Source organism: Phocoena sinus, chromosome 18 (genome assembly GCF_008692025.1).
Source record: "Phocoena sinus isolate mPhoSin1 chromosome 18, mPhoSin1.pri, whole genome shotgun sequence".
In the NCBI taxonomy this organism is placed as follows: Eukaryota; Metazoa; Chordata; class Mammalia; order Artiodactyla; family Phocoenidae; genus Phocoena; species Phocoena sinus.
In genome coordinates, this window is record NC_045780.1 from 5,989,235 (window position 1) to 6,046,880 (window position 57,646).

A 57,646-nucleotide genomic window follows, 5' to 3' on the forward strand; every position below is an offset into this window, starting at 1 on the left:
AACTTTTTATCATGGAAAATTTCAAGCACCTAAAAACACCTAGAAGTAGATGGAAAAATATAATATAATCTCATGTTTCCATCATCTAACTTCCATAATTTATCCATGGCCAATCTTATTTCATCTATTTCATCTTTTTACCCACTTTCCCCCTCAACGTCATTTGGAAAGAAATTCCAGATATTATTTATAGGTGTAAATATTTCAGTTTATAAAGCTAACCTAACCACAATACTATTATTATCATACCTAAGTTAACAATAATTCCTTATAATTAAATGTCCAGTCAGTATTCATATTTCTGAAGGTCCAGTAATCGTTTTTAAGCTATTTTGTTTGAATCAGATCCAAGTAATTTACACGCATTGTGATTGGTTTTGTGCCAGCTGTTTCATAATTTATGGCTTCTACCTCCATTTCTTTCTTTTTCTTGCTAGTTGTTGAAGAAACCAAGTTGTTTGTTCCATAGAGTTTCCCACAGTCTAGTTTTTACTGTTTGCATCTTTGTGATACAGTTTAACATGTTCTTCTCACCCCTGGCTTCAGAGGCTCTCTCTTAATAAAATGAAAATTGAATACCTCCAGGGTTTGGCTTTGGGTGAAAGATAGGCAAGGTCTTGCAGCCAGATTCCATTTCTCTTTATTTCACCTTGCACTTTGTAGGACTCTTTTGTCTTATTTTGGCTGTCCGGCATCTACTCTGATAGACTCTGAATTCTTTAGGGGAACCGCCTTTCCTCTGAGTTGTGTTGTCTTGGGGGAGGTCGTGCTGTTCCCTCTCTAGAATGCTAAGAGGGCCCACCTCTCTGCTCCTGATGCCTCCTGGGGAAGGCTTGTGACCCAGGTCAGCTGATCAAACTTCAGTCCTGGGCTTGGATTCTAGAGCAAGGACAGGAGGGGAGCGGTGAGGCGACCCATCACTGCCAGAGGCGGTGCCCTTCGCCCTTCATGCTGCATGATCATTGCTGTGTCGCTGCCGCTTTATGTCTGGAGCTCCCCTGGCTCTTGATTGTTTTCTTAGGCTGTTCCTAAGCTTTTTATTGGAGCTGTGAGCTCCTACTATTATTCCAGTAAATCCCCGTGGGCTTAAATAAACAGAAATAAACAGTACACGTTGTTGCCTGCAATCGGGATCTCTGAATGATGCAGTAATAGGCATTAAACAGTTGGTGTTACAGGAAACACGTCCCCAGAGAAATTTGGGAACTGAGGCTGGTTATCTCACTGAGTCAGGTTAGGCAGTGAATCCAGGTAGGAAATCTAGCTGTCCCTGGCAGGCACTGGTAAAATAGCTACCCCATCTGGTCACACGCAATTTACAGCAAGGTTCTGGGCAACCAGAATGGGGAGAAGTCAGGATGGTGGGGTGGCTGCTTCTGACAGCAGTGAAAGTTTAAAGCAAGTAAATAACATATTGAAATCTCCAAACCGACCTACAGAAACCTAAAGAGTGTCATTTCTTACAGGTAGAGCACTTGGCAGAAGACAGATGTGAGTCTCCTGACTTAGTACAGCTGGTGCAGTTACTGCCCTACCAGGTTTAAAGTGTGAAAACTGGAGCACTGTGTAGGACCCCGAGAACTAAGGGGGAATATGATTGAGGAAGGAAGCAGATTCTTCACTTAGAAGGAAGAATTCACTTCACTTAGAAGTCGTCCTTTTTTTCCTTAAGACTTCCTTCACCTGAGGGGTCAGTGTATCAGGGAAGCCAGTAAGCCTCTTGCCCCAGTGCTCTTTATTTCCAAACCCAGAGCCAGTGGTTAGAGCCCAGCATGCCCCCTGGAGGCCAAACCCAAAGAAATTTAACATGTAGAAAGAATGTGGGGACCTTGCCAGTTTACGTCTACAGGGATTTCAGGGACATGTGAACGAAGAGATCTTGAATGTGCTTTTAGATTAACAGTATGATGCCCTTACACAACATAATTCCAGATTCATTTAACTCAAGAAGGTGGATGTGTTTTTAATTATTTCCCAAACTGGATTCAACACAGGCCTATACTGAATGAAGATGAGATGCCAGAAGTCCTTAGTGTAGTGCAGAGCAGTGGTTCTCAGACTTTTTTGTGCATTAGAATCACGGGGCAGCTTTTAAAATCACAGATGGCTGGGTCACACCCCTCGAGTTTGTGATTCAGGAGGTTTGAGGTGAAGCCTGAGAATCTGTGTTTCCAGCAAGTTCTCAGGTGATGGTGATGCTGCTAATCCAGGGACCACACTCTGAGAACTGCTGGTATAGAGGGAGGAGATCAAATACTTTGAGAGGAAGGAAGGTTGGAGTAGTTTGCCGATGTAAATCCCCTATTCACTGGCCACCTAACTGTCTTTCGCAAGACAAGCTGGATAACATACCTTTACCAAGGCTTTCAAACATATATTAGTGCTGGCTTCAAAGCCCTGATATAGTCTTTCTTATTTAACATTATCGAGGTGTAATTTACATAGAACAGACGTACCCACTTAAAGTATACGGTTATATACATTTTGACAAATATACGTATACAACTGTATAACCACCACCAAACCACCCCTAAAAGTTCTGTCCTGTCCCTTTTTATCCCTGTCTTTCCTGATGTGAGCCCCAGGCAAACACTGACCTGCTTTCTGACATTGTAGATTAGTTTTTTTTTCAAGAATTTCATAGAGAGTCATACAGTATGTAATTTTTTGTGTCTGGCTTCTTCTGCTTTGTATAATGTTTAAAAACTTATCAATGTTGTTGAGTAGTTTTGTTCTCTTTTATTGTTGATTAATATTTCATTATATGGATATAGCAATATTTTGTCTACTCATTCATGTATTGAAGGATATTTGGGTCATTTCCAGTTTGGGGCTATAATGGATGAAGCTTCTATGAGCATTTATATACAAGCCTTTGTACGGACATCTGTTTTCATTTGTCTTGGTAAATAACCTGGGTGGCATTGCTGAGTCACGTGGTAAATGCATGAACATTCCAGGTGCTGGCACCCTCATTAGTACTTGGTCTTGTCACACTTTTTAAACTTAGCCATTCTAGAGAGTGCATGGTGGCATCTCATTGCGGTTTTAATTTGCATCTCTCTGATGACTAATGGTGTTGAGCATTACTGTATCTTTGTTTTGTGAACTGCTTTCTCAAATCTTTTGCCCTTTCCTCCACCTTTTAAAAAGTACAGCCAGTCCCCAACTTACAATGGTTTGACTTATGATTTTTCGACTTTTCCATCGTGCAGAAACAATTGGCATTCAGTAAAAACCGTACTTTGAATGTTGACTGTGGCTCTTTTTCTGGGCTAGCGAAACGCATAGATCCTCTCTTGTGCTGCTGGGCAGTGGCAGCGAGCAGAGCTCCCCGTCAGGCACGCCGTCACTAGAGCGAACAACCAGTGAACTTACAATCATTCTGGACCCAGACAACTATTCTGTTTCTCACTTTCAGTACAGTATTTGATGAATTATGTGAGATATTCAGCACTTTATTTTGAAATAGGTTTTGTGTTAGATGATTTTGCCCAGCTGTAGGCTAATGTTAAGCGTTCTCAGCATGTTCAAGGTAGGCTGGGCTAAGCAATGATGTTCGGTAGGTTCCGGGTATGAAACGCATTTTTGACTTACGATATTTTCAGTTTATGATGGGTTTATCTGGACGTAACCCCATCATAAGTTGAGGGAGATCTGTAGTTTGCTTACTTCGTTGAGTTGCAAGAGTTTTTTTTTTTTTTTTAATGTATACTGGATATAAAGCATCTGTCAGATATATGTATTGCACATACCTTCTGGAATCTTGGCTTGCCTTTTCGTTTTCTTATTGGTGTGTTTCAAACAGCAGAAAATTTTAATTTACATGAAATCCAGTTAATCTGAGTGTTGGTGTTTTGTGTCTTTGGCATCCTATCTAAGGAATTTTGCCTAACCCATGATTATAAAGATTTTCTTGAATGTTTTCTTCTGGAACTTTTATATCTTAACAGTGTTGTCTTCTAATACATAAGCACGTATCTTTCCATTTATTTAGGTTTTCCTTAATTTCTCTCAGCAGTGTTTTATAGTTTTCAGTGTACAGGTCTTAAACATATTTTTAAAATTTGTCCCTAGATATTTTGTGGGTTTTTTTCAATACTATTTTTAAGTGGTATTGGTTTTGATTTTGATTTTATCAGTTGCTTGTTGCTAGTATATAGACATAGAATTGATTCTTGTACATTGACTTTGTATTCTATGACATTGCTAAGTTCATTTATTAGTTCTAGTAGTTTTTTTTAATGAAGCTTTAGAACTTTCTGTGTCATGTCATATGCAGATAAACAGCTTTACTTTGTCCTTCCCCATCCGTATGCCTTCTTGCCTTACAGCTAGGACTTCCAGTATAGTGTTGAACAGGAATTGTAAGATGGGGTATCCTTGTCTCATTCCCAATCTTAGGGGGAAAGTATCCCGTCTTTTTACTAATTAAATATCATGTTAGCTGTATGGGTTTTTTTGGTTTGTTTTTGTTTTGTAGATGCCCTTTATTAGCTTGATCCTAGGTTCTTGAGAATTTTTATCATGAATAGATGTTGAATTTTGTTAAATGTTTTTTCTGCATCTATTGATATGACCATGTGGTTTTTTTTATCCTTAGTCTGTTAATATGATGCGTTATTACATTAAGTTATTTTCAAATGTTGAGTCAGCCTTACGGTTTCTGGATGCCCTCACTTCGTCAGGATGTAGTATCTTTCTTATATATTACCTGATTTGCTAATATTTTGTTGTGAATTTTTTGCTTACGTTCATAAGACACATTAGTGTGCAGTGTTGAAATAACCTTCTAGGCCCAAGGTGGAGCTGCTCCTGCCTGGGTGCCACATCAGCAAGCCAAAACTTAGGTAACTTTCGTGTCCATGAATTCTTCCCTTGACCAGAAAGGCAGTATATCCAGTCAGCCCATCCCCAAATGCCAAACCAGCTCTGGGCTTTATACAGTTGTATATAGCCTTTGTATCCACATCCTCAGATTCAACCAACCTCAGATCAAAAATATTTGGAGGGACTTCCCTGGTGGCGCAGTGGTTGGGAGTCCGCCTGCCAATGCAGGAGACTCGGGTTCGGGCCCTGGTCCGGGAGGATCCCACATGCCGCGGAGCGGCTGGGCCCGTGCGCCACAACTACTGAGCCCATGCGCCTGGAGCCTGTGCTCTGCAACAAGAGAGGCCATTGCAATGAGAAGCCCGCGCACCTCAACGAAGAGTAGCCCCAACTAGAGAAAGCCCACGCGCAGCAAATAAGACCCAAGGCAGCCAAAAATAAATAAATAATTAATTAAAAAAAAAAAAATTTGGAAAAAAAATTCCAAAAAGCAAAACTGGAATTTGCCATCCCAGCAACTATTGTATTAGGTATCATAAGTAATCTAGAGATGATTTAAAGTGTACAGGAGGATGTGCATAGGTTATATGCAAGTACTGTGCCATTTTACATGAGGAACTTGAGCATCCATGGATTCGGGTATCCTCAGGGGGAGGGGGAGGGAAGGGTCCTGGAACTGATCCTGAGCGATGACTTTTCTTGATCCGTGTTCTTTATCAAATAAAAAGCTTCCTGCCTTCCACTCCGTTTTGCCGGTCTCCAAATGTAGATTGTCCCCTTCATGAAGTGTTAAAGTTTGTATCACCTAACTTGTCTTTTTAAATTATTATTTTTTTAGGAGTAGTTTGCTTTTCTTGTAGTTTTCTTTGTCTGGTTTTGTATCAGGATAATGCTGACCTCATAAAACAAGTTGGGAAATGTTCCTTGCTCCTATGTTATGGAAACACTTGTGTAGAATTGACCTGTTTGTTCCTTAAATGTTTGGCAATGAAACCATCTGGGCTGTGTCCCATCTTGATCACATTCTAACTGCATATCATTCCCAAGAAAGCTGTCTCTAAGTAATGATCTGTAGCCATGTAAGTCCAGAAACTTCTGTCAAGTGCAACCAGAATCGATTTGACTCAAGGGACTGCCTCACGCTAATCAAATGAGACTGATTTTTTAAGCCCGAACTGAGCCAGGCGCTATAACAAGTGTTTTATATTAACACTATTTTATGTATTCTGTAACCTAGAATCCCAGTAATTACCATGAGGGACATATCTCTCCAGTAACCAAAATATGTGTGTCCTCCATGGAGAGCAGGGTTTCAGCACACTACTGCCCTGGGCCGGATTCAGCTTGCTGCTTGTTTTGTTTATTGGAGCACAGCTATGCATGTTCGCTTATGCACAGTCTAGGATGCTTTGTGCTACGACAGCAGGTAAGTGAGTAGCCGTGACAGACTGTGTAGCCCACAAAGCCTAAAATATTTACATTCTGGCTCTCTGGCCACTTACAGAAAAAGTTTGCTGACCCCTGATCTAGAGCAGTGATTCTCAACCCTGGCCACATACTGGAATCACCTGGAGAACATTTGAAAAACTACTGTTGTCCTCCTCCCGCTCCCAGCAATTCTGACTTGGTTGGCCTGGGCTGGGACCTGGGCATTGGCGGTGTTTAAAGCTCCCCGGCAGTTCTGCCCAGCAGCCAAGGCTGAGAACCACTGGCCTAAAGTAAGGCTTGGTATTTGTATTTGTTTAACTGCCCGCCCTTGCTGATTGTCTGAATGTGCATTTAGGGATGAGAAGCACTTATTAGGGCAGTAGTTTCCAGATCTGAATGTGTATCTGTCACCTGGGGAGATTTTTTTCATAGATTCTAAGACCCCACTCCAGACCAAGTGAATTAGAATCTCCAGAGATTTTTAAAAAATTCCTCAGGTGGTCCTGATATACAGACATTTCTTTAAGAAAGACTGAACTTAGGGCACCTTATTGTTATTAGCAAGATTTTTGGATACTGAGTGAGTAACCAGAGGATTATTTAGTGAGCATAGGAGTGGAGAAAAGGGGTTTCTTGAGTTGTGCAGTGCAGGCTATGGAGGATCCTACTGAATAGTCCAGCCTCATAGAAACGGAAATACACCCTCCCGAGTGATGAAAATATTTATTTCTGTTAGATATGGTATACCTAACCGCCCTTGTACAGTCCTAGATGAAAGGAACATGTTTTTCCTTTTGGTCCCTCTTTATATAGATGCCATAAAAACAAATCATCCATTAATATTCTTTGTTCAGATAGTTAGATAATCAGGTCACATTACAGGAGGTTAGATAATAGCTTCCCCTCCACCCCTGCCACCCCATGTCTTGGCTAAATACCCCCATCAGCTTGCATGCTTCTCTAGGCTCCCGGCATCCCATTTACTAATTATCTCTTAGGACAGACTCTTTGGAGATGGCTAAGCCCATTCATGCTGTGTTCTTACCCTGGGCTACCCCAGTCCAGTCCCCTTATACACTTACTGCATCTCAAATGGTCTTTGCTCAACTGAGAAACTATCTGTTAATCCTCCCACTGTATTAAACATTCCCATGTGTGTTCTCTTCACTTCAGGTGGAATGTGTAAAATCAGGGAAGGTTGAGCTGGAAGGGACTTTGTTATAGACCTTATCTAACCTCAAAAAAGTCAATCTTATGGGCAGTTAGTTGGGTACTGGTAGTGCTTATGTGTTTGGGGGGGCACTTTATACTCTCCTTGATACAATTCTCAATATTGGATTTATAATCTGTCACACCCTTCTGTGAAGAACCTCAGCAGTGCCAAATCCATCTCTGTATAATACTGTTGCCTAGTGGTAGCTGAATAACCATGGTCAGGTGAAGCCTGAGACTTGCCTTCCTTGTCCATAAAATGGGAAAAAGGAACATCTGCTTTGCAGGGTTATTAAGAGGGTAAAATAACTTGACATAGCATTTTGTAAACCATAAAGTACTTTTTCTTTTGTTCTGGGAAGAGCATTGAACAGGAAGTAAAACAAAAATCAATCAATCAGTCAATCTGAGAATAGCCCAGAAGACATTAGCTAAACCTGAAAGGAATGGTCTTGGAAAAAAGAAATTCTTGTCTTTTAAATTGTGAGTGCTATTTGCTGGTCAAACAGTCATTGATTACCTTACAGGAAAAAGCCGTGAACAATGTTATGAAACAGAAGACTCTACCTACTTTCAAGAGATTACAAAGGAGTTAATCAGCTAGGTGTACTTCAAGACATTTGTGTTATTATATATGGAAACTTAGAAAATGGGAGATATTGAAGGACCTGTGAAAATACCATAAACCATAAATGCATATGGGCTACATATTTTTCAATTTATTTGCAAGGCTGGCTTAATGACTATGGCATGGTATCAGTGGTTACTCTCATAATGCATTAAATATATAGCTTTAAATGATTTTTACAAGTGCAAACAAAACTCTGTGTTCATTTAGTTAAAATTTTATTGTGGATATAATGAGGAATCAAAGATTGTCCCTGTCTTCAAGGTGCTCATTGTCAAGTAGGGGAACAAACATTACAAGACAAGGGAAAATGTTTGGATGGCAGTACCCAGAGAGCTGTGGGGGCCCTGCAGGGACGGGGGTGGGGGGTGGAGGTGGGCAGGAGGGGAGGGTAGAAATGTCCGGAAGGGACACGGAGGAAGCGGAAGCAATGCCTTGGCTGAGACTTAAAAGTTTCAACGTAGGGAGGGAAGAAGGCCCAATGGAACCCTGTGTGCAGACAGGAGGCAGGAGAGGATGCGGTGTTTTCAGGGACCATGGTGCTCCCAGGATGAGTATAAGGCAGTAAGAGATGGATACCCTTTGACAGAAAGAAGGAGTGAATATTGACTCTATAAATACTAGTTACTTTACATCACGATTGCCTGTTTACTCAGTTTTTACATTTCTTCAGGAACTATTTGTAATCTCTTTTTTCAGTCACCCCTGTGTTACTTATGGAAATATTATCATGCCTGTCACTGATGAAACATATTAGGAAAAGTGAAAACGTGTTCATTAAAGTGCTTCCCTTTGAAGGATATTGCAGCTACTGAGAGCTTTGACCATCACTAACACCTTGATGGGCTCTAAAAAACAAAGCATTACCCAAGTAGAAGAAAATTATATTATGAATACTTGAAACTTCTATCATTCTCCTATAAGCGACTGACATCATAATTTTCAACAGTTATGCCTTCAAAATCTTTGAGAGGGGTCAAAAAGTCATTTTGCAGATGAAGAAACTGAGGCAGACAAAGAGTTCTTCCTGGTCTTAATGTGAGAGACTGGAGTATATCAGGGAGATTATTGCTTTTGATTGTATCAGATTTCTTAGTCCCATTTTATACCGATAAGTTTCAGTTTCTTTTGTAAATCCCAAAGTGGGAGGTGTCTTGAGATTTGTTCTTTTATCTACTGAGAATATGTCACGTGATCTTCATAAAGCGCTCAAAGTGCAGGGTGCTGTAAGAAGCTGGAGCAGCAACTATTTCTGACTGTTTAGTTTAGAAGAAAGGACTTGCAGCATTGATTATTCATGAAGTACTGATTGTGGAGCTAGCTTATATCCTTCAGAAGTCAAGAGTATATGATATGAGCATTTGGATTTTTTTAAATCACAATTAATCATCTGTCTGAAGTGTCTTCGCTGGATTCTTCTTGTATAAGAAGGACATAGCTTCCCGCATTCCTGCTGATGCACTTGACAGCACTGCCAAAGCAAATAAGACATCGATTAAGGCAATACATAAATAAGAAATAATCTGTATTCCATCTTTTCCCTGGTTACATGGCTTTTAATAAATTATACAAAGAAGGAGGATACTGGTATTTTGAATCTAACAGGCTTGTTATGCATAGCTTTCTGAAAATAAAAATTTAAAAAATCTACATGAGTTCTTCCCCTTCCAGATCCCTAAAATGTCCATCTGTCCCATTGTCTCCTCCACATAGTCCATCCACATAAAATAGTTGTAACTAAAACTATTACTGAAGTTCATGTTTAATACCTATAACTGAAGCTAGGATAGAAGACATCAGGAAATAATGAAAATAGCGTGTAATTTTAAATTTAAAAACATTGAACAGATTAAAAAAAAATCTCAGAAGACCAACATTTACACTAGATGCATTATTAAAAGCACAATGACCTTTAATCTCTCTGCACTAATTTTTCCAATTATAAAAGTTATATGTGTTCATAACAGAGTATTTATAAATATATGAAGAGTAAAATGAACATGACCCATTATTCTACTTCCCATGTAATACAGTTATTATTAAAGCCATTTTTCATGATACGGATTCACCATCATTTACTTAATCATTTCCTGTTGTTGGCTATTTTGGTCATTCAAATATTTTTTGCCATAATGAACTTGTTTATATATAAGTTTTTGACATTTCTCATCATTTCCTCAGGATAGGATTCTAAATGGGATCACTGGTTCAAATACCATGAATTTTTTGGGGAAACTTTTGATACATGTTCATGAATTGCTTTCCAAGAATGATAATGCCGAATAACACTGCTCCCAGCAAAGTATAAGGTTGATGGTCTCATCGTGTGCTCACTAGCAAAGCATGGAGTTTTAACTTTGCCAATTCAATAGGTGATAGTCTCCTTTTAAAAAGATACCTAGTAAAAATAGCTTTTATCACAGTTACAGAGGAACTGTAAATACTATTGTAGTCCACCTAACACAGACCTCCGTATCAGCATCCCACTGAGACAGTAATGTACTGAGGTCCTACTCTGAATAAGACGCAGGCCAGCCCTTTAAGGAGTTCACAGCCATGGCAGAGTTTAAAGCCTGTGTGGATAGATTCTGTTCTCCCTCCCTCGCAGCCACAGCCCACAGTGCTTAGGGGAAGGCAGATGCCAGACCCTGTGCCCCACCTTCTACCCGTCCCCATCACCCTGCTCTGCGGCAGCCGTGTGAAATGGGCAAGCCCAGCAGAGGCAGGTTAATGAGCTCTTAGCTCAATGCTTGGGCCCCAGAGAATGTGTCAAATATATTCGCTTGTGCGTTTTCACAACCACTTATCTAGCTGGCTTACACATTTTGTTCATTGAAAGGGACAGGGAGAATACATACTTCTTGTACGTTTATGCCTCTGGTCTTTTTGTTCTATGTACTATTCACAAATAGAATTTTGTAGTTTGTATTTACTTGGATATTTACATTTGAAAAGGAAATCATCAAATAAGCCAAATCTCTGTGAAGGAAAGAGAATTCTTAATATCCAGTGCATGCTATCTGCTCTTGTCATTTACCCAAGGATCTGTATTAAAGTATATCTTCTTAGAGTAATCTTTGACCTTCAGGGGATATTATACTGTAGGAAGTCATTGTTTGAATGTATATATATGTATATACATATTCATAGAATATATGTGTATTGAATATACATACGAATATATATGTACTGATAATACATATATATTCTTAGACACTAAATCCATCAGCTGTTCATATTTAAAGATAAGGGGGTAACTTCTCAGAGTCTCTGTCTAACCCAGTGTTTCTTCTCTTAGTCCTGGTTGGCCACACCACTGTCTCTTTCTTTCTAAGTCTCCAAAATTATTGACAGATGTCTTCATGTCTAAAAGTTCTTGAGAAAAGTACATTCCAAGGCAGAACTTCAACAGATCTATGTAATTGCACTGGTGAGGTCAGGGAATTCAATCCATCTATCCTTTGATAAAAGGATAAAAAGTAATGACATACCATAGACTGATGGCTGGAATTAGTAATAAAACAGCGGAGAGCAGAAAGACGAAGCCTTTGTACCAAGCAACAGTGACTGAATAAATTCCGTTGAAAGTAGAAACTGCAGTGATTCCACCAAGTGTTTCTAAGAAAGCGAGACAAGCGAACATGGTGCCTGTTTGGGGTCAGGGTGTGGAGGGAGAGAGAGAAAAGGCTGAGTTACAAAACAACAAACAAAAATAATGCAGAAAACGTGGCTACTCAGTGAAAAGTGCAGCCCTGGGGGCACTGCTTGGTGAAGGAAAGCTACTCCCTCAAAATCCCTGAGAAGGCAGTCACCCGTTTTGTGGGTGAAGAAACGGAGCTCAGGAGTTCTCCCTGGACCTGGTGTGAGAGGAGCTGGAATCAGTACTTCCAGGGTCCGTGCGGCAAAGCTAAAAGGCACTGGAAGCTGAGGCGTGTGGAATCTGCTGCATCTCCCGTCCCTGCTACAGCCTGAGACGCAGCCCCACCTGCCCCTGAGGTTCGAGGTGCCACCTTCCACTCTCAGTCCCTGCGCTAATCTGGGACACACCTGCAGGGGCAGGATGGCTCCCAGGCAAGCAACGTCCCACCCACTGGCCCTCTGAAAGGTCAAATCAGATCTGGCAAGAGTGACAGGCAAGGCAGAGAGATAATCTTCTTACCATACATTCTGCAATTTGAATTTGATCTCTTCCTCCAGAGTAACAAAAAGTTCAGTCACACGAGATTCCTGTGTGACTCATCAAGTAACTACGTAAGTGCCCGGTGCTCTAGTGAAGGTTATGCCACAGTCTGACATTGAGTGATTCTTTAAAACGTATTTTTCTGTCTTAGTGCTTATAACTGGCTCCCCTCTGAGGGGACTCTGCTGTCCTTCCCGCTTGCCACACGCCGAGTGTGGGAAAGGGCAGGCCATGGAGCATTGCTTAAGAAGCCTGAAATGGCTGCATGGTCGGCCCAAGCTCACAATCAGAGAAATGGTCATTATTCTACAAGTTTTGAATTTAGCCTGGAATCCAAGACCATACTGACTGAAGAGTGAAACTTCCGAAAGACAGCTGGTCATCTTGATGTGCTTTCTTTCCTCTTTGTCAAATTCTGCATCACTACAATTGTGGCTGTTCGCCGCTCTCTGTGGCTTCCGTGGCGTAAGTTCCTACGTAGTTTCTGCAGACTCTTCTTAAGCCATTGCTTGTTCCCTACTTTGCCGAGTTTACTTTTCCATGACAAATTGTAATATATTTTTCTTACAGACAGTGCACATCCTATAAGTAATTGTGTTTGATTGGACTTATAGGAAGGAAAAGGGCAAGCTTGAGGATCTAGCTTGGTTATAGTTTACATGTCTAGACTTTAACTTTCCCCATGGTCTTGATTTTTAGACTGTGTATTGATTTTTATCTATTTAAACTTTCACTTTATTATACATGTTCTCATACATTGCTTCAAAGTCTTCACTGAACAACGGGACACATGTTCATACGACAAACATCTCTATGCAGAATGCTGGGTTATCAGAGATGTGTCTTCTTTTGACCAAAATGAAAGTTCTGTCAATGTCAAGGGCACATATGCTTTTTTCACTGCTGTGTCCCCAGGGCATATAGCTGTGCTGGCACCTGGTAGACATTTAATATATATTTGTCAAATGAATGAATAAAAGCTTCATTCAAGGGCAATTACCAGTCATCAGGTAGCATATGGACTTACTGCCTCTATGATTTATGACAATACAGGAAGTTAGTTGAATTGGAAAGAAGTTCTCCTAGTTATGTATCTACGTTATTGTTTCATTTTCTTTCTGATCCCTTGCTGCAGCCGGGGACAGGTGGTATGGTGCTGACCCTGTGACGCAGCCGCTTGAGTCCTGTCTTGTTGGGAACTCGGTCAGGCCGTGCTGTATTCTGGCAAACAGCCATCGCATGAAGTAGCTCTAGCTTGTTGCTGAACTCCCCTGAGCAGCACAACTTACGATTACTTCATTTCTTTTTAGTGCGAAATTATATTCCGTTGGACAGACACACCTCATTTTGTTTATTCATCAGTTCATGGACATTTGCACTGTTTATGCTTCTTGACTATTACAGATAATGCTGCTGTGAACACGTGTGTACAAGATTTTGTGTGGACATATGTTTTCATTTCTCTTTGGTATATACCTAGGAGTGGAATTGCTGAGTCACACGGTAACTCTGTTTAACTTTATGAGGAGCTACCAAACTGTTTTGTAAAATGGCTGCACCATTTTACACTCCCACCAGCAGTGTATGAGGGCTCCAGTTTCTCCACATCCTCGCCAACACTTCTTATGGGCATTTTCACCTTGGCCATCCTAGTGGGTCTCACTGTGGTTTTGATTTGCATTTCCCTGATGGCTAATGACATTGAGCACTTTTTCATGAGTCTGTTGGCCATTTGTACATCTTTGGGGAGATGTCAGTTCATATCCTTTGCCCATGTTTTCATTGGGTTGTCTTGTTATTGCTGAGTTTTAATAGTTTTTATATATTTTGGATACAAGTTCCTTATCAGACGTATGATTTGCAAATATAGTCTCCCATTCAGTGGGCTGTCTTTTCACTTTCTTGATGGTGTCCTTTGAAGCATAAAAGTTTTTAATTTTGATAAAGTCTAATTTATCTATTTTTTCTTTTTTTGTTGTGCTTTTGGTGTCGTATCTAAGAAACCATTGCATAATTCAAGGAAGCGGGTAGGTTTTTACATACTGTAGTTTTTATATTCCTAAGTGGTTTTCCAATTAATCCTCATCACACAATCTATAAACAGCTGTGTGAATATGTAGCTACATATTATGAGTGGAAAAGAATCAAGAAATGTATTTTCAACCTTATTGAATTATGCAGTCTTCTCCAGTGTTGACTAAAGGGCCATAAGTACAACAGCATAATTATGCATTATTCATAAACACTTGATATGAACATTTGCACCAGGCTAAGACATGGAACAAAAGAAAGCTCCAAGGTCTCATAATATTCGTATGATCAAAGCAAAAGGAGGTCCACCACATATGCCTGGTATCTAACAAGTACCCAGTCCTAACTGGAGATTTAATTTTTGTTTTCCTTCTGTACTGGTCATTCTCTGTCCTCCCCTTCAGCTGTTGGATCTTCTGTGCCCTGCTCTGTGCTCGGGAGGCTGACCCTACAGATATTATGACTTGGACTTCCGTGGACTTGGTCAGTGGGGTCCAGGAGGAGAAGGCTGTGCAGTTTCTTCTCTGCTCCCTCCCTCCTTGGGCCGTCCTCTCCTCTCCTCCTCTTCCCTGAAGTCTCTTGATTGAATCAGCTGAGTGGGATGCTGTTTTTTCTAGGACTCTGACTCAGGCCCAGCTCTAACATTTGGGGGATCCAGCGTAAGAATACAATTAGAGGCCTACAAGTTCTAAGTATTTAAAAGTTATAATTCTGGGAGTTCCCTAGTGGCCTAGTGGTTAGGATTCTGGGCCTTCACTGATGTGGCCTGGGTTCAATCCCTGGTCGGGAAACATAACTAAGGTATGTTCTGTCTCCCTACTCTAAGAAAATACCTTTCTAATGATTTGGAGGTCAGACACAAACTTAGAATTCTCAGACGTTTTAGAGTTCCATGTGGAACATGACAGCCCTGGGAGAGCTGGCCCTCACCCTCCAGTCCCCAGCCTGCAGGCTGCAGCCACCCACATTGTATTCTACCTCTTGTTCTGCTCAGAAAGGGTCATTTACACGTGGGTGTAGACACCCCGCCCTGCAATTCCAAGGTTGGGCCAGACCCTCCTGTAAAGAGTCACCCTTTGGCTACCCCTTTGGTGTACAGGAGAGCACACTGGGGTCACAGTCTACCCTCAGGAGAACGGGTCTGAGAAAGAGGATCATCAAGGCATTCACTGGATATGAGCTGTTCAGCTGGGAGTTATGGGGACCCACGTACACGTACCCAGAGTATAGCCTAGAAGGGGGGAGTGTTGTGGGCTCCCAGGGGGCATATCGCCTGGCCCTGAGGTCTCCTCTCCCCTTGGGGCGGGGCAGCTCCAGAGAAAGCCCTCTAAAGCACCAGGCCCCGGGCAGGGGCTCCCTTGCTTGAATATAAGCTCTTCCTAACACAGACCTTACCAATTCAAAAGGAGTTCTGTGCAGAAAAAGGGTTGTAGGATATCCTGAAGAATCAAACACTGATTGTACACAGATATGAGTTGGTACAGATCATAGATTCATTCTGTTCCTTAAGCAAATTAAACTCACCTTGTTCAGTAGAACGAACCACTTTTGATATCATGGACCGTAGAACAGAGAGTGGCACAACAGTGAAAAGGAATGGCAGCCTGACTGTGAGAGGAATAGTCGGAAATTACTGGCTGAATCAGAAAACTAAGGGTCCATTTTAAAGGTAGAACACTTAATCTCTAAATACTTCATTTTCTGTAAGCATCTTAACTCATTGCATCTAACGGCTGAATTAATTAATGGTAGAATTCTGTTTAATGAATTAAGATAGACTATAGACAGGTCAGTTTAAGATTATGCTCAAGTTTAAGTTTACTCTTAAATTCTTATTCTAGTGCAGAGAACAAGAGTTCATGGAAGTTACAGGTCCAGATCTATATAATCTGCCACTTGAAATGGATCTGTTTCCCTAGTTATTAGAGTAACGTCATGTTTAGCAGGTTGCGACTGTTAATAACTTTTTTGTTTTCTGTTTTTGCTCTTTCAGACTTGGCATTCTCATCGTTAAAATTCTTTTATTATATTGATCTACTTATTGGTAAATTGGTTTCTTCTTGCTTCTTCATCTTTGTGGCTGAATAATTTCACGAACACAAGTTGCCTCTGCTCTTAAATTATGACCCTTAATAGTAGCATTTTTAGTTATATGACAAAATGGTAAGATATTACATTTGCAGACCACTTTAAGTTTTCAACATGTTTTCACATATATCAACTTACTTGGAGTTGGCAACTCCAAGGGAAACAGGGAGGGAGAACTGGCATTTACTGAACCCTTGGCATTGCGCTAAGTGATTTACAGTTATCTCTTCTAATATTCGTTATAACCCTCTGAATTAGGTACCACTATGCCCATTTAATAGATGAAAAAACAAGGGCTCAGAGTAGTTCAGTAACTTGCCCAAGGTCACCTAGTGCTATAGATGGAAATTAAGCCCAATTCTGTTTGGTCACTCTGCTTCCCTGCAAGGTAGCAAGAGGTTAACACTGCCTTTGTAGAAAAAGACTAAATTGGATCTTTCTTGAGGTCCCACTTTAACAGATCCTTTAACCCTTTCAAACACAGTATCTCACTCAAGCCCTAGTTAAGGAAGCAGTCCTATTTGCCAGAAAGTGATTCATCAAAAGCCAATTCATGAAATGACCAATTTGCTGAAAGATCAATTTGCAAAATCTTCTTGAATATATTCAATGAATTTTTTAATGTATCTTTTGAGTATACTTTAGACAGTTGTCTTAAAATTGTAGCCTTCTTAGCATCATTTTAAGAAATATTCAAGTTGGTGAATGCTATTGTGAAGGACTGATTCACAAGAAGAATGCTCCTCAAAACCATTTTTTGGCAAATGTGCAAATTTGGAAAATTATGGTTATTCAGCTTTTTTTTTTTTCTTTAAAGTCAGTTGGTTTTCAGCTTCTGGAAAGCTAGCTTTAAACAAATTACCTTTACTTGAACTAAAATGCATTAAATAGAGAATTTTATATTAAAGTTTCTCACCCAACAGACTAAATTCATTTTATGTAAACATCAATACACAGTTCTAGGCTACATTTGTAACTTACCTAAAAACATCATCAATGTTGTTCTGGCAAAAGCAATCATAGCCATTCCTACCATGGTGGTAAAAATTCCAATGAAGGCCATGTGAATATCTTCCATACAATAAGAAAAAAGCCATATTCCTAGGAAACTGCTGAAAAAAGAGACACTACCCAAAGCTGATCCATAACCTATTAAAACTTCATCCCAGCAGAGTGGTGAATCCAATTCATAAAGGATAAAAATGGGGGAAATGCCAACTGTCACGAAAAAATAAGTGATCATTGTAAAAAGCAACAAACAGAGCAAAGATCGTTGCTCACCAGAATTATTTTTAAAAAGCATGTAAGTTCGGTAAAATAAGTTTTTAAAGCCTTCAGTCCATGATATAGAAACATTCTGAGATGAAGGCTCTTTCATCGAATCCTCAAGAAAGAATAAAATATAAATCAAGTTAACAGTAAGAGCCAGAGTAGCAATTAAAAACGACCACACAAAACCTAGTTCTCTAATAAAATAGCCAGAAGACAATCCTGTTAATCCAGTGACAATTCCAAGCAGGAAGTCAATTATAGCTATTCGAATTGTTCTTTGTTTCTTTTCTTTACATTGATCAACTATGTAGGCAAAAGAGGCTCCCAGAAGTGTGGTGTAATTGCCACAAAGTGCACACAAAAAGGTAGATGCAATCAAAAGCTGGATTGGAAAGGCAAAATAGGAAAGCAAACAGAGCCAAGCACTGTTTGCAAGAGCACCAACAGAAGACAAAATCAAAGGGAATTTTCGTCCTCCGTGGTCACTATGAGACAGAAGCATGAATGTAGACACGAGACCAGGAATTAACCCACTTATGTCCATCTGCAGATTAAAAAGAGACACTTTTTTCTGAACTTCCTGCAAAGAAATAAAAAGAAGACAAAGTGTTTACAGAGGCTTATACAATATGCCTAAAAATACCCTGGTACATACTTTTTCTTGATATTGCCAGTAGGTTAGGGATGGGGAATCTCTAGTGCATGGGTTTGATATAGCTTAAATCTTCATCCAGTTCACAAAGCAAATATCAAGAGGTGATACAATCATCAACACTCAGTCACAATATTCAAGTACCACAGTGGAGACATTAATCCATAAAAATAAAAGTGTGTGTATTGGTGTATGTCTGACTTATATAGAGGATCCACAGAACCCAAGGCCTCAGGGACTGGTTATGTAATGACTTCTCTTTCTCCTGTGAACAGTTAGCACTAAGAGATCATGACCACTGTTCTAAAGCAAGAACGGTACCCTTTCCCATGATACACCTTTCTGTCTAAAGAGGAATGAATATCACATGTAAACATCGTATCTGATAGGCCTTTATTTAGATAGAGCTCAGTTGTCCTTTTCACGTGTCTCCACAAATATTCCTTTATTTACTAAAAATTAAGATAAAACTTGAAGAGGAGCTTTGTATTGACTAAAGATGGTAGCGTGCCATGAACTAAGAAGTGAGCTAAACTCAACTTTCCTGAGGCCCAAAACAACTACGTACACGTGGATTGGCAGATGTAACAATCGTGACACTAGGTATATGATGGGAAGAACTTGGGGTGATTTAAAAGCATTTTCTTCGCACCACTTTTCTGTATTTTCCAAACTTTATATTAAAGGATATGTGCCGTTTCTATAATGGAGATTACTAAACTCATTTTAAAAAAGATTTATTCATGTAATATTTAGAAAGCACCCTAAAAACCACAAAAATATGATGAACCACAAAAATATCAGATACCGAATTAATGGTTTTTTAAAACAGTGAGCCTATTTTTATTTTTATATATTTATATAATTCAAGCCATTCCATGTTGCCAGGAAATGTTCTGGTCACTCAAACCCCAAACTTCGGTCATCTTTGCTTCTAGCCTTTCCCTTCGTCCATGCCCCCCAACACAGTCTATCCTGTCCCGCTAAAGTTGCTCACTTTACCTTCTTGATGGTCCCATAGTTGCCACTTGGATGACAACTCCCATTGGTTTTCACCTGGACCACCCTGGCATCTAACTGGTCTCTTCATTCAATTCAGAATATAATGTCAATCTTACCACTTTGCAGATCACAGACACTACTGCCGGGCACATGTTGCATAGCACCACAGCTTACTATCGGCACGTCTCTCACCTGCTCAGAAGCTGCAGTGTCTCCCCACTGCCTGGGAAAGTCCACACTCCTTAGCCTGGTATTTAAGGCCCCCGAGACGTGGCCTGATCTCATCTTCAGCGTTATCCCCACTCTCCCCCCAGATACGGTCTATGCTCCAGGCACAGTCCATAGTCAGGTCCCACTTAGATTTCCCTGAAATTCCCAAACAGGGGTCATCACTCCTTTTTCTGAACCTTCTCATAGAACAGTTATCATTCCCCAGCTGTACTTTTTTGTGTATTGATTAAGAGCTTGAGCTCTGGAGTCAGAGGAATCTGGATTCAAATACAGTCAGTTCTGTACACCACAGTTTGAGTGGTCTTTAAAAACACACATCAGCTCGTGTCACTCCTCTGTCAACCCCCCAGTGGCTTTCCTTACACTGGAATAAATGCAAACTCCTTGCCACGGCGAGGGGCGACCCCACGTCACGGAGCCTCTGATTCATCTCCCCTTCCTCACTCCTCTCGGCCGACAAGCCATTCCACAAACCTCCATGCTACTTGCTGTTCCCTCTGCCTGATCGTTGCACAGCTCAGTTCCTCAGTTCAAAACCACTTCCTCAGAAGGGCCTTCCCTGACCATCACTCAATCCAAAGCAACACCACTAATCCCACCCAGCGCTCCAGCCCCTTATCCTTGTTGTTCTTCTCCTTAGAGACTCACCGGCTCCCTGACAGGAAATTATATTTTATTCGATCTGTGCATTGTGTGACTTCCCTCCTACAACCTAAGCTCCCGGCTGGGGTGAAACCTTGTCCTCTTCACCAGAGTATCACCAGCTCCAAGAAAAGCGCTTCCAGGGAGGGTAGGTACTCAATAGACAGATTGATTAAATGAACAAACCATCAAGTAAAATAGGCCTCTGTAGCTTGCGTGCTCTGTGTGATCCTGACCAAATTACTTGTCTCTGCAGCTTCTTCATCTGACCAGAGGGAACGTCAACAGTCCCAATCTTGCAGGCTGTCAGGAGACTTAAAGTCAATATAAGGTGCTCCACACAGGGCCCTCATACAGTCAGTGCTGTTTCATTTTTACTAGGTTAGATCTTTTGAGCACATCTTTGTATCTCCTACAGATATAGAAGCCATCAAGTAAATATTTATTGAATAAACAAATAAATGAAACAGTTATCGTTTAATCAACTCCTCAGCAAGATGTTCCAGTTTGGGGTTCCTCCTCCCATTTCCACGCCTCTGCCTAAGTCCTGTCCTCTCCTTTTTTCCTACTGTCATCCCAACCCAGTCTGTTACACAGACTGCTCACCTCATCTGCAACCCATGTTGTGAAATTCAGATCTTAACAAACTCAAAGCATATTTCAACCATACATCAATGTTGAGACAGAAGAAATTGTGTTTGAACATTATAAACTCTGGAGAATTATGTGTTATAGTAGGGTAGATGGGAGAAATCAGAGTTAAAAAAAAAAGCTATTTCCTATACAAGATTGAACAGAATGACAAGGTACTGAGACAGGGATAAACTAAGGAAAGTGCTATCAATTTTAAGGAAGGCACAATTTCATAGGCTAAAATGCACATATTAATTCCAGTTGAGCAGAAGGTATTCCTTACCTGCTGGTAACCAGGGATTGTGTTATTAAAAGGTTTATAAGTAAATTCCTGAGGGAAGATAACTTCATGATCTGTTGGGTGACCCGAAGTTGTCCCCTCCAGCGGCACAGTCCCTATCTTGAAAGCTGCCTGAAGAGAACAGGCCACAGTGGCCGGTGTAACACTTCAAAACCAATCATTTACAAGGGAAGGAGAGGGCGGTAAGGGCCTTAAAAATTCCTTCCTCCACAAAAGTCAGTAGACATCCCAGAATTCCCTACTCTCTGCCCTTTGCCAAGAGTTTCCTTCCACAGCCTTGCCACTTTGTTAAGAGGCCTTTTAGAGATTAATCTCATCGCCCAAGAGAAGTATGTAGTTGTACTTACAGTCACAGGGCTCAGAAAACTTGAAGATTTGAAAGATAGGTTAGATCAATATCCATATGAATATCTATGTTATATATACTTTAACCCCAGATAGATTGAAAAATATGACTTTCATCCAAATAGACTTTCAAAATGTTAAATATAAGTGAAATTGCTCTGATTATTCTTATTTTTGTACCCTGAAATTCATGATACTATCTTGCATACCAATACGTACGTAAGTGTGTATATTTGTTACGTGGGAAGGTTAAATAAAAACGGCATAACAGAGGTTCAACACATTGTATTCTTACACACAACTGATCTTTTGGGAGAGATTTGAGAAAAATCTGAGCTGAAAAAATCATTTATTTTATCAGGGGCTGACCCTGTACTATGACCTCTCTTATTTTTAGGGTTACAAGAACAGTCCACAGATCTCTAAGCGGAAGCTCACAGAGCAGGGAACATTTGTTCTCGGATTTAAAGGGGGCAGAATATTCTCTGAGAAGCTCAGCAGGGACAGGATCCAGGGAAGGGGTCAGAAGGAGGTGTTCCTCTGTCCTAAGGAGCGAGTGGTGAGTGGGTCACCATGCCCTGTCCCAGTTGTGGGTGGGATGGTTTCTAGTTCCCCAGTCTTAGAAGAAGCACCTGTAGCTCTAGCGCACTGACTGTAAGGCAAGGATCTAGGGCGGTATGTTCTCTTGAACATTAATTCAGTGAAACAGCAGTCAATCGATCAAAAAGTTTGGCAGAAATCTTCAAAATGAGACCCCTGCTCTGGGCAGTGGGGGGCTTTCAGCAGCTGGGTTAGGCAGGGAGCGGGGTCAATACTCATCACCTGTACAGTCACAGAGGTCACCAAAGCAGCTGGACCAAGGCCCGTCTCCCGTCACTCTAGAGGGTGAGGACAGCCGACCTTTCCAGACACTCAAGTCCTCTCCTCTGTCCCTCCCACTGCTCCCAGGGGGCTGGTGAAGGAACTCACAGTATGAAATGGAGAAACTGATGAGCCTCTGGAACCTTCTTACTCCCTGGAGATATATACATGTAACAGGAAACATTCTTAAAGGGAGACGAAACCAAGAGGAGAGCCCCTTGTTGGCCTTTCGGTTTTTATGACCTCACTCTAGGCCAGAACCTTGATATCTGCATGGCTGTTCAGAAATAATCTGTTCTTTTCTCCATGGGTGCAGATGACTCAGAGTCCCTTAGACTCTTTTCATCTTTTGACTGGGGAAGCAGCACCACTCTTTTGCCATCACAAAATATTCCCAAGGGGAAGAGTTCAAAGTTTACAAGTGTGGTTGTTTTTCAGGCATGGGGGGGGGGATTTCCAAATCTGGATGCTCTCTCTGCTTTGCATTTGGACACTGGTAAAGACTGCCTAAGGGAATGGAGACTGGCGCAGTACCTCCTGGGGGAGGAGGCTGGACCTGGGGAAGGAAGGGCTCTGGAGTATCTGGCTGAACATTTTCAGTGTCCTCAGAGCGCAAGTGGGTGCTCCCCACCCCCCATATCCTCACACAGATGCTCCTCAGCACTGGGGGGTCAAACTGATTTGATAACACCGAATGATGGATGACAAATGCCACCCTCACCCCATGACAGACCCTGGCGCAGGCCCACAGTCTTCAGGGATGGTCCACTTTCTGGGGTCACTGAAAACTGGGTCATGCCCGTGAAGCAGAAGCGGGTAGGGAGGAAGCGGGCAAGGGAAAGGCAGGACCCATGCTTCACCCGACCCCTGGCCACCAAGTACCATTCCAGCCTGCCCTGTCCCAACTGTCAGGCTTTCCATGGGGAAGAAGAAAGGAGACAACCACGGAGGAGATGAGACTGCCCTGACATTTTCTGAGACAAAGGAGAAGAGCCAGTGTCACAGAAGAAGGGGGTTTTAAGTAGAAGAGGCAGATTAAAGGTGTCAGGAAGCTTCAGGCAGAAAGGAGAATAAAGGCTTTTGGTTTGGGACTTAGGGGTTTTCGTGTGACCCTTAAGAGATCAATGTATGAGGAGTGCAGGATCCTCTTTCCTTTAAAATCCTGTTGCACATTCCCTTTTTAATACATGTTAGGAATATTTTAATATCTTACCTCCTGGAATGTGAAAATTGGGCTGCTTTTGTTTTTTGCACACTCAGAAACATTGCTATCGGGTGCAATGCTGTAGTTGCCTGTTTCCTCCCATATTCTCCTGTACACATATTGTGTTGTCAGTGGAGCAGTCAAAGTCATAGCAAATACACTAAAGCAGATGGCAGGTTCCACAAATGGAATCTTCATCTTGCTTGGGTAGGTAGCTGAAATTCTATTAAGAAGAAAAGGAGAGAGATAATCAGTTGCACTCTTATCTGAGAGGCTAGATTTTCAATGATGGGGAAGTTAGGGGAACTTTGTGGAGTAAACAAGCAAACTAGGGAACAGAAAGCAGTAAGCACTTCCTAAGACAGTAACTTTCACTTAGGAACAGGGTATTCGGTAAACCTGAGACTGTCATACTTAACATTTTTAAGAGCTGGACCTTTAAGGACTCAACCCGCCCTTGAGATGATTCTTTAAGATAGTCTTAATAAGCTGTCTACCACTTTGGCTATCCAGTGGTCACACTACAACTCCCACACTGAATACTGCCAGCTGGTTTTCATAAGGGAAACAGTGCGGTTGCTCTGGGGACGAGACAATTACGTAATTGTTTATTATTGATTTTGCTGCTTGTGAACAGCGGACAGGAAGGGGGCCTTTAAAAAGCAGCTTCCAATCGTAAGGGTTTGTTTATGTTGTTTTAACTCACCCCACGGTCACAGTCTTCCTGCCGAGCTAGGCGCGGGTCTGACCGTTTTCGGGGCCGGAGTCTCGGGGGCTGTCTCCTTTCAGGGGCTGCTGGGCAGCAAGTGCGCACGGAGGCTGGGTCTGTGCCGCCGCGCTGGGATGGGAAGGGGAATTGCCGCTGAATTCGACCAGATGCGCAGGTCGGGAGACCGCAAGCCTGATTTTAAAGCAAAACAGGAAAGCGCGCTTCCGCGTCCAGAGTGACAACGGTGACAGTTCACCGCGCAGCCCTCGCTCAGCTCCTGCGTGGCCCTGCGGGCTCCACCCGGCGAGCTCCCGCGGGGCCCGCGCGCCGGGCAGCTGCTCCCTGAGCCGTCGGCGGGCTGTCGCTGGGTCCGCGGCCCGGCCTGCGCTCGCGAGGACTCAGCCGCGCCAGCCGAGCATCGCCTCCGGCCCAGGAGACGGGCCTCGGGGGTGCTGGTCCCCCGCCGCCTGGGCGGTCGCTGTCCTGCTTTCCTGCGACTGGGCCCCTTGGCCGGCACCCCCGCGGGGATTGGTCCGCTCCGACGTCGCTCCCGAGCGCCCGCCCCCGGAGGCCCCGGTAGGGCCGCCGCAGCCGGCAGCCCCGGGCTCGTGCAAGGGCTCTGAGGTTAGAGAGCTTTTCTGGGTCCGAATATCGCTTCTCACGGAAGCACACAGGAGATTTGTTGCAGAAGTAACATTTTGGGATGCAGGCCACTGTAGCATCCGTGCGGGCCAGGCAAGTGCTCTGAGAAACGCAGAAGAGGGGGATCGGGTAGGGGCGCCCGTGGAGGGTGCGGGAGAGAGAGTGCTTCTGGCAGGGTTAGCCGGGGTCTGGAATGTGGTCGCTGGCTCTTCTTGGTGATGCAACCTTGGGCTAATTATTTCATCGCTATGAACGTCCATTTCTTTATCTGTCAGGTGGTCATTAACAGCCTTACCGGATCATTGTGATGAAACCCTCGAGGTGTGCATACAGCACATCCCCGGGGCAAAGGAGGGACAGTACATTCCCCCCAGCAAGCCCACCAGGAACACATCTGAAGATGAATGAGCTGGATTTACTACTTCTTGTAACGGGGAGGAATGCATTCACAGGGAACCACGGGATCAAAAGCTATATTTTCCAGGGCAGAGGTCTCCAGGAGAATTTTGAAATTTTATGTTTTCAGTTTAATGACCTAGAGATTTTAACGTAAGCATATTCTGAATTGTCTTATAATCAAGTACCGGCACTTGATGTCACCTGTATTTGTATTTCCACTTATGATCACATTGGCTCCAAGTAGAAGTACTTTAGCAATGTCAGAGAAAAGAGGTGGACTAAATATATAAACGATACACCCAAGCTAAATGAAGACCAAGGATGTCATATCATGTTCAAAACATTTTCATAGTATTCCAGTAAAAAGTATGGGAGAATTGAGTTACCACCTGACACATGAATAGACATACTGATCTCAAAAGAACCTGTGCTGTACCAGGCAGTGCCATATTCAAGTGGCAAAACCAAAACAGAATATAGTAGCTACTAGATTTTGTTAGTTTCAAGAAGAGATGGCTTTTAAGCTTCTGATAAAATCAGCAAAGTAAGATGTGGTGAAAAGATCTTAGTTACACTAAGCAATGACTGCTAAGTAGGTGATTGTCAATACTGTGCTCATAAGAGTTTAATCATACAACTCCAAGGACAAGTTGTTGAAAGACAATATAATCTGATCATACGACCTTGGTCAATAATATGCCAAAACAGACCTGGATAGGTCTTATCTACCTGAGAAATTCATAACCTAACTTCAATGCTTGTCTTTCTTGACCTCTGTTGCCTTGGATGCCATTGAACAAATTCCTCCTTCTTGAAATATTATCTCTCTCTGGGTTCCATGACACAACTCGATCTTTCTGTCACCCTGAGAACGCCTTAGCTTCCTCAGTGGGCTTGCTTCTCCAAGGGTACTGTTTCTCAGGTTCCGTCCCAGCTCCTCTTCTGCCCTGTCAGTCACATCCACACTTGTGATCAACCACCAGTATACCCATCACTCCCAAATCTCAAGCTCACCCAGTTCTCTTGAACTTGACACCCAGAGCTTCCACCCGAGTATTTTAAAAAATCACTGCACACCTTAAAGTGTCCAAAACATATACCATCTTCCTTATAAATCCAATTCCCTCCTGAAATCCCTGTTTCAACTAATGACATCACCTGTCCAGTCAGCAAAGTCAGAGACCTGGGAATCACAACTGGCTTTTTTTTGGCTGCGTTGGGTCTTCGTTGCTGCGTGCCGGCTTTCTCTAGTTGCGGAGAGCAGGGGCTACTCTTCGTCGCGGTGCGCGGGCTTCTCCTTGTGGTGGCTTCTCTTGTTGTGGAGCACAGGCTCTAGGCACGCGGGCTTCAAGAGTTGTGGCACACGGGCTTAGTAGTTGTGGCTCGCGGGCTCTAGAGCGCAGCCTCAGTAGTTGTGGTGCATGGGATTAGTAGCTGTGGTGAACCTGTGGCATGTGAGATCTTCCTGGACCAGGGCTCAAACCCGTGTCCCCTGCATTGGCAGGCAGATTCTTAACCACTGTGCCACCAGGGAAGTCCTGTACCTGGCTTTTTGATCACCAAATGCTGTAGCTTTTATGTCATAAATATAACTGGTATGATTTATACCTCTTTTAGGTGTGTGGCTATAAGGCAAGTGGGCCCCTGGATCCAGAGCATTTGGGCTGAGTGGCAATTTTTCGGCTTGTCCGAGGTTGGGGCTTTGTCTCGCCATCAGCCCACTGGTGAATGGAATCTGAAGGTTGCTGGGGAGGAGGTGGGCAAATCTGCAAAAAGCCCAAGGATTTCCCCGGTAAATCAGAAATTCTGACTCTTCCCCTTTGGGGTTTCAAGTTATTCTAACACTTGTGATGTGTTGGGACAGTCCTAGTAAGCCGAGTGGTGAGAAATGTACCATAATGGCCCGCAAGAAGGTGTCCGCCACGCTGCCGGTGCTGGTGCTGCTGGGGGTGCAGTAAAAGAGCGGGGCTGGTACGGCAGGCCCAGCACCAGAGCCTTTCCTGTCTCAGGGGAAGGCCAGTCAGGAGCAGGGGAGTGATGCTGCACCCTGTCCTCATCTGCCGCCCTGGGCCTTGGGGTTCCTTAAGAGAAATAACTGATTTTCTGTAAATAAAACTGTCTCTACAGCTGTACTGGGAACCCAGTCTCCAATAGTGTGGGGTAACCGTTGCTAGCCTGGGTTCTCCTCCCTCCCTGCGATCTGTGCCGCACTGTCTCAGTGGGTAGACTTTGAACCCTTACACCCGAGAGCCGGACTTCCTGTTTTCTGTGTCAGCCTCACCAGAGCAGCAGTTGGAAGCTTACGCAGTCACACCAGACTTCTCAATTTCTTTTCTCCACAACAGAAATACTAAACCAGACTGACTCACCTGGATGAAGTAAGCACCTTGAGGGGGTCTTAATTTGCAAGGAGGGGAAAACTCAGAGAATGATGAATGGACTACTGTCAGTCAGGATGGAAGCTCAAATTTGATTTATTTGTGTAGCAACTTAAACGTGGCTTCATTTTCCACCACAGCAGGTGACATAGGATATATGTGAAAGCTCCTAGAACAGGGCCTGACACTTGGTGGGTATTCAGTAATCTTTGGATTGGAAGCTAAATCTTGCTTAATTAGACACACGTACTACTGTGTTTGAGAAGTTACGGAGAAGAACCTGACCTCTGCTTCAATTTGGCCTTTCCTTTTTTGATCCCACAGAGCGATCACTTTCCTCCTTAAGAGAAGTCAGTCCCCTTTTTACTGGGCTATGGGAGTAGGGAAGGATTTAAAGTCAGCAGAGTACGTGAAATTCAGGCACAAGTGACTCCATAATATAGGCCACGTTTAGAGGATTAGTCCTCTGCCTTCCATCCCCAGCTCCTTAGAAAGGCCATTAAACTATATTTTTACAGAATATTTAGTTACATGGAAAAATTTCCATGCTATGACAGTAAAAAAAAAAAAAAAAAGGAAATAAAAAGTATATCGTATATCCCAATTTTGTTAAAAATACATACTTTTTTGTTAAAAATACAAAAAAAGTATACATATGAATGTGTAGAAAAAAGGCCATAAAGTAATGTACCAAATTTTAATAACAATTATCTCTGAGTGGTCGGATTACTAACAATTTTTGTGTTATTAAATACCATAGACAGTATAATTTTCTGTATTCTCCACATTTTCAGCAATAAACACGTATTAATTTATAATCAGAAAAAAGTTTATTTAAAAAGAAATGAGAAAAGGAATTGATAAAACAATTTCTTGTAAAATCATTATATTTGTTACAAAGCTTTAGGAAAAAAGCCCCAAAGGTTGATTCTTTTCCAAGTGGTTCTACAAGCTTTAAAGTTGAATCAGCAACCACATGGCAAACTGACATTCTTGGACTGTGACAGGTGGCCTGAGATAAGACAGGGTGGATGCCAACGGCTGAAGGGGAATCAAGAGTCCTTTATCTAGAAAAGTTACTTAAGAATGGAGAAAGAACTGTTCTGAAATGGAGGGAGAACCAGGGTGAACTTTTGGGCAGCCTGGATCAACCTATTTAAAACCAGACTCACAAAACAGGGAGACTCATAGAGCATAGAAACCCTCTAGTCGGGGCCCCTAACTTTACCCATAAGAAAACCAAAACCAAAGGGAGTTGCTGTGTTATTCTTCATGGAACGTAGTTGCCGTTTTATAGTCCTGTGCTCACAGAGATACGGAAAGGACCCTGCTTGGAATCCAGGCGCTGCTGCCACCCATCTTTCCTCCTTCGTTTTCCTGACAGAAAATGAGTGGAGTTTTTAAGAAGGTGTTTAAGAAGGCAGTTTGGAAATTTAAGAAGAAGATTTTATAAAGGAGAAGCTCTGTGGTACGCAAGTGCCCTGGGAAGGTAAAATGTATTCTGTTATCTTTCCACTCAGCACCTGCTCCCACAATTACCCAGTTTTTACTGCCGTGTCCTCCAGGCCACTGCACTCTCCAAGGTTATGAAAACAGGGCAGTCACGCCACCTTCTCTATGACACTGATGGGGAGCCGTGCCCGCGGGTATTTTTAAATGAAAGGAAATATAACTTGTGCTGTCAGCATTCACATCAGTCCCGACCAGATGGATTATTGTTTATTTCTCGTGTAACTCTGATCATAGATTTCTAATGCTCTGCAGAAAACCTTGAGGTTAAGGGGAAAAAGTAGGGCAAGAGAATTACCCTTGATACTGAGAAAAGAGAGGGGAAGAGGGAATAGGAAAAAAAGACAGAACACTAAGAGGGGAAAGTGTTATCACTTCACCTCTCTCCCCGCACTCCCTGGAGTATATAAGAGGGTCAATCCAATCATTGCTTCCTGGCAAGTGCCTCGCTCCTGTGATAGGCAGGATAGCGCCCCTGCTAAAGAGACCCATGTCCTACTCACTGGCACCTGAGAATAAATTACCTTGCATGGCCACAGGGACATTTCAGGTATGTGGAGTTTCTGGATGGACCCAGTGTAATCACAAGGGTCCTTACAAGTGAAAGAGGGAGGAAGGAGAGTGACAACCAGAGAAGTATTTGACCATGCTACACTTCTTGCTTTGCATACAGGGAAAGGATCCATGAACAAAGGAAGGGAGGTGGCATCTAGAAGCTGGAAAAGACAAGGAGACAGATTATTCCCCTAAAGGCTCCAGGAGGAGTGCAACCCTGCTAGCACCTGGGTTTTAGCCCAGTGAGACCCATTCCAGACTTCTGACCTTTAGAGCTTAAGTGAATAAATTTGTGTTGTTTCAAAAAAGAAAGAAAAAAGAATACCTTCAGGTAATCAGAACAGGTAATCTATAGGTATTCAGGACAAAACTAAGCGGAACTCCTTATTAATGAGCTTTTTTGCTTGTTAGCCTTTCATTTTGCTCCCTAAATATCTGCTCCCCACTGTATTCCTTCTCCCACTGTGTTCCACTCTCACCCCAGCCAGACCCCGGTTTCATCCTGGACTTCTCCGTCTAGTGCATTCGCTCCACAAGTGCTCGTTCAGACCTGATCATTCTACTTTATTCAGTCAACAGCAGCGTATGGAGGGACTGCTTTCAGCTCCAACGTGTAAAGAACTTGGGAGTCATCACTCTCATCCTTAGAGCAAAAAGAGCTGAAGGAGCTGAAAATCAGTGCTTTATCTTGCGCCCTTCAGAGCCTGAGGTCACAGGGCGCAGCTACATCCCGTGATCTGGAGGGACAGGCAAAGCCAGAGTCACAGCTGAGGTCTCCTTAGCTGGACAGAAGGCGCTAGAGACACATGCTGGCAGGAACATTTAATGGCAATTTTGATAAGTTCCTGGAGGCTGAGCGTGGAGTAGCCCGAGAGTAAGAGACTCCTGGGATCTGTCACCTAAAGGGGGCTCCATGCTTTTTTTGTCTACAGGACCCCCCACTAGGTTCTCTTGCTGAAGAGCCCAGAATGATTTCCTTATGTCTGGCAGAGGGAGGGGAAGATTTTGAAATATGCCTAGAGCATCCTCATAACAAAGGCCTACTCTGTCAGGGAAAAGACCTGTCCCACCTGGGGACGGGCATTTCCCTGACTCTAGCCCCCTCTAGCCTTCCTATCTCACCTAAGGGAGGAGAAACAAAGCTAATAAATACTTGTGCAGGTCACAGCCCAAGGACATGGGTCCACTGAAAGACTGCTATTTAATCCCAAGATTATATAAGAATGCTTCCCCTCCGCCCACACCTGGCCACCAGCAACAGAGCTCCAGTAAAGAAGAGTGGGTTACAGCTTGAAGAGCCGACTCTATTTACTGTGAAGCCTCTGGCACCCGCAGCTACAAAAGGTTAAACACAGCCTAAAACCCCAGCCAGACTGATAGCAAAGCTCAGGCTAGCGGCCTGTTTAGCTCAGTTCCTATAACGTGACACATCATGTCCAACTTTCAACAAAAAGTTGCAAGGCGTTTTAAAAGGCAAGCAAAAACACAATCTGAAAAGCATCAGAAGCAGACTCGGCAGATAGGGCAGAGATCTGGGCATTATGGACAGACCATTTCAAATAGCTATGATTAATATTTTAAGAGTTCTTTTGGAAAAAGCAGACAACTAGCAAGAACAGATGGGTAATGTAAGCAGCAAGATGGAAACTTCAAGTAATCATCAAAAAGAAATGCTAGAAATCAAAAACAAAGATCCTGCAAGCCGAGTGATGCGGCCAAAAAACAAACAAAAGAACCAAACCCCAAAAACCACTATAACAGAAATGAAGAATGTCTTTCGTGGGCTCAAGAGTAGATTGGACACAGCCGAGGAGAGAACCAGTGTGGGAGCTTCTTTGCCCTGCTGCTAAAACAAAATCAATCTCTAATATAAAACTGGCTGCTTTCTCTCTACTTCAGGGGTTACATGTTGCTATTAGGATAAAGTCCAGATTCCTAAGTGAGACCTACAGCACTGACCTCTACCTACTTCTATAGCTTCAACTTTTACCACTCCCCACCCAGAATGTTACGTACAGACACACTAAACTCTGGTTTAGTAACTTAATGTCCTGATGTGCTAAGTTCCCTCCTCTTAATGGAATGTCCCTCCCCTTTCCCTTCCTGCTTTTGCCATCCAGTTTATCCCTTAAGACACAATTCAGGGAGCAGTGGCCACAGGACGCCTCCCACCCTTCCCTAACATGTGAGTTTGGTGCCTTCTCTCTCAATCGTAGCAATTACACTCTGTAGCATAATCATCTGTTTTCTTGACTCTTCGGCCCTGGACTAGGCTGTGGGTTTTTCAAGGGTAAGGGCCATGTCTTAATAGGCCATGTATTCCAAGCACCTAGTACTTTGGCATAAAAGACAACCAGTGAATGTTAGACGGATGAGTGAATAAACGAATGAATGCAGAAGGCTCATGGGAGGAAAGAAATGGGTAAATAAAACCAAACTAAACAGGCATTTGAGTCAAAAACCAATTTCTAGTGTGTATTAGTCGGCATTCTTGGTTACAAATAACAGAAATTGACTCTGGTTCATTTAAGAGAGCAGTTTTCTGGAAGGGCATTAGGTAGTTCACAGAATCAACAGGAAGTCCAGGGAGTCATAGAAAGGAAAGACAAAGTGAAGAAGTTGCCACAGGACTGGTCACGGGGATGGGTCCTGGTCCCAGGACACTGGCTGCAGTCCTGTTCTGTTGACTCCGCCGCTGTGAGAATCTCAGGGTGATAACTCAGTCGCTCTTCAAGGTTCAGAGTTTCAGAGGGAGACTCTAACTCGCCACGCTTGGGTGAGGCGTCTGTGGTGTAGTTGCCGGGGATGGGAAAGGGGAATAGCTTCTCTTCAACTTCCCAAACAGGAGTGCCGTTCACATGCTCAGTAGCCGAGATGACAAAGACCTGTGGTTTCCCAGGGCTGCCGTGACAGAGGGCTACAAACTGGGAGACTGAGAACAACAGAAATTTATTTCCTCACAGTTCTAGAGGCCATAAGTCTGCAATCAAGGTGTGGGCAGGGCTGGTTCCTTCTGCGGAAGGCCTCTCTCTTAGCTCCTGGTGGCCCTGGCCGTCCTCGGCATCCTCTGACGGACAGCCGCCTCACTGCCATCTCGGCCTCCGTCAGCCAGTGCACTCTCCCTGTGTCTCTGGGTCTCTGTCTCCTCTTCTTACAAGGACACAAGTCACATTGGATTAAGGGCCATCTACTCCAGTATGACCTCATCTTAACGAATTACGCCTTCAACGACACTATTTCCAAACAAGGTTTGGGGACACAATTCAACCTAGAACTCCCCGTATCTTCTACATTGGTGACTTCCTTCTATTCCATGGGATACCAAGGGCAGGGAAGTGGGGTTCTGTCCCACGTGCAGATAGCAGGGGTGCATTGCCTGTGAAGGATGTAAAGACATGATAAAAATGACTAAAAGATGGTTGCTTTTTATTAACAACTTGGGCCAGTGTTCTAAACAACATCAGAGATAAAATACTTCTCCCCACAAATGTGTGTTCGTTTTAAAGAATTGCTGTGTGTGGCAAAAATATGTCCACAAATCCTTCATACTCCTCTTTTTAACAGGTGGAGCCCAATTCCCCTCTCCTGAATGTGGGCTGGACTTAATATTTTTGTTTGGTAAATGCACATGTTAGTTCATGCATAATATATTTACAGTTTGAATTAAAAAAATTTTTTTACACAAACTTGGAAATTTTATTTTAAAAAAATTTTAAAGGTTATATTCCATTTGTAGTTATAAGGACTTCCCTGGTGGCTCAGAGGTTAAGAATCCGCCTGTCAGTGCAGGGGACACGGGTTCAATCCCTGGTCCGGGAAGATCCCACATGCCGTGGAGCAACTAAGCCCGTGAGCCACAACTGCTGAGCCTGTGCTGTAGAGCCCGTGAGCCACAACTGCTGAGCCCATGTGCCACAACTACTGAAGGCTTCAGGCCTAGAGCCTGTGCTCTGCAACAAGAGAAGCCACCGCAATGAGAAGCCCGCACACCGCAATGAAGAGTAGCCCCCGCTCGCCGCAACTAGAGAAAGCCGCATGCAGGAACAAAGACCCAACACAACCAAAAATAAATAAACTAACAAATAAATAAATATATTGGCTATATTCCATATATTGTACAATTTATCTTCGTAGCTTATAGCTTATTTATTTTATACCTAATAGTTTGTATCTCTTACTCCCCACCCTAACTTGCCCCTCCCCCTTCCCTCTCCCCACCGGTCACCACTAGTTTGATCTCTATATCTGTGAGTCTGTTTCTTTTTTGTTATAGTCACTAGTTTATTTCTTAGATTCCATATATAAGTGATATCATACAGTATTTGTCTTCCTCTGTCTGACTTATTTCAGTAAGCATAATACCCTCCAAGTCCATCCATGTTGTTGAAAATGGCAAAATTTCATCCTTTTTAATGGCTGAGTGTGATTTCATTGTACATATACATCACATCTGCTTTATCCATTTATCTGTTGATGGACACTTAGGTTGCTTCCATTTTCTGGCAATTGTAAATAATACTGCTATGAACATTGGGGTGCATGTATCTTTTTGAATTAGTGTTTTCATTTTCTTTGGAAAACTCCTCCCCCCCCTTTTTTTAACATCTTTATTGGAGTATAATTGCTGTACAATGCTGTGTTAGTTTCTGCTGTATAACAAAGTGAATCAGCCCCATCACGTACACATTTTTTTAACCTTGCTGTAAAAGCTTGAATTATGTTCAGATATTTATCCTCCTCCACAAGCCCTCAGGTAGGTCTGCCATCTCTTGTCCCATAAATAGAATCATTACGGATCTAATCCAGCCATTTCCCTCCCCTGTAATTACTTTAGCCATGGGTGTGTGATGTAATCCTGACACATGAAGTGTCCGGAGAAGTCTGCGAGATTGCTTCACTGTTCAAAGAGGCTACATGGGAACACACCCTCCCTTCTCTTGTCTCTGGAAGTTGTGTGGTTGTGAGCTCTGGAGTTGCTGCGGCCATCTTGTGACCACAACGAGAGCTAGTAGAGGATAAACAAGCTGCCGACAACAGTGGGCAGGTGGAGAGATGGGAAGAATTCAGATCCCTGAATAAATCATTGATTTGCTGACCTGTTTAACAGTGGAGCAGCCTTTCCTCTGGACTTTTGCTTAGTTCTTGAAACGGCAGCATAGTTGGTTTACAATTTACATCTGATGAGTTTTTCGAAGCTTGTGTAGGTCTACTGCTGCTGTTTCTTGTTTCTGTTGGTTTCTTCTCATGGAGCTTTGTTTTCCTGAATGCCATTAGTCTTTATGCAGAGGTCGTTGCCCTAGAAAAATGGAATCTAAGGCTTCCCCCGGAGGCCTGGGAGAGAGGTGTTTTCTCCTTACAGGATTTGCACTTGCTACTGCCAGGTGCCCAGGGGCTCCACCAGTCAAGACCACCTTAAACCCCACACCTGGCTTGATATCCCAGAAGGGAACCTGGCCTGCAAATCTGCCCAAGGTAACCAAGGTGGGGCTGCAGCCAAGACTCCTCCCTGGCAGTTTTTTCTATTTCTTCTTTTCTCTTCCAGCCGTAGTCAACACCCAGCCTTCCTCGAGGTACGCTAGGATTGTGCTAGGATTGTGCGGAAAGGGAAGGTTTATCTCTGGTTCACAGTTACCTTGACGGGGATGGGGGTGGGGTGGGGGTGGGGGTGGGGGCTTTGGAATATCAGCCTATAGGAGGGACTCCGGGAAGACCCCCGCCTGGAATCCAAGCCCATGTGTTCTTGCTTTGCTTGTGCAGCAGATGCCCTGGGGCAAAGTGGCCGAGTCCCCTTGTTGCTCTGGATTCAGACTTTCCCTCAACTTTGGCCTGAGCGTTGGTGACCAGCTTATCAGCTCTCTGCTTTGTAAAGTGATGCCCTTCATATTTCGTCTAGGAAAATGCTCTTTCATTGAGAGGATTACTCAGGCCCTGGAGTTATTTTTATGTTGGAAAATACATTCATTACTGTTTAGTCACTTGAGTCGTCGTTTTCTGCTGCTTTCAGCCAACTGGGCCTGCTCGTGACATCAGCGCATTTTGTAGGAATTTCTGTGAGGAAGCCTGAAAGTTGGCCAGAGTCTCTAACATTAGGGTTTGGGATGCACTGATTTGGTAAGGATGTCTTAGTTATTCTGGGCAAATGTCTACAGAAGAAAAAAAACCCATCTATTTATTTGATTTATTTATTTTTTAAATGTTTATTTTATTTTTATTTGGTTGTGCGGGGTCTTAGTTGCGGCTCATGGGCTTCTTAGTTGCGTCTCGTGGGCTCCTTAGTTGTGGTATGCAAACTCTTAGTTGCAGCATGCATGTGGGAATCTAGTTCCCTGATGAGGGATTGAACCTGGGCCCCCTGCATTGGGAGCACGGAGTCTTAACCACTGCACCACCAGGGAAGTCCCAAAACCATCTATTTATAAAGGAGATGTTATGAAAATATTACAGCAAAATAGAAAATGAACATTTATTGAGGGCCACTAGGTATTTAGCACTTTCGTTTTGTTATCTCTGGACTGAAACTCCAGTTGCTTAGGTTAAACAGTGAGATCCTATCACTGAAGATATTACTCCAGGTAATGTGATAGAATAGAGAGGGAAAGGAAGGAAGCGGGGGGAGGGGCGGGGGCCGGTGAGACAAGCAAAGAAAGAGGTCTGTTCCATCCTGCTCCCACCTGGAGCAAACTCACCAAAAGCAGTTCACACCACATTTCCTGCTGTTTGGGGCCAGTCAGAGCGTGTTGGGCTGTGAGCACGGAGGTCTCCTGGGTTTTCCTCACTGTGACACAGTCGTAGCTTGTGAATCACACCGCCAAGTTTACCGACAGTGCAGTTTACATTTGTCTTTATTTTCAAGCCGGGACCTTTAATTAAAAACCATATTTAGGGGACTTCCCTGGTGGCGCAGTGGTTAAGAATCCGCCTGCCAGTGCAGGGGACACGGGTCCGAGCCCTGGTCTGGGAAGATTCCCACATGCCGTGGAGCAACTAAGCTCGTGAGCCGCAACTACTGAGCCTACGCTCTATGGCCCGCGAGCCACAACTACTGAGCCTGCGAGCCACAACTACTGAAGCCCGTGCACGTCTAGAGCCCGTGCTCCGCAACAAGAGAAGCCACTGCGATGAGAAGCCCACGGACCGCAACGAAGAGTGGCCCCCGCTCGCTGCAACTAGAGAAAGCCCACGCGCAGCAATGAAGACCCAACACAGCCAAAAATAAATAATAAATAAATAAATTTAAAATAATAATAATAAAAAAAAAATAAATAATGTACTTAGAGAGGCTTCCCTGGTGGTCCAGTGGCTAAGACTCCACACTCCCGATGCAGGGGGCCTGGGTTCGATCCCTGGTCAGGGAACTAGATCCCACGTGCCGCAACTAAAGATCCCACATGCTGCAACTAAGACCTGGTGAAGCCAAAAGAAACAAAAAAAAAAAACCCCCAAACCCCCCTGTATTTAGAGCCACTATAGTTGTGGGGACTATACAACTGGTTTTAGCTGGACCAGGCATGTTGGAGAGAGCCCTGGGAAGCCAGGGTCCTGGGTCCAGCTGGGTTTTCCAGTGGCCTTCAGATCTTTGGAGAATCTCAACTTCTCTGAGCCTCTTTGCCCCCAGCTTTCAAATACAGGGCTTGATGAGATGATCTTTACAATCTCTTGGATTCTGAAGTGCTGTTTTATGAATGCAAACTTATTCAAGATTTTATAGGCTTGATATGATGGCAGGTCACCGAGATGATTCCTGTAATACTCTCCTCATCCCCTGCACTGTTTTCCTCATAATCGTCCCAGGCCTTCACCTGGCTCACGGGACCACCATGGGGCCTTGCTGTAGAGAGTGCCGTGGTGCACAGCCCAGAGCCCGCAGCACCCAGCCCTGCCTCTGAAATAAATGCCTCATGGGGAGGGAGCTCCTCACCCGACAGGCCACCCCTTCCCCGGGGACCACTCCCATCCATGTACTGGCCAAGGGGGTGTGTACCAGCCTGCTCGGGCTGCCAAAACAAAGTGCCACAGACTGGGTGACTTACAAACATGGAACAGGAGGGAAGGGGGCAGGGCCCGCAGTCTCTAAATAAATCCACTTCTTACCTATCACTTTGTCTCTCGCTGAATTCTTTCTGCGATGAGACATCAAGAACCTGAGCTTCATTAAAGTGTGTGATCTCTGTTGGAAGACTGTGGGTTTCGGCCAAGTTCGAGTCCCAGCCGCGTGGGTTCAAGTCCCAATCTGAGGTGCACGGTTTCAGCATTGGCTTGCAGATGGATATCTTCTTGCTGTGTCCTCACATGGGCTTTTCTCTAATCACCCACCCCTGGCGTCTCTTCCTCTTCTTATAAGGACACCAATCATTGGATTAGAGCCCCACTGTTATGACCCCATTTAATCTTAATGACCTCTTCAGAGGTCCCATCTCCAAATACAGTCGTATTCTAAGGTTCTAGGGGTTAGGGCTTCAACATGTGAGTTGCGGGGGACACGATTCAGTCCATAAGAGGGACTGAACAACTCTGAAGGGCCGTCCAGGCTCCAGAGCTTCCTGGAGACTAGCTAAGGTCCCTGTTGCTCTGCTTCTCCCTCTGCCCAGTCCTCCACTCCCCCTCAGGGGTCCACCCAGAGCCCTTCCAGTAAACGTCCTGCTCCCAGATCTCCATCGCATTCCCATCTGTTTCGTGGGGAGCCAGCCCCAGGACACATGCCCTCCACCTTTCCTTTATTTCTCTTCTGGGGAAGACCACTTTGGTAGCATATCCAGGAGGCTGTCCTTATAGGTAAAAGCTTCCTTGAGATGCTTATCTTCTTACAATAAACAGTGACCATCACCGGAGAGGCTTCAGTGGAGGCAAATGGTCTGACCCGGTGGGCTCTAAGGTCCCTCTTATGGGACTTACCTGTTCATTGTCACCTGATAGCTCTTCCTTAAATAGTCCACGGGCACAGAGGCTCAAATAAATGTGAAAGCTACATTTCTTGTGCCTGATTCTGTGGTTCTTAGGTCAAACTTAGCTCCCTGCCCAAGCTCCCAGCGGCCCCCAAACAGTTTCACTTTCTCTCTGCCTACCCTTCTTGTACAAATTAAGGAACGATTTCAGGTCATCAAAACTACAGAAATGAAAATTACACTGGAGTGAGTTTAATTGAGAATTGACTCTTCATTGAGCAACTGTCCTATGTGGGTCACTCCACCACGGGGAATAGGAAAAAAGTAGAAGAAAACCCTCGCTCTAAAGTTGTTACAGGGAATTCCCTGGCAGTCCGGTGGTTAGGATTCGGTGCTTTCCCTGCTGTGGGCCTGGGTTCGATCCCTGGTCGGGGAACTAAGATCCCTCAAGCTGCGCACAGTGCAGCCAAAAAATAAAATAAATAAACTTGTTACAGAGCAGGTGGAGGGGTGAGTTATATTTGGACTGAAACTTGTCATTGTCATGGGCCACTCTGGGGAGGACTTGATGATGGAGGCCTTGGGAAATCTAGGTCCTATGACCAAAGATAACTCCAGCCACGAGAATCTCTTTATCTCTCTTTGCCTCATCATTAAATGCAACACGCCATCCAAGAGGCACCAGTTAAAGATCTATGATAATTTTTCCGGATTTTGCAGGACAGTGACCTTGGGGGAAGATGTAGAGGAAGACTGGGTCTCCAGCTGCGTGGACCAAGCTTTCCCACACTAATCTTGGCGCAGCTGGTGGGTTGGGAACCTCTTACAAACTATCTGAAAAGCGTTTTGAGCTCTTTGGAAACAGATATGGAGAAAACATAGAGATTATGTTTGCAATATTTATACAAGAAGAGTAACACATTTCTCCGTTGTTCTGTTCATACTGGCAACCGCTATTGTTCACAGAACCTACAGCCTCAACAAAAAGTTAGTATATTTATGTCTGTCCTGTTTCCTCTAAGAGTCCTATATGTTTCCCTAAGAAAAGATCCAAATACGCAACCTACACAGTGAGTACAGGAAACTCCCAAAGGTTTAGAAGAAAACCTCTTCAGACTCCAGTGCCGGACAGCGGCCGCGTATAGCTCTCGAATCCATCCCTTGCCTTCTGTCGCCTCACAGTGGAGCCTCGGCAGAGCGGTGCCTGTCTCCACTCTCCTCTGGGAGCGTTTATCTGCAGTAGACATCACGGGAGAATCTGCATCCTGCAGAGCTGGGTACCAAGTCTAATGAAAGCCCCCAGGGAGCCTTGGCCTGAATTTGAGACGGCTGTGAAGCCCACACACCGGAGCTCTCGCCTGGCAAGACCAGGCTGCACTGTCATTTTCTCTGGGTTTGGTCAAGGTTCAAGGCTTCGGGGCATGAGGGGGTTCTGGAAGTCCACTGGGTGCTTCTTATGCAGACCTGGGGAGATCTGGGCTGAGTTGGGCTCTGTGCTCTGAAATCGGTTTAAAACAAAGAGATTCGACAGAGACTAATTTACCCTCTCTCCAGGAGTCCCTAAACTACTCCAAACCTGCCCTGGGATTCAAGGTCTAAACTAGATTTGTCCCGCAAACCCAAGGCTGGCTGATTGGGCAAATAGTAGCAGGTTCAGAACCCTCCTTGGGCAGCAGAACTGGTCTAGATCCTTCTGATCCATGTGTACTACTTTAGGACATTTCCTAGATGGCTGCTAGGTAGAGTTTGGGTCTTTGCTTAGAATGTGTTTACCCCATACTGTTAATGGTTTAATTCTCAGTTGAAGCTAATGTCAAATTACATTCATTTCTTTTTCATGACTTACATTTGTCTGTATGTCCTCTGTTGTTAGGAGTCATTTTCTTTAATTTTTATTTTTCTAGGAAAGCAGGCTCCTTTTAACCTCTGTGAGAAGGTGAGCTCTTTTGCATTTTGCAGTAAGTTCTGTGAGGAGGAATGAGTCCAATCTGTTCACCCAGTGATGCGTAATGAAAATACATTGCATTCATATGTCAGGGTTTTCTTCCAAAGACCACTCCCAACCATCACCTCTTTGAAGTTATAGACATGAATAGATGTATATATAGATACACATATGAAACCAGATTAATTAAGGATGTAGTTATTAAATGTGTGTTTATATATATGTGGTATTAATACTGTGTATGTGGATGTATATATACATTGGTGGATATGTATAAGTGTGTGTGTGTGTGTGTGTGTGTGTGTGTGTGTGTGTGTTATGTAATTGTAAAACTTAAGTGAACTATGGTATAGGGATATTTTTGTCAATTTTGTCCAAGACCAAAAAAGAAAAATGTGTTTGTGACATAACATGGAAATCTTTTAAAGATGAATTTAAAATATCAACTTGCATTTGAAGTTTGTGTGAGCTCCCCAGGACAAACACTTCTCTGAGGTCCGCCTCTCCCCCTAGACCGTGGAATTGACTCTGACCATCCCAGAATACGGATCTCTAGCCTGTTTGAGAGGAGAAGCTGTTTTGCATTTTCCAAAGCCCTGTGCACTCCTCTCTCGGGGTGAAAGGGTTGAGGTGATAGAGGAAATCCCAACAAGCCAGGCCCACATCCTGGGAGCCTGACAGCTCTACTGCTTCCTCGCTGGGAATCTCTGGGAACTGAGTAGAGGAGCAGAAGGGAAGGGGTGGACCTGAGACTGTGGCCCTGCCTTTCACTCTGTGAGACCCTGCTTTCAACTCTTCGGGTGTCTACCCAGAAGTGGGATTGCTGGGTGATATGGTAATTTTTTTGGGGGGGGCTACACCTTGCAGCATGCGGAACTTCCCCGACCAGGGATCTAACCCGTGACCCCTGCAGTGAAAGCGCAGAGTTTTAACCTCTGGATGCCAGGAAAGTCCAATCATATGGTAATTGTATGTCTAATTTTTTTGAGGAGCCTCCATACTGTTTTCCACAGCAGCTGCACCCTTCAACATTCCCACCAGCAGTGCACAAGGCTTCTAATTTCTCCACATTCTCACCAACGCTTGTTATTTTCTGTTTATTTAATATGGATTTTTTTCTTAAAGATGAGGAACTAACTGGGTTGTAGTCAGCCTTTCTCTAAACTTGTTCTGAAGCTCACCTCCTCAGAACCATATTATAAAAATGCAGACTCCTAAGCCCACCTCAGACCAGGTGGGACCTCAGAGTGTGAGCTTTTAAGCAAACTCCTGTGAGCACCGCCTCCTGCACTCCCAGGAATGCCTCCTACAAGTGGGACTGCAGAGATTTCACGGAGACACGACATTCAGCCCCCTAAAAACCACAGCGTGGAGGAGAACTCAAGCCACACCCATCAAGATAATCTCATCACATGGATTCAGCACAGGTTAAAACATCACAATTGGGCTTCCCCGGTGGCGCAGTGGTTGAGAGTCTGCCTGCCGATGCAGGGGACACGGGTTCGTGCCCCGGTCCGGGAGGATCCCACATGCCGTGGAGCGGCTGGGCCCGTGGGCCATGGCCGCTGAGCCTGCGCGTCCAGAGCCTGTGCTCCGCAACGGGAGAGGCCGCAGCAGTGAGAGGCCCGCGTACCACAAAAAAAAAAAAAAAAAAAAAAAAAAAAAAAAATCACAATCATTAATATTTTTTTTTCAAGTTCTCAGTCTTTTCAGCCGTGATCTACTAAAACATCAAATCAAGGTCTGGAAACATGACATTTTTAGCTAAGGAAATGCTCTTGATCAAAACCAGATTTTTACTGGTGATCCTCGAATGAAATAGCCCATTATCAGCTTCCTACAGAAATCTCCCCAGAGCTATTCTCAGGCAGCAGGGAAGCAATCTTCCCCAGGACCACTTCCCCGGCCATCACACCTACTGTGATCTGAGTCATGCCTTTTGTCTTGTGCCTGGAATTTGGGGATGTTTATGAAAATCTGTTGTAAATACGAGTCATAATTCCTCCTTTCACAAGATTCTTTATTTCAGAAAAATGAGTAGCCCATCACGTACAAACGTCATATCACTTCCAGCCCCATTGTCACCTGGAAATGTTCCCTCTTCTGTTTTACTAGAGATTATTTAAAGGCTTTTGAGAACAGTGTGTCATAGAAATCCTCCAGCGAACTTAGTGTCTGGGTTGCCACCAATCATGTTAAAATACGCTTTTGCATCAGCTGTACCTACTTCAGCTTTTGAGGGCAGAAAATGGAGTTTTGTGTTGAGAAGTAAATGCTCATGAAAAGCAAAATGTCCTTTTAATGCAGACTCCTTGAGTTTAACGTCTGTCTACTTGCTTCACTTAAGTTCCCAAAGCAGGTGGAGACATAATTAACCCATACATCATGATGATATTTTCTTTAGCACAATAAAACCTTATTTTCAAATTAAACTGCTCTGATATTAAGCATTAACATTTTAAGGTAAACATGTTGTGCTGGTTCAGAACTTTCAGAAAATAGAGAATAGGTCACTGGAGATTTCTTGCCAGGTGGTGTCTCTCAGCTTTCTACTGATGCCTTCGGATATGGACGTTCAACTAGACCAGATGAATATAGCAAAGCAGGACATAGTCCAGACTGCCCAGCTAGTCTCAAGCAAAACAAACAAAGCAAATGAAAAAGACAACATTCCATTGAATCCCTGTAAATAGAAATACCTGTGCATGTTGTGTAAACTGTCACTTATCCCTGTTTGTACTTGGCAGATGTTGGTGGAGGGGGAAGAGATAGTTAGAAATAAAATGGTCAGATGTGTGTGTCTAATTAATAGTCTGGGAGAAGTAAGTGTACAGCTTATAGAAGCAAGTATTTAAAACTGATTTTTTAAAGAAAAAAATTATACTTTTAGTTTTTATAGGGACATACTGAAATGGAATTGTCCAAAGTAAGGGCAGCTCCATTCATGCAAATACCAGCTCTTTTGAAAGGCTCTGAGGCAGGTGAATTATTACCTGGGCATTTGGTGTCAATTTGACTGTTTGACAACAAGATGGGAAAGAAGGCAGGCTGGGAAAAGTTGGCCTTGATTTTTAAATTGAAGATGGTAGCAAAGGCATCTTTCATGGGTAGTTTAAAACTCTGGAGAACAGAGCTTCTGAAACTAGGGTGCGTACATATCACCCAGGGACTGTGTTAAAATGCAGATTCTGGTTTAGCAGGTCTGGGGCAGGGCCTGAGAGTCTGCATTTCGAGGAAGTTCCAGGTGAACCCTATATTGCTTGTGGGAGAAACACACTGAGTAGTCAGAGACTACAGCTCTTTGTCGTGCTGTCTTTTGGCCGTTCTGGAGCATGTTGGATCTGTACCCACAGTAACCGAGAGAAGCTTTGCATCTCTCACAGCTGCAGAGCAGAAAGCCCTGAACAACAGGAAGATGGGTCCAGCTAATAACCTTAGCCCTCTCAGCTGTCAACCTGCTTGACTCAAACCGAGTCCTTGTTTTGAGATTTAAAAGTGTGCTTTATACTTTCTAGAGGGGTTATAGAGTGCAAATGAGATTGGTATGGATGGCAGATGACTCGCCAGCTTCATCAGAGACAACAGTGTTCCCATTTTACAGAGAAATCCGGGCCCTACAGACAATATCCTCCTTTTGGGAGAAGCCCTTGGGGATGGACAGTGCCATGAACATTTACCTCTCAAGATGAGCTCCCATTTTTCTTCCCATACTCCTGGTCCTGCCTGTTGTTTTATTTCACAAAAAGTGTTAGTTAAATTTTATCAGGAATGAGAGGTCATTTTGTCCCAGTGTTCTGTCATAGAGAAACACCAGGGATTTGGGAAATTTAGTGAGTCAAAGATCAAGGCCAAAGCCTGAAAGTCCTGTGTGGAGAGGTTGCCGCCTAATCCCGAAGTCTGCCAGGACTGAGTTTTTGCCTGTTACATGGTTGCTTTCATTAAGAAACATGTTTCATTGAGTCACAGGGTTGTGGGTAAAATAGTTTCCAATTTCTCCCCTTCCTAACGTCCACACATGCCACTCCCCTGAGGCTGCAGGGCCTACGTGCATCTGGCGACTTCAGGCTTCAGCTGTTAAGTTCTTAAACTGGTAGCTGCACAGTAGATTTTCGGTCCTTGTCGCTATTCGCTGGCCACACCAGCTCCCTCTGGCTGCACCTCTTGTACACACCTACTTACCGAAACAATACCTGTCATCAGTCTTGAGTCACTCATTAAGCAGGCCTTTAGTTTGCGACCCACACAGTTAAATGGGGCCTCCTTTCTTTTTTTCTTTTTATGATTACGAGCTCCTGTTTCTGACATTAAATTTCCTTTACTCAATGTCTTAGCCATTAGGGCTGTACCTAAATAAAGAGTCCAGTTTTCCTCCTCTCTGGGCACATGCTAAGTTTGTATTTTATTTTCTCTTTAAAAGTTAGGCTTATCGTGTGACTTGTGTTGGCCAATGAAATGTGGATGGAAGTTATATGTTACTTCCAGGAGGCAATATTAAACGCTTATGCACAATTCTGTTCCCATTCTTCTGCTATCACAGAAGCATTTCCCTAGAGGGATCTTCTAGCAACCCTGCAGCCGGGCCCCTGGATGGTTACGATGAGAGGCACACCCCCATCACCAAATCCTGCAATCCACACTACACATGTAGTATGAGCTGCAAATAAACCTTTATTGTATTAAGCCCCAGATGTGTGTGTGTGTGTGTGTGTGTGTGTGTGTGTGTGTGTGTGTGTGTGTTGGGGGGTGTTTGTTACAGCAGCCTAACCTATTCTATCCTGACTGCTCCACTGGCATTCAGCTGGTGGTGTAATCCATCATTTGTAAGTACGGAACTGCTAGGAAACGGCCTTCAGATATCATCTTCATTTTCTTTCTTTCTTTCTTTCAAAAATATTTATTTATTTATTTATTTGGCTACATCGGGTCTTAGTTGCAGCACGTAAGATCTTCATTGCCTCGTGTGGGATCTTTTAGTTGCGGCATCTGAACTCTTAGTTGCAGCATGTGGGATCTAGTTCCCTGACCAGGGATCAAACCCGGGCCCCCTGCATTGGGATCGTGGAGTCTTAGCCACTGGACCACCAGGGAATTCCCTTGTCTTCATTTTCTATTGTAGGATGGGGGTTGGGAAGGAGGGGACTAGTTCTTTCAAGCTTAAGAAGACAGTTATCATAACCACCGTGAGGAATCACTTCCTCATCTCAAACAGCTGGCTGATAGGAACAGTAAGAGCTGAAGTTCTTGTACGTTGTGACGACTTCACAAATATTTATTTATTTAAAAAAAACTTTAGGGCTTCCCTGGTGGCGCAGTGGTTGAGAGTCCGCCTGCCGATGCAGGGGACGCGGGTTTGTGCCCCGGTCCGGGAGGATCCCACATGCCGTGGAGCGGCTGGGCCCGTGAACCATGGCCACTGAGCCTGTGCGTCCGGAGCCTGTGCTCCGCAACGGGAGAGGCCACAACAGTGAGAGGCCCGCGTACCGCAAAAAAAAAAAGAAAAGAAAAGAAAACCCCAGAAAAACACTTTAATATGTGTACAGCATGTTCCTGATCATTCTTCCAACGCCCCCGTCAAGGGCACATCTCTCCTGGATCTAGATATATCCAGTCTTCAATGAAAGCTGTTAAAAGAAAGACACATGTAGTAAACCAGCATCAGATTACTCTCTCTAGAAGGAGGATTGACCCAAGTGCTTGGGGGTAATCCTTTTTTGGCGGGGAGGCGAGGAATCAGGTACCAGGCCCACTTGGTTACTGTACCGTCTCTGCTCCATTTGGAAGTTAGTTCTGGAGCCCTGGCCGGCAGGTCCTGCTTGCTTCCTCCTGGCATGACCCGCTATTTCGTTGACTGGGTGACCGAAACCTTCCCCAAATCTTCCACTCGCCGTATCTCAGCTCTGCTGACATGGCCAGTAGCGGCTAATGAAACACTGAGTCATCCGTGGGCATTCCTTGTCACGATTTTCTCCAGTCCTTCCGGGGCTTGAAATTAATGCCCATAAGGAAAATATTAGCTCTCCTGATGTTTTGAATGGCGGGCTTAATTGTTTAGGCTGCAACTCAGAAATCAAATATGTCAGGTGGAAAAAAAATTTTTTTAATCCTACATGAGAGGTAGTATTAGAAAGTGATGACGATTTTGGCTTCTGAGCTCAGATCGCCTGAGTCTGAGTTCCACTGTGGCACCTACGAGCTGGGTGGCCTTGGGCAGCTTCCTCAGCCTCTCTGTGCCCTAGTTTCCTCACCTGTAAAATGGGGCTATTGTTAGTGTATCTTTCGTTGGCTGTTGTCGTGAGCATTACACGAGTCAACACCTGCAAGAAGCGTGCTTGGGAAACAGCAAGTGCTTAGGAAGTGTTAGCCCAGAAAGGAGGAAAAGAGCCCGACTGAGGGTACAGGCCCTGGCGTCCACTCCTCTGTGGCCTTAGGCAAGTTAATGACCTCTTTAAGCTTCAGTGTCATTGGCTGTCAAAGGAGGATAATGATAGTACCTACCTCATTGGAGTTTGGTGAGGTTGAAATGAAATAGTATGTGTAGAGGTCTCAGCAAATAGCGCTGCGTCACCCAAAATGCTCAATAAATACCTGTTATTTTACTACTACTACTATTATTTAAAAAAAAATTTTAAAGTCTCAGCATTAAAGAAAACTCTGCTATATCTCCTTTCCAAACATCCTATGCTTTCCTCTTCTTTCGGCGGCATTTATCCAACAGTTTGAAAGATCGAATTCCTGGCGTTGTCCAGTTTTTCTTTGATGGGGTAGTTTCTTTGATCCCGGAGAATACAATGTTTATGTTGGCTGTCAACTGGGCAACGCCTAGGAATTATTTTTTAAAATGATCTCATGTAGTTTCCCAGAAATTCTCCGAAACACAAACGTTTTTAGGGGCAAAATAAATTTGAGGCTTCCATTAGTTCTTTAACACACCTTATAACCCATCTGCCAGATGCTAACATTTGCCTACACACCCCGATACTTTGCCAGAAACTGCATGGTTTTGACATCTAAGATGAGAATTGTTTGGGTTCATTCAGTACATTCTTTTTGGTTTGAAGTATGTTTTATACTGGAAGTTGAAAAGAATTACCTGTGTCATATTTAGACTACAATGATTTATTTTCCTATCCTATGTACTTACCCAGGTCTATTTCCTACTTTATTTTACAATTACTCAAAGAGCATTGATTTCAAGGCTTCTGTGAAATCTCCAAATGTTTCAGAATTAGGTTATTTACTGTACCTTCACACTTCCAAGAAACACCACATTCATCTCCGTTCCTGAATCAAAAAGGTCTCTAAAAATATCTATAGGTATGGAAATAAATTTATGATGAGAAAAACAGCATCTCTTTTTATCTCTTAACTCTTAGAAACGTATAAGCAGATGTACTGGTTCAAGGCACGTCTACTTCTCTCAAAATACTACCACCAATTTTCTTCAGGAATAATGCTGTCTCACATACTTTCAGAAACAAGCACTCCTGCATGGGAAGCCTTTGCTCCTCATTCTTCTGGGGATGTTCCCCTTTTAGGAAAGTGCTGACCCATCGCCTGGCTGCAGTCATGCGCCTGCAGTTTCTAAGAGCCACGTGCTGGCAAAGATCAGTGGGGACTCTGGCCGTTCTCAACGTCCCTTGTGACTGGACAGGGCTCTTTGCAAGACCAGCAATGTCTCTTCTGTTAAAAGAGCTTTTTGAAGCTTCAACAAATACCAAATCACTAAAAAAGTTTGGTGGGTAGGGCTTGCCTGGTGGCGCAGTGGTTGAGAGTCCGCCTACCGATGCAGGGGACACGTGTTGGTGCCCCGGTCCGGGAAGATCCCACATGCCGCGGAGCGGCTGGGCCCGTGAGCCATGGCCGCTGAGCCTGTGCGTCCGGAGCCTGTGCTCCGCAACGGTGAGAGGCCCGCGTACCACAAAAAAAAAAATTTGGTGGGATCCCCACACCACGTGGCGACCTGGCAGGATTCATCAGAAGGAGGCTGGCGAAGACAAAGTACCAGCGAAGTTGGGTTCATTCGGATCAGAACAGAAGAGGCAGCTGGGACTTCAAGGAGAATGATGAGCTGGGGAAGCGGCATCTAACGAAGGAGCATGTGAAAAAAGCAGGACATGCGAGTGCTGTGCATCCAGGGAAGGAAGGGCGGAGCAGGCTGAATGCGACGGGAAGTCCGCTTTAGTTGAACATGAAGGGATGGGGGAAAGTGATCTTCAGAAGGAAGCATGGCGCATGGATAGCCGCAGCCAGCGTATCGTAACTGAATAATTTGCTGTTTGGGAAGACGGAGAAATTGTGTGTGTAAAGGAAGCCACGATCCTGCAACTCGTTCAAAGTGTACCCCCTTTGCCCAGCCCCACGGCCCCAAGTGGGTGGCGGCTGGCGTGCACCTCCACCAGGGGTCACTGCGGTCTACGCAAATCTGGCTATTCCAGCCACGGTCCTTCCGGTGGAGCTGCGGACTGAACGGAATTATCTGAGAATGGCTTACTTGAAGGTCTCAGTTGCACAGGGCTCAGTGTGTTAACTGATGTCCTCCCCTCCGCCCCGAGGTACCATCCTCTGCATCATCTCTGCAGTGGGTGCGGTGCCCAGTTAGGCTCTTCCCAGGGGATGGAGCCCCGTCTCGCACATCCGTGCATAAACACCCTCAGCTACCTGTCCCTTACCTCCGCTTCCCCTTCCGGGCTCTGCTTACTTCTCCAGAAGGCTAGTCTGCACTGCAGCCTCTTCCTCAGACACCACTTCTCTCCCCTGCCCTTTCTTCAAAGTCTTCTTCCTTCGAGCTGATAACATTGAGTGGGGCAAACTCAGATTTCTGCAGCTAAATTTTACTGACTAGCTGATCAGTCACTAGCTGTGACAGGGGGATGTTATCTATTTCTTCTCAGGAAACCTGAACACCTAGGTGGGAAAGGCCTGATTTCCTGGAAGAGCACTTCTGGAAAGACCACCCCCCCAGGAAATGAAATAAACTTTTTATCCAGGTACTTCCTGTTTCCTCAGTTTAAAGTACTCCCTCCCCTTGCCTACTCTTGTAAAAGAACTTCAAAGCAGGGCCTCCCAGGTTTGGGCTCCGATGCTTTTTCCTTTTAACTCTTTGTGGTTTACTCTAATTGGGCATTTAGTTATCCTACAGAACGGTCTGTGGCTGTTAAAAGAACGCGATCATTAAATGCTATTCAACTAATTTCCGCTAATACTCCTGTGTGTATCCAATCTGAACACACCTGTTATATTATTCTTGTGGTTTGTGGCTTCAGAGGAGGATGCATGCCTTGTTGAGATGTCCTGTGAGATGAAAAGAACACAGTGGATGATACTATCACTTCCAAATGTAAATAGTTTATTTATTACAATTTGCAAAAATGTATACCCATTACACCTTCACTTGCAAAATTATGATCATTTCTGTTTCTCCATGGTCCAGTTTCAGTTCTACATGTAATCATTCTCCTGGAGAGGCACAAACAATGATGACATTTAAGAGTCTCGAGGTTAGGGAGTCATTTCATAGATACAAGTGTTTTTTTTTTTTTTTTAAACTTCATAAAGCTAATAGTTCTTGGAAGGAACATGTAAAGAAGCTATCCATCATGTAAACCTCCTTATAAATAAATCTATTAGAGGTTGGAAAGATCTTAAGAAAAGGAGGCACAAGAAAGGTGAGCTATGTGAGGTGGCAAATTCCCACCTCAAAGAGCCTCATTTTCCTTGCAGAATGGGAGAATGAAAAACTATTTCACAAAGTAGTTTGAAGATCAAAATTCAAAGGAGATGATGCATGGGGAAATGCCTCATAAGACTCAAATGCACAGAACAAATATCAGGTACTAATACTGTTTTGAGGGAGGCAGACGCAAAGATGCTGCAGGAGAAGAGCATGAGGATGGGTGGGGACAGGGTAGACATCTGGATGGTTGAGCACCCACAGTGTCAAGAAAGGGGGACAAAGAAGTGAGGAGACCCTGAGACTCGTTTACTTCATGGCTTGGTACCGGGTATGGCTCTGGGGGTCAAGTCAATGATGGGTGGTGGTGAGAGGTGGTGTTTCCTAGTGAATGGGATTTGATGTCATAAGAGCTGGCACTGCCAGTTGACAACTTGAAGACTTTGGGGAAGTTTCTCAAGCTCTTATCCCTCAGTTTCTGGTCTGTAAATGGCAGACAATGATAAGTGGTATTGTCAGCATTAAATGGGAATAACAGAAAAATTGACTCTGTAAACTAGAAAGGGCTGTGGTTATTCGATTGTAGATCAGCAGTGATTGACCAGCTCAGTCTCTGAAGTGCAGCAGTGGTACCAGTCCACACCAGTAGCCATTGTGCTCCTCACCACCATGTGCTCCCTGTTTCACTTAAGAATGTCCTTAAGGACTTCCCTGGAAGTCCAGTGGTTAAGACTTTGCCTTCCAATGCAGGGGGTGCAGGTTCAGTCCCTGGTGGGGGAGATAAGATCCCACATGGCTTGCGGCCAAAAAACCAAAACATAAAACAGAAGCAATATTGTAACAAATTCAATAAAGACTTTAAAAATGGTCCACATCAAAAAAAAAATCTTAAAAAATATAAGAATGTCCTTACGGAAGCAGAAAAATTAGGTTTATTAAATGTCAGTCCTCGAGTACCTGTCTTTTCAATATTCTCTGTTATGAAATGGAAGTACATTTAAAGTACTTCTGCTGTATGATGGTTACGTGTGTAAGGAAAAGTGCTCATTCAGTTGTTTGAGATGTGAGCTCAACTAGCCACTGCACACCCTCCCCCCCACGGAACAACAATTTTACTTAAAGAATGATTAACCGTCAAATTATTGTTATTCAGTTCTGGGTATTTGAATACCAGAATATTTCATATTGTTTCCCTTAACACAGAGGAGTTTTACACAGGGAACTATATTCAATATCTTGTAATAACCTAGAAAGGAAAAGAATTTGAAAAAGGGTATATCTCTATGTATCTCTATATATCTCTATATATCTGAATCACTGTACTGTACACCTGAAACTAATACATTATAAGTCAACTGTACTTCAATTAATATTTTTAATTAAAAAATACATAGAAGTTTTAAAGTTTGATGTAGTCCCATGTATCTATTTTTGCTCTTTGTTTTATATCCAAGAAATCCTTGCCAAGTCCAATGTTATGAAGCTTTTCCCTATGTTTTACTCTAGGAGTGTTATAGTTTCAGGCATTATATTTAGCTTTTTAATCAATTTTGAGTTAATTTTTGTTCATAGTGTAAGGATCCAACTTTGTGTGTGTGTGTGTGTGTGTGTGTGGTTGTCCAGTTTCCCCAACACCATTTGTTGAAGAGACTATCTTTTCCCTGATGTCAAAGATTATATATCTAAGGATTTATTTCTGGGCTTTCTAGTCTATCCTGTTGGTCTATATGTCTGTCTTTATGTCAGTACCATACTATTTTGATTACTGTAGTTTTGTAATATGTTTTGAAATCAGGACATGTAAGGCCTGTAGCTTTGTTTTTCTTTCTCAAGATTGTTTTGCCTATTTGGGATTCTTTGAGATTCCATATGAATTTTAGGATGGTTTTTCCTATTTCTGCAAAAAATGCCACTTCATAAGGATTTTGACTTTGATAGGGATTACATTGAATCTGTAGATTGCTTTGGGTAGTACAGACGTTTTAACAGTATTAAGTCATCCAATCCATGAACATGAGATGTCTTTCCATTTATTTATGTCTTTTAAAATTTCTTCAAGTATTTTGTTTTCAGTGTACAAGTCTTTTGCCTCCTTGGTTAAATTTATTCCTAAATATTTCATTTTTTTTGGATGCTATTGTAAATAGGATTGTTTTCTTAATTTCATTTACAAGTTGTTCATTAGTATATAGAAGTCTTTAGAATTGTTAGTGTATAGAAATGCAACTGATTTTTGCATGTCAATTTTGTATCCTGCAAGTTTGCTTAATGTGTTTATTAGTTTCAACAGGGGTGTATGTGTGTAATCTTTAAGGTTTCCTACAAATAAGATCATGTCATCTGCAAACAGAGATGATTTTACTTCTTCCTTTCTAGTTTAGATGAAGTGGAAAGAGTAGACATCCTTGTCTTCTTCCTGATCTTCGAGAGAAAGCTTTCAGTTTTCCACTATTGAGTATGACATTACCTGTGGGATTTTCACATATGGCCTTTATTATGTTGAGGTAGTTTTCTCTTTCTGGTGTGTTGAGTATTTTTATCATGAAAGGGTATTGAATTTTGTCAAACGCCTTTTCTGTATCAATTGAGATGATTGTATGGTTTTCGTCCTTCATCCTGTTAACGCGATGCATTACAGTGACTGATTTTACTATCCTTGCATTCCGGGAATAAATCCCACCTGATCATGGTGTATAATCTTTTAAAAGTATTGTTGAAGTTGCCTTGTTAGTATTTTGTTGAGGAATTTTGCATATTTTTCAGGGATATTAATCTGTAGTTTTCTTTTGCTATAGTATCTTTATCTGATTTTACTATCAAAATAATGCTGGCCTTGTAAAATTAGTTAGGAAGTGTTCTCTCCTTTTCAACTTTTTGCAAGAGTTTGAGATACTAGGTGTTAATTCTTCTTTAAATGTTTGGTAGAATTCTCCAGCGAAGCCATTTGGTCCTGGGCCAGTGTGATTTTTCATTATATAATAAATCTGTCTACATTTGAAAGATCCCTATTACTAGTGAACCAAAAATTTTCAGCTGACCAATGCATGACGCTATAAAATCATGCCTGAGTAAAAGTGTCATTTGAAGTGCAAGATAGACCAGTGAATTTAATGTAACAGTATGAACATTTCAACTGATATAGTTTCAAATTCTGTTTACATTGCAACTAGCCATCGGTTGCCTTTTGGTGTTGTATCAAAGAAAACACCAACACTTATTTTAAAAGATTATTGAAATACTCATCCTATTACAATTACACATTTGTGTGAGGCTGGATTTTCTTCTTATACTTCGACCACTACCTATCATGACAGATTGTGACAAAACGAATTGTGATGACGAGGGCATCTTAGCACTCTTTGGGGAGCTGGTCAAAATGACCTATAAAGAGTCTTCCATTCCAATCCTTAAATTCTAAGACCTCAACCTTTTTAAAGTAAGATTTTAAAAACTCTTGCCTAAAAAATTGTTGCCAAATTGAAACCAGTGATTTGTTGTCATCTTTTTGTAAAGCAGCATGGCGATACATGTGTGTGTGTGTGTATCCATTCATTCTTTTGCCCCGGTAATCTTATTACTAGGAGTAGAGCCTGTGGAAATAGAGTCTAAGGAACACTAAAAGACAGAAAAAAAGGCAATTTGCACAAATATGTTTATCATAGCACAATTGCTGGTAGTGAAAAATTGGAGCGACCCAAGTTACCAATGCACAGCAAATGTTAAGCAAACAGTAGTACATCAGTATAAAAAAAACTCTACGTAACCATCAATGTGACAAGTATATCGATTATATTCAATAAAAAATTAGCATGCTCAATAGTTTAGAGTATAACTCACTGATTATAACTCTAAAAATTCAAGTTTCAATATTGATCAGAATTAGAAACATTTTAGTTGATTTTTTTTATGTTTTGGTAAAGTGGTTATGTACACATTAATATTTATAAGTGATAGACAATCACTGCAGGACTATTCAGGTCTGGATACAAATAGGCCAGGATGAGCCATGTCAATGTTGGTGGAGGCCTCTCTGGGTACTCCCATCCGCTCTCTGGCCTCCTATCTCCTCACGGTCTGGTCGGAGGGAGGAAGGTAGGGCAGGGCAGTTGTGGGGCTCATAGGCAAAGGCACTGGCTGGGGGTCCATGAGGAGGGCCAGCAGAAATTGGGGTACCAGCTGGGGTTGCTTGGTTGACTTGGTGATATGTCACACCTCATCAGGTCCCTCTGGTTATTCCTGGATTGGCAGGGCCAAGGGTTTTGCAGTCCAATCCAGCTATATTTACTCCACACTTCCTGAGTGCCTCTGTGTGCTAGGTGCTTCACAAGGCCTTGTGGCGGCTCGTGGGGCTGCATTAGCTAGGGGCCCTGCCCATAAACAGCTCTTATCTGAAGAGCATAGGCAGATACCAGGGAGTCTCCGCCAGCCATGAAATGGACGGGCAGTGATATTTTAGATTCTTGAAGATAAAATGTACTGATAACGCTACTGATTAATAAGTTGTCATGCTTTGGGGGCAATCGTTGACTAGGGCTGCTCTCTGGTGGCCTGACACCTGTGTTTCAGTGATTCATTCTGTCCCAGAGTAAGCTGGATTAAAAGACTGGGGAGGCTCAGAAGGGAGGAAAAGTGACCAAAGCAAACCAAAACAGCAGCCACGTAAACAGGGCAACCTAGTCATAAACTGTGTGGCTTTTTGGAGGAAGACACCAATGAAAAGAATCCTTTTCCTGAAGGTAAATGTTTTGTTTTGTCTCCAAAGTATTGCTTCTTCCTGTAGCAAAAAAGTTAGGGCAAGATGCAACTGTCCTCAAGGTCAGCTTTAGACATTTTCCAATGCAAAAAAATATTAACGAGAAGAACTGTGTTGTTTTGTTTTACATTTTTGTAAATCACTTTAATATCTGGCTTGATAGAAGACAGCTGAATTCTCATATTTGCTTCTGCATCCAGTCTGTTGTGATGTCACACATTAGGTACAACTCCGGGTACACCGGTGCAAGAATGAAAGGGAAAAAGGCAAATAAGATCATATTATTTTGAAAGTAGTTTTGACCTCTTCTGTCCACTGAAATGGTCTTGGGGATGCCAGGGGGCAGTGTTCTGAGACCCTCTCTTTAGAGGATCCAACTCTTCCTGGGGCTGGAGGGGTCACGTCCCCTCTTTCGCAAACCTTAGGGCACTTAAAAGACCTGTTCTTTCTTCTCTGGGTCAAGAATAAATGCAAGTTTCCAAGACTCAAAGCCACGATTGCTTTCTGAGAGGAGGGTGAGAAAACCACTTCTCATTATTTTTTAGTGAGACACCCGTGGAAATCACTCCTGCAAATCTCTCAGTTGGATTAGTTGCTACAAAGGGACTGCAGATGGTGTTGGGTGAGGGTGGACGAGGAATGGTTTGGAAGGAACAGTACAGAGGGGGAGGGGGATGGGAACTGAGCAGTGGCCCCCTGGGAGGGCTCAGGACACACTCAGGTCCCCATTAAAACCGGGCCGTCTGAATAGTCTTACACTCCCCTCTGGTTTTCTCCTTGCCCAATCTTTTCCTGAAATTTCTCTTTCACACCCACAATGGGGGCAGATACAGGGATCTCCCTGGCCTCTCTCCTTTATCCTATTCCATTTCCCTCTCTCTAGACTAGCATCCCTTGCTATCCAGTTGAAATCTTAGTACCTGTGTGGCCTCGAGCAAGTTGTCAGCTTCTCTAAACTTCACTTTCCCGATCTATAAATGGGAGATTATAGCAGTATCTACCCCGGAATAGTGTGCAATCACACAAGAAAATGCATGCAAATCACGTAGCACAGTCAGCATCTGGTCTGGCATGCAAGACACTCATTTCACATTAGCCATTATTAGGAAGCATCTCTGCTAAGGCCTCTGTGAGGCGTAGGAACCAATTGACACTTCTTCTGTAATACGGGGCTTTACTTCATATCCCCTCCATGTTTATTAAAGGCCTCCAAAGCAATAATAGTTGGAATTTTGTTTATATCCTACCTGGGGGTGGCGAGTCTGGGAGCATCCTCTTGTGCCGAAGGCTTCGGTATTCACCTAATTACCTTCAGCAGCAAACACTGGCCACAATAATCCCATTGGCACAACTCCTCCCTTTCTTGCTGCTTCTCCTCATTCTTTTTAGACCAAGACCAGTCTTAGGCCCACCTGAAATTTATCATGGATCACACAGCAAGTGCAGAAATGCAGAGCCATTTCTCCGTGGATCATTTCCACTCAGCTGCTTGCTTTTCTCCCTGGCTTTTTGGGCTGGGGGATGGGGGAGGGGGTGATTGTGGCCACAGCAGCTGCAGTCCTTCCCTGGGGCTCCGTTCCCCCGAGGCAGAAGGAGTTGAACCATCCACTTGGTCACAAGGTCCTCGCCACCCTTTGCCCAGCCGCTCAATTCTGAGGCTAATTTGGCAGAAAACAGGACTTGCATTGAGTTAGTGAGGATCAGGTCTTATGTACTCTCTTATAGACATGTTTCCTCATTTCTTTTATGAGCTCAGGTTAATAAAGTAATAGACCTTTATTAAAAAAAGAAAAAAGAAAAAAAACCCTTCGGGATTCCCTAGCGGTCCAGCGGTTAAGACTCTGCACTTCCACTGCGGCGGGTGCGGGTTCAACACCTGGTCGCAGAAATAAGATCCCACGTGCCACTCAGCCAAAAAATTAAAAGCAAAAACAACAGCAACAAAACTTTTTTTTTTTCAGTTTATCATCCCAAGGTACTCAGATTTGACAACTGGATTATTTAAGGAATTGTCTATCAGTCACTTATCCAACATATATTTCTTTTTTTTTTTTTTAATTAATTTATTTATATTTGGGTGTGTTGGGTCTTCGTTTCTGTGCGAGGGCTTTCTCTAGTTGCGGCGAGCGGGGGCTACTCTTCATCGCAGTGCGCGGACCTCTCACTGTTGCGGCCTCTCTTGTTGTGGAGCACAGGCTCCAGACGCGCAGGCTCAGTAGTTGTGGCTCACGGGCCTAGTTGCTCTGCGGCATGTGGGATCTTCCCAGACCAGGGCTCGAACCCGTGTCCCCTGCATTGGCAGGCAGATTCTCAACCACTGCGCCACCAGGGAAGCCCAACCAACATATATTTCTTGAGAGTTTCCCATGTTACGGACATAATTCTCCGTTCTGGAGATCCAGCAATGAACAGGGCAGACAAGCTTCCATCTCTGACAGAAGAGGATGAGGGGCAGAAATCACACAAGGAAACAAACTGGAAAATAGCCTGGAGGCCAGGTGTACCAGGTAGAGATTTTGGTTAACAGCAACAGAAACTGACTTTGTTTTAACAAAAGTTGCAGGGGGTACTCATAGAATCGAAGGAAAGGCTGAAGAATCAAGATCTGGAAGCTCCCAAACCAGAATAACTTTGAGGATCTAGGAAACTAGAAGTGACTGACAG

At 43.4% G+C, this 57,646-nt stretch overlaps 1 protein-coding gene across 4 annotated transcripts; it reads right to left on the bottom strand.

The window, feature by feature from the left end:
• Window positions 1–9,137: 9,137 nt before the first annotated feature.
• Window positions 9,138–24,724, bottom strand: SLC46A3 (solute carrier family 46 member 3). 4 transcript variants are annotated; one of them, XM_032610780.1, is made up of 6 exons: window positions 24,247–24,724; window positions 23,550–23,763; window positions 17,379–18,249; window positions 15,834–15,917; window positions 11,590–11,746; window positions 9,138–9,569 (listed from the first exon to the last, which is right to left on the bottom strand). In XM_032610780.1, the coding sequence occupies exons 2-6, from the start codon at window positions 23,736–23,738 to the stop codon at window positions 9,485–9,487; spliced, it is 1,386 nt and encodes a 461-aa protein (XP_032466671.1). In that variant the 5' UTR covers window positions 23,739–23,763; window positions 24,247–24,724; the 3' UTR covers window positions 9,138–9,484. The 4 variants fall into 4 exon arrangements, with proteins under 4 accessions (XP_032466671.1, XP_032466674.1, XP_032466672.1 ...); XM_032610783.1 differs by lacking the exon at window positions 24,247–24,724 and adding an exon at window positions 20,383–20,510 and having other exon boundaries at window positions 9,473–9,569; window positions 23,550–23,665; XM_032610781.1 differs by lacking the exon at window positions 11,590–11,746 and having other exon boundaries at window positions 9,473–9,569; window positions 24,247–24,717.
• Between the last annotated feature and the right edge of the window lie 32,922 nt (window positions 24,725–57,646).

What these genes read in the sequence shown, in the direction of transcription:
- SLC46A3 (XM_032610780.1), bottom strand. Translation starts at nt 23,738, where the DNA reads ATGAAGATTCCATTTGTGGAACCTGCCATCTGCTTTAGTGTATTTGCT. An exon ending in GGTTCGTTCTACTGAACAAG is followed by an intron (nt 11,747 to 15,833) that starts GTGAGTTTAATT and finishes GACCCCAAACAG; the next exon opens with GCACCATGTTCGCTTGTCTC. An exon ending in ATTCCAGCCATCAGTCTATG is followed by an intron (nt 9,570 to 11,589) that starts GTATGTCATTAC and finishes TTGCTTTGGCAG; the next exon opens with TGCTGTCAAGTGCATCAGCA.